Genomic DNA, 69,599 nt, shown 5'->3' on the forward strand with positions numbered 1-69,599 from the left:
GCTCATTTCTTTGTTTTTCTCTTTACTCTTTTCTCTTGCAGCCTAGTTGTAGAGGACATCAGTGTTAAATCAAGTAAACTCAGAAGTCTGTAAGAAGTTTATCAGCCTTCCTTAGTAGTAACCATTGATCATGCAGGGTATCAGATGCCCATGAGTTAACAAACATGGCTCTGGTGAAAGTGAGAGTGGTTCCTATTATGATCAGAGTTGTTGCTCCCCATTACACTAACACTGAGTATGCCCCACTTCTGACTTCACAAGGACTTGGTTGTTGTTGGATATTGTTAAAAAAAAAAACACTGGAAAATTTGCATTCTATCAAGTGTTGTGAAACTGTGGGTTGAAGAAGTCTCAGCTTTTAATAGAGGAAACCCATTTCAAGGACTTCTGTTGGATGAAAAGGAGGAGGTAAGTGGAAGCTGAGGCTTTTCTCCTGCTAGTTGTCCCTTCACTATCAAAGTGTAACATTTTTTAACCAAAAAAGAGAAGAGAAGGGTGAGTGGAGAACAGTAGGATATTCTTTTTGTTTCATTCTTCAAGACCATGTGTGTGTAATCATGGAGGTCAGAGGAGGTTTCCTTACATTTTTCAGGATCAGATCCTGGCACAACATACATAATGATGCTGGATGCTCAACTGGCTCCACGGGGATCTCAGCTGTGTCCTATTTGTGGGAAAAGGTCCATCTACCTGAGCATTACATTTCAAAAGGTTCCTATGGACTGTTAAAGAAAAAACAAAAAGAAAAAAGCAGGGTGTTGGGAGGGAATAAACCAACCCCCCAAAATTGCATGCTCTCTTAGTTTCCAGGTATATATATCATCTTCAGTCCTACTACATTTTCCAAGGCCTTTTCCCTAGTGATAGTATAGGTCCCTGGAGTGGTAGGTACAGTCAAGCTTCATAAACTCCCTCTGTTCTGCTTGCTCCTTATTGTTTTCTTCTGCTTGCACATCACAGCTGAATTTGTCATAATTTCATGTTGACATACTTCGTGTCTGTAGTAAGACTGAGCAGTAGATTGCTCACTCTAAAGAACGGAAATGCGGATCTGTCATCTCTCTCCCTTCCCCTCCACTCCTCCTCACCACAGAGCTGGGTTTCATGTGGAGCGAGTAGACCTAGCTGCAGCAAAGTCACTGCCATTAGCCTGCTCTGGGAGCTAGCAGACAGTTCCTGGTCAGTCAGGTCACTGTTTGGAAATAGCAGTTTTTAGTCAGGCTAAATGCTCTCCCATTCAGCGTATATATCTGTATGCAGTCTGCTCTTTGATGCAAAGAGCATTCCTCTTATCACATGGAGAGAGGATATGAGCTCATTCATGAGGAATTCGAGCTCTGGGGTGCCCTGCTCACTTAATGCAAGCATCCCCTCTGTGCCGCTTTCTCTGGGAGGGTTGAAGAAAAGTTAAGCACTGTTCTATTGGCTTTTAATAAGCAGGATAATATATTTCAGAGCAGAGCTCAGACAGGAGAGGAAATGAACTTGGCTAGACAGTCACTTATAATAAAAAAAGGAGGAAAGAAATTTGCAAAACTCATTCCATTATTTTATGTAAATATACTTGGCTTGTTTAAGACAGGCTGATATAATCATAAGATGTGGAATAATACTAAAAGCCACCTCTCCCCTTTAGACAGATTTAGCATCACAGCCCCTTTTATTAGTCTTCTTGATAAAGACAGAAACAGATTACTGGCTTGGCAATTGCTGACTGTCAAAATAAGCAGAGCTCTGAATGTTGCTCTGAACCTTTGACCCTGGTAACTAGAAAAAAAAAAGCCACCAGACTAGTACAGTATCCAAGCTGGCTCATTAAGATTTGCCTGGGGTAAGCAATGAGCTCAGGGCAGATTTTGCAGTTCTGAGCTTAAAATGCAATGATGAATGCCTCATGCTATAGGCACATGATTCAGTATATATATAAAAATCAATGCAATCAGGTAGAGCAAACTATCACAAAGATTTTGTCGTCATGATTTTGGTTGGCTGCAAGACCAGGTAGTGCATGGGCAGCTACATTGCCCACACTTGGCTGAGCTGTTGAAGCATGGTATCTGGCATTCACAGGTTTCTACCCCACATCAGCCTTTTCTTCTGGTTCTGCCTTGCCCTGAGCAGAGAAACTCCCCTTTTACTGGTAAGGTAGCAAAACTCAATTCTACCTGGTATACCAAGGTGCATTGAGCAAGTCTTTACAAAATGCTCAGTGACTTCATTCTGTTTAATTTATCTAAGAATCCATGGGGGAAAAAAGTACAGAATCCATTTTAAAGACATACAGAGATTGATCTGATTTATTCAAGGACACACAAGAAGTATGTGCAAAGTTTGGGAAGAAAACTCAAGTCCTAGTCATGTGTTTTTGCTACAAAATCATCCTTAATTTTTGAAAGATTTTTGCAGAAAACAATGAACAAAGAAAATAAATTATCCCAGGCTTTTCCTTGACATTGGACCAAAATAAATAAAAATAAATAAATAAATAGATTTTTTCATAGATATGTTACTTGTAAGCACATTTAAAATAAATATGTGTATGTGTTTAGATGAGCTTGAATAAACCTCCATCAGTAGAAGAACTCTTTACAAAGAACAGAACAGTTTCTCTCTGCTCGCACCCATCACAAATTCTACATTCTTTCATAGCTGTTTGAAACAAGTCTTTCATTACAAATCCAGCTTTGAATCCTCCCTCCACATGGAAAACAATCAGCCTGAACTTTCAGAGGAATTATATTACCCCAGTGAAGAACATTATTTTGGATTTAAGTAATTTTGAGGAAAGTTTTCAAGAGATACTGGACAAGGGAAATGGAAGGAATGACAAGGAAGAATAAATAAAAAAAAAAAAAAAAAGAGCTTTTTATTTACTTTGCTTTCTTCACTTAAGATTTCACACTCTTTAGGGCAGGATTAAACTGGGGAAAAAGCTCTTTTTCCCACAATATTTTGAGATACACACGGGTAATGCAATACCTTTAGGTCACACCTTGCAAGCAATAGTTTGTGCAATCCCCAAGTAGTCCATGTCATTAGACAAGATGGAAAGCCATTCCAGTGCTTCCAACTAGAAAAATGTTCATGAACTTTAAATCACAGCATAATTCATGGGGAAAGGACTTCTGTAGGTCTCCAGTCCGACACTTTGCTCATAGCAGGACTAACTCCAAAGCCATGGGAGATCTCTCAGGACCTTGTCCAGTCAAACTTGGACTGTATCCAAGGATGGCAGAGCACAGAGAGTGGTAATAAGTGGCAGTGGGAGGCCTGTAGTTAGTTAGCAGTGTCCTCCAGGAGTTAGTCCTTGGCCCAATCCTGTTCAGTTTATTCATCAACCACCTGGATGAAGGGACAGAGTGTCCCCTCAGCAAGTTTGCTGATGATACAAAACTGGGAGGAATAGCTGATACCCCAGAGGGCTGTGCTGCCATCCAGAAGGACCTGGACTGACTGGAAAACTGGGCGATGAGAAACCATATGAAATTCAACAAGGGCAAAGTGACAGAGTGACAGAGCCCTGGAACAGGCTGCTCAGGGAGGTTGTGGAGTCTCCTTCCCTAGAGGCCTTCAAAACTTGCCTGGATGTCACCCTGTGCCACATGGTCTAGGTGTCCTTGCTCAAGCAGGGGGGTTGAACTAGATGATCTCTAGAGGTCCCTTCCAACCTTAACCATTCTTTGATTCTGTGAAAGTGCAAGGTCCTGCACCTGGGGAGGAATAACCCCAGACATCAGTACAGGCTGGAGACTGACCTTCTGGAGAGCAGCCCTGCAGAGAAGAACCTGGGTGCCATGGTGGATGACAAGTTGACCATGAGGCAACAGGCCAATGGGATCCTGGGGTGCATTAAGAAGAGTGTCTCCAGCAGGTTGAGAGAGTTGATTGTCCCCCTCTACTCAGCCCTGGTGAGGCCACATCTGGAGTACTGTGTCTAGTTCTGGGCTCCACAGTACAAGAAGGATGTGGAGCTGCTGGAGAGAGTCCAGCGCAGGGCTACGAGGATGATCAGGGGCCTGGAATATCTGTCCTATGAGGAAAGGTTGAGAGAGTGGGGCCTGTCCAGCCTGAAGAAGAGAAGGCTGAGGGGGGACCTGATCAGTGTCTATAAATCTCTCAAGGAAGGGAGTGAGGAGGATGGGGCTGGCCTCTTCAGTGGTGCTCACCGATAAGATTAGAGGAAACTGCCACAAACTGTAGCACCAAAAGTTCCACAGGAACTTAAGGGAAAATTCTTTGGCAGTGAGGGTGACAGAGCTCTTGAACAGGCTGCCCAAAGAGGTTGTGGAGTCTCCTTCTTTGGAGATCTTTAAAACCCGCTTGGACACAATCCTGTGCCACATGCTCTAGGTGACCCTACCTGTGCAGGAAATTTGGACTAGATGATCTCTAGAGGTCCCTTCCAACCTTAAAGATTCTACGATTCTATGATTCTGTGATCTCTTGAGCTCTGAGCTTCTACTTAGACTGGCTGTGTTCCTCCAGAGTATTTCCCAACAGGCTTTCTGAGTTGTTCAACTCCACCATTCTTTGCAGAATTCAGTGTCACTACAGATAGATCTCTTTCCACATCTGCAGAGAAAGTGCATGTGAGGGGCAATGGGTACTCCACAACTCAACTAAGTAACTGCATAGTTCTGGGAACTCATTCTGCATCAGAGAAATGAGCTGTGTTCTTTGAAGATTAAGTAGTATATGAAAAAGAACTCGGTGTAGTCACTATTACTCTTCTTTACTAGGACTGCACGATGACTATACAGCGTATTATATAAATGATGTCCTTCATACAGATTTAGGAGAGTCTTGTGAGTTAGATGGAGCACAGTTGTTTAATTCCTCCTCTCAGAAGCAGGATTTAAAAAAAAAAAAAAAGGTATGGCCAAAGCATTCATGTACAACAGTCCTTGCTTTTAGAATTGCTTGAATTATCACTGGGACAGGAGACAAATGTAATAATAACCTATTAAAGGGGAGCAGTCTGGTTCTATATAGTAAAAACACAAAGAATCTAAAGTCTCTTTGTGGCTCTTTTTCTCCTGCATTGTACAGGCTCTCTTGACTGCAGGTGAAGACTTGGGCTTTGATCTCTTATAGAATTTTCTCATTTTCTTAAATAATTCAAGTAAATGGTATTAACACAAATTTTTCAATACAAATAGATATCAAAGTATGCCTGGCATGTTCTGGAGATAATCAGAGCAGTATGTGACAAATTTCTTCTTTCATGTATCTTTGCCTAACTTCCCAGTCCTTTTACTGTTTAATCTGTTCTCCTCAAGAGCTCTGCTTAATCTCTGTGTTGCTTCACTGTGCCATGTTTAAGAATAAAATTTACCAGAGAATTTTTCCATTCTCTTTAAAAATAAGATGCCAACATGTCTTAATCTATCTACAACAGCCAGAACTTCAGAATGAATAATAATAACACTAAGCCCGGTGACACATTGAAGACCTGATAAACTGAGGCAAATGAAGACAGAAATTAGAGCTTCCTACTATGGAATATAGGGCATTTATGGCTGTCCAGCAAAGAGTGTATCATTTTCTTCTATTCCCAGAAAATCCATTGACAAAAGGTTTTTAAAAACATCTTTCTATTTTGTGTGGAAAATATAACTTAGCATTTTGTTATATCTTTCTTACATATGCCAGCTGTAATGATTTGTTATTTCTGAAGCCTGTATTTTTGATGTCCTAGTAATTAAGAAAATTCAGCTTTCCAAGCAATAGGTCCTTTATAGCCTTTGTAAGCTTTTTCAAAGCTTTCTCTAATCTTTCTCTTTAATAAACAGAAATCTCACTGACATGATCAAAAAGACTTGCTAGCATGACTTAATACCAGAACAAACCCACATAGTCACCACATATCTTCAACATCCATGAGTAACAAGGCATGAGTAACAAGGGATCTCAAGACCTAAAATAAGACTATGGTGCCAGACACCACTGTTATATATTTTCTCTTTCTCATATAAATGCATGCGTGTGAGAAAACCATATCTTCATATATGCTATGTCTTTCTAGTGGCATTTTTACAAGAGAGAGAGGTAATCTCATTATCACCAAAACATTGCAAAACAGTAGAGCACTGGAGAACTTTAATCCTCTTCTAAATTATAGGCTAAGAACATCACAATCATACTGAGCACAAAGATGGGGCTGGAACTTGACAGACTTGTGTAATTTATCGTCTCCATAGTCAAAAAGATATTTTTATTAAATAACTGCCTGAATTTCTATAGCCATTACAAATGTTGATGATACTGTTGAGGCTTACACTCTCCAGCTATCTTTCAAATTCTTCATCTTCATTGTATGAACATGGTTGAGATTCCAGTTTAAGATTCATACATACTTATCTATCTATTGCTGCTTGTCTATTCAGAATAGAAGATACAGGCATCTCACTTAATATAGCTTACATAGTTTTTGTTTCTCATTTTATGCAGCTGCTTTTTTTTTAATCAAATAATAACCATAAAATATAACCAAACTGTAAACAATACTCATTTATTGCTAGGACAAAACTCCTTCCAAAAAAGGCCAGTGTTTTAAATAGAAATTTGAATATATTTCTCTAAACTAGAATAACATATAAAAAAAGAAGAACTAAAGTTTTTTTTTTTTATTGACTATATACTTTTTTCCATAACTAACATAATTTTTTACCTCTGTACTCTATATCTCTACAGTAAAAGAGATGACATGCTTTTATTAGCATGCAGTAAAGAATATTTTTGTACTGATAAAATGAGACCTGGCAAATAGGGTGGTTGACTTCAATCTCAACATTGCAGTACATACTCTAGAAGGATGTTTACACTGATGGAATGAAAACAATTTATAACCAAGCTTTTAACTTAAAATAAGTAATATAAATATTTATCAGACTGGTGTTTTAAGGCCTATATTACTAAACCATTTCTGTATTATATTGGAAGCAACAGCTATTGTTAAAAGTGAAATGCTTTTATAGAAGAAAATCCACTGAAATCCATCTAGTCAGCTTGGAATTTTGCATTTGTGAGTGCACATTTATTAGGCTTTAAAAACTTGGATCAGAAATTTTAGACAGGTTGGCTTCAGCCTGGGAATGTGTTTTATCTTAGCTTGGTTTCTTCTGTGGGTCCTGTTGAAATTTAATAGAGAAGCTGCATCACTCCTGCTTTTAAGGCTGGTCCTAGAAAAATGAATTCTGTACATCACAAAACAGTATTTACTAAGTTTGAAGCATGTGAACACTGTCGTTGTATACATAGCAGATACACTCAGCATTTTTAAGTGCTCTTTGCTGGATGTGACTCATAGCACTGAAACCCTTGCAGTCTCAAATCTTTATAAGTCAACAATCCTCAGATCATGATACCTCATACTTAAAAAGAAGCTGCCGTGCTTTTTTTACCATCTTTGCCACTCGTCTGAAGACTACAGAATTGTTTTTTAATCTATTGCCTAACGGTTTGTGGAGTCAAGCAGTGGTAGAAGAAAAACATCCCCAGCACAAATCTACAAAGATCAAGGAAATTACTCTTCATATTATCACCTTCATACAACACTCTGTGTTACCTGACACAATTGCTAGCTCTGGAGTATCTTTCCTTTATTCTTACCTACCTTCCCAGTTCAACCAAGACTGCCCAACACGTCCTGCCCAGGACTGCTGTTGTTTTCTCCATATTTACACTAGCTACAGCCACAATCACATTCAGGCTGAGAAAATAAGCTTGATTAAAACCACTTGGCTTCCCTCCAAAACTCCAGTATTTCTATGCCAGGAGAGTTATGCAGAGGCCTGGAATACAGCAGTCAGTGGGAATCACTCATTTTGGCCCTAATTAATTCCTCACCTGAAATACATTTATGGCTGTTCAGGTAACAGAGATACTGTATTGCATCCTTGTCTCTGCCTCATTCCACATGCAAGCCTTTAGCAGGTCATTGTTCTTCCTCCAGCAAAACTGCCTCAGGTGTAGGAAGGTGTTATACTTAGAAATGGTAGTTTGGAAATAGGTACCTCAGGAAGAGATATTAAAGGGAAAAAAGAGACATCCTGTCAGATTTGCTAAAGATACAACACCACAGATACAAATGAAGAATGTGGTTGATGAGATAAAACAGAAAAAAAATGAAGCATGTTCCTAATTCCTGATAGAAGAGAGAAGAACGCAAACTGTTCGGGGGTTGTTTTCACTTTGACTTTACCAGTTTAAGAGTGACAGACTGAGTACTGTCATAAGCCTCATTAATTCCTGAGATACTTTGCATAATAATTCCCAAGATTTTTGTATTACCTAGAATAAGAGGTATATGCAGACAAACGTAATGTCTGAGACTCCAGCCTTTTTTATAGATAGAATCCTTTTACCAGATATGTATATGTGCATACAGACATATAGTACCTATAATATATATACATATATATAAACAGGGAATTCACAAACAAGAAAGAGTTGAATTTCACACAGAATCTAGTTTCAAAGTCTCTCTGTAATAGCACTATTATTGAGAGAAGAAAAAAAATCTCAAAATGTTCAAAACAAATACTGGGAGCTGTCATGTTTGCCACTTATTTTTTATAGGATTACAGAACCATTTTTCTCACTATTAGTAATTCCAGCTAGTTTACTATCTCTGCTAAACAAAGAGACAATTCTCCTCCTAAGTAACCAGGTTATGTGGACTACAAAGAACACATATGGGAGAGTTAGATTATAGGACTACAAGTCACAAGGAAACAACATTTGTTGACCCTTCCCTTTCTCAGGATCATATAGATAGTGACTGATCAGTTCATTGTTTGCTTTGGATGTCAAACCAAATCATTTTTGGAGAAATCAAATTCTAGTCCAGTACATCATGACCGAAATGTAGCCCTTTAGCAAAAATATATTCTTGAAAAAGCAGAACTATGTAAAGCCAGATGAAAAATCTCCAAAGGAAATATTTGCCAAACCTGTGATGGAAGAAAAGTCTGTGATAGTCAGTGCAAGTCAGGAAAGGAGAAGGATATCCTCAAAAGCATGAAATAAGTAAAAAGCACAGTGAAGTAGATCCCCAGAAACATACATAATGCTGTCCACTGGACACTGCATTCCACAAAAAGAGAAAGTCTAATCTTGAAAGAAAATCAACACAAATTGAGTACTAAATCAACTACAACAAAACTCATTTTACACCTTAATTCTTTCTAGATTAAGCTTTTGGTTGCATATGTTACTGTTGGAAGTGGGCTCAGCCACAGCATTTGGAGGCCATGATCAGAATTTCCTGCGGTCAGAGTCAGTTCAGGTCTTCTATACAAAGATAATGCGTAGTGCATTGTTGACTTCTCAAATCAAGAACTTACTAAGATTTTCTGATTCAGACCTATAGCTGCTATAACTGTGTCTTTCAGTATCTTGAACTAGTGCATAAGCTCCTCTGATGGACTGATAGGCAACCCGAAAAATATAAAAATAACTTACATTTTAAATGAATTAACAGACCATAAGATCTTTGCACATTTACCATCCTTACACTTCCCCTCATTCTAACTATTAAAAAGGGTAGCACTTGCGATAAGAGATTCATATAATATGTTTTCTATCAGACACCTCAGACCCTCACTGATAGGTTGGTGTAATATCTTTCATGGTCAACACATCTGACTTGTTCCTCTGTGTCTTTCCTCATACACCATAATTGATGATGCTCCCGCACAGATTTGGAGACCTTGATATTTCTAGTCTCTGTAATACCTGAATCTCTGTAATACCTGAACATCACGCATTTTCTTCAGAGACTTTAGTATCATAAGGCTCTCTATAGAGACAATTGAGGCTTTCTTCAAAGTTACAAAGTCTGTACCTAACCAAGAATAGAATAATCATTGTCCATGACTCAGTTAAGGGCCTTACTTACCAAATAATATGTCTAAGTGTTGCTGAGAGTAATTACCATGACAGAAAACTATATTTGTTCTTCTTCTTGTTCTACAGGTCCAGGTGAACTGTAGAAATTGCAGAAAGAGCCGCCTCAGGTTTTTGAAGCTACTGCCCGCCCCCACAAAATTACTTTTCTTTTCATACAAAAGAAAAAAAAAAGTGCTCTGCCTGATCTTGCTAAGGCTAGGAGCCCTAATCTTAAAAGTATTACAGTCCACACAGCATAGGAAATGCTGAGTTTTCAATGACACCTATTGCACACAAAGAGCCATGGAAACTCTCTTAGATTATCTACACAGAAATAGTGACAGGTAGTGTATATTATCCTGCAGTGTTTGGAAAATGTAGTGGGCTATTTGTATTCTCAGCCTGGGTGAGGTTCTAGTGGCACAGAACCTGTCCCTGCAAGTATTTTCCTGGATGTAAAACATGGGCATGTTTTGATTTATTTTATTTTTAATGCTGTTGTGGTAACAATTTGTTGCTTCAGGAACCATAATGTGATAAAAATTAAACTAGTCTTACACGTTGAAAGGGAAATGTAGTTAATGCAAATATAATTATAAACACACAGACCAGAAAGCCAGGCTCCCTGCTTATGAGGTTTTCATTTACCTGCATAACCCACATACCCTGAGACATACAAATGGCCATTTTTCTTTCATATTACTTCAGCTAAAAACTCAAAGCAAACATAAATCAGCCAAATTTTTCAGGATTTTCTATAGATGAAGCAGCTACTTTACATACACCAATAAATTATGACCTGTCATTATGTACGAACTGAGTTAAGAGGCTGTAAAGAAAGCTCTTGCAAGTATGCAGCCTGGCAGGGGCCCAGGTGGAGGGCCTCCTGTGTGCTGCAAGAAGTCATACACAATGCTGTCTCTCCTACTGGCTGTACTGCATAACTATTTTTCAGCCTACAAGTCACTACTAATTGTGTGAAGGATGTCTATATCACCTCCATTCCCCTCAGGGTGCAGAGGAGTTTCACAGTGGGTATTGCCACCTTCCTTTTTTAAGTTCATGCCTATGCAATCCCATCTCTCCACCACAAATGATATGTGGACGATTTATTTGCCATTTGTTTGGACCAGGTTGGTGTTATTTAAGGTTGTCAATTCATGGCCCATATATAGAAGCCTTTAAAAAAAAATCTGCATCACCGTGCCTCAGGAAAACTGGCAGAGATGTCTCACTTAAGAGGCAGAGAAAACCCTTAATCACATTAGAAGATGCCTGCCAAAAGGGTATGGCTTTTCAGAGATTTGGGGCCCTCCCTGTGCTTTTTTCCCATGTCACCGCTCCCGTGCTGTTATTACTTGCATTATAGTAGTGCTGAGAGACCTCATCGGAGGCATAAGTCTCATAGCAGTAGATGCAATACATTTGCACTCTTTTCCAAAACATCATCTTCAAACTGGACTCAGCAGAGAGGAGTAGGGAGAAGAAAACATCCTAACACTCCTTTTACTTGTAGGATAATTTCCTTCTCTTCCAAGGCCACTTCACATCACTGATAGCATCATGGTAAATAAGAGCTGTCTCAGCTTCAGGACAGTTTACTAAAGTGAGACGAGCATAAATAAGAATAATACTCAGAGAAATTAAAGAATATGACTAACACCACACCAAAACTGTGTTGCAGAGCCAGGAGTTTAAGCAGAGGACTGTTTATTGAGAGATATATTGTCCAGTACAGATGCATTATGCAAGAGGACACAGAAGAATGAACTTTTTTCCTTTAATTATTATCGTACATAATATGGGTGCCCCCAAATGAGGCTAGAACCACATTGTCCTGAACACTTTACAAAAACTAGAAAATAGTATTCTTCCTGCAAAGAATGAATTGGTTTCTACATCAACTCCAAATGTCATAGAATCTTCTATTTTTATTAAAAAATTATATTGGATTTGGAACACAATTTATGAATGCACTGAACTGAACTCTCCACTTACCTATATTACTACAATTCATATATCACTTCATTAGCAAAAGCAGTTTATGCTTGTGAATGACATCAGAATCTACTCCAAATCTCCATATGTGCATCAAGGGTCAAATTCTACCTCGTTTTACATGTCACACTGATTTTTACGAAGTTACAGGATTAGTACACCAATGAGTGTCAGATCTCAGTGGATTTATGTCAGTGTGAAAGCTAATATGAGTTCAGGATCCTCCTGAGGGCAAAGGTTTCAGATTCCTCCAGAGAAGGAGAGGAGAATGGGAAAAGGAGGGAGAAAGGGAGCTAATAGATGGATTGAGGGAAGAAGACAAGGAGGGAGGGAGGGAAGAATCCTTTTATTTATTTATATCTTTCATTTGGAGATAGCTCAACATTCAGCTGCATTTTTGAGTGATGCATCCAAGGAAGGAAGAGTAAAAAAGGTAGAAAAAAATTATGTTCATTACTGCAGATGACCTCTTCCATGTCCTAATGCCGCATGGGATTGTTTGATTGTAGGACAGACTGTGTCACATGATGGGAGAGCCAGGTTGACGTGGGACCCCAGCCATGGGAGCAGAGATCCAAATCCCCTTTGACAGGAACCAACGCAAGGGAAGCGCAAGTTAATGTGGACTTCATCAGGCCAAAGCATCTGGGATTATTTCAAAACATCAAACAATCTGAATTCAGACTGACCTGAAATACAATTCTTATGCTTGTCAAGAACTGCATCATTCTGAAAATATCAGCAAGATTTATTTTTTCCTTCAGAAGAAAATAGATATTTTGTGTTCACTGAATATTTTGTGTTCATTAAATGCAGCAGTTTTGTTGAAGCACCAACACACATGGAGAAAAGTCACTAAAAAAAATGCCTGAAGTATAACGATCTAGTTTTGTTTTCCATTCCTATCTCTACTATATGATTGTAATACCACCCCTCTAACCATAATGTACAAAGTACGTTTAAGATATTAGGGGTTTTTTTTCCCGCTTGTAATTTTAACACCCCCACTATTGTACTGTCCTGAAATGCATTTTGATGATGTATATATTTGTTAATGTCTCTTCTTTCTTTCCATACAATTTTCTTTTTCTGATTCACTTGCAGGAAGGTACATTTTTCAAAATCAAATGATTTCAACCATTTACGTTTCTGTCATTGACAAAAATGTCCTTCCCCACTTCAGAGTGGCTGATTTCCTAGGAAGGGTCAGTAAGTACCTGGTCAAATTCTCACACCGAAATACCTATTTGCAGTCCTAGATGAAGCAAACAGGGCATTTACAAGATATTTTTAGGTGCAATAATTTAATTTAAATGGCATAGTTAGCCTATCCACAACTAATGGCTTTGTCATTCCAGTGAATTCCAAAGTGATTAGCAATTTTCTTCACTTTAATTTTGACTGATCTGTTGAAAACCAATGTTTTTGGAAGCACCTTATGAAACACAGACCAAGGAGAACACAGTAGGAAAATACTCCAAATCACAGGTTACTTGACAAGGAAGTTTTTCATCTGATGGCACATACAGTAAGACATCCTTCGAGGTGACATTCCTTCCTGGAGAGGTTTACAATTTAGCAAGATGTAGAGTGGTCCTGCAACTCTCAGTATGGGAACAACTTCAGGAGGCAGTGAGGAGAGAGATTCATGATTAAACATCTTCAGGGCATGGAATCATGAAAAACAGGCAGGAAGAAGATTCCCCTCTGCCCCCCATTATCAATTGAATTTTTGGATGGACTACACAGTAGGTGAAGGGAGCACAAGAGATTCAGTGTGTTTGGATTTTAGTAGACTATTTGAGACCATGCCCCACAAAATCACAAAATGAAAAAAATCAGTCCAAATTGCCTCAGAAAAGTAGTACTAGCATGTAGTCTGAAAACTGGCTGGAAGACTGGAAATGGAGAGTAATGAAACAAGGAGTGGGGTTTTTGTTTGTTTTTCTTTCTTGAGTTGCTAAAATGATTGCTACTACTATCGATGCTACTACTATTGGTGTTGTTAAAATGCCTTCAGGATATGACTGAGCATGAGCGAATGATCAAGGTATAAGTGAAAACTGTAATAAATTAGGATTGCGTAAGCACAAGCAAGGAATTTTAACAAAATTGGAGGCATTAAACAGTTTCTGCTGGAAAATGAGAGACTGAGAGAGGAATCTCTTGGAGATCTGAGTTACACCAGTGATACATGGAGAAGAACAGTACAAAATTGAAAAGTTAAAAGTGGACCCAATCTCAGGGGTGGCAAGCATTCAGGATCCAAAAGAGAAAAATCTCTGAGCATAAGCTTCATTTTAGGTATGCAGCTAGTTATTGAGAATGAAAGTAGATTGCTAAAAGCTTTGCTGAATTAAGACCAAACTGCTCAGCACCCTGCCAAATTGGAGTTCTTCATTTTTTCCCCATGATGGATCATCAGCCTGCCTGATATCCATTTAATCTATGGACTCATGGGCATATCCAGCAGGTGCGGTCTTTATTCACCCAAAAGATCTTAAGACTCCAAACATCAGCACAGCCTCAAGCAGAAAGGTTAAAAGTTCCTTTTGTCTCCACAAACATTTCACTAGCAATGATAAATTGCTTCCGATCAATCAGGATTTTGTTTTTAGCTCAGCTTTTATTTGACAGTAAAATTACACAAGCTTATAATAAAGTCTCATTGGAAGAGTTATTTCAATGTGAAAAATCAGAATACTGTACTCACAAAAAGAGCGTTGTCTCAGTTTTCATTTACATGGATTTTTCAGAAAAACTGAAACCAGGTCTGTGATAGTAAATATTCAAATTATTTTACTGGCCACGTGCATGCCTTGTATGAGAAATGCTAACCATTGATTCTTACCAGTAGTTTACTTACTATCCAGTGTATATTATTCCTATCATTCGCCAGACCCTAGAACTGGTCCAAACTTTTGCCTTCCCATCTCAGAAGAAAATTCATTTCCAACTCTGCTAGGCCCTGAAAACTCCACATTTGTCATTTTGTTCAAACAGTTGTGCTGCGTCAACCTTTCATGAAATAAAGTATAGCATATAGAATATAGCATATAGAATAGAATATAGCATATAGAATAGAATATAGCATATAGAATAGAATATAGAGAATATTTCCTCCACACAGTTTTAAAGCTTTTTTCGTCAAGTCTTTTTCTTATGGCCCCAGGTACCTTCACAGAAAAAAGCTTGAACGAAAGTGTTTGAACCCCAAAAGGCATAAAATACACTATTATTAAATTCATAAACTTTATGACATTCCTGATATTTGGGAGGAGCCTTCTTCACAGTGATGTAAGATTTGATGCTAGCAGTGTAGCAACTAGTTAGAATATCTCTTGGGCTTCTTGATGCAAGACATTGAAGTAAATTTTGTCCTCTGCATATCATCTGTCCATATCTATCCATCTCATTTTCGTTTTGCTATAATTCTGCTAGGGTATTTCTAAAGATTGCAAAAGGTTAAGATATTGGTTGCATATGGAATAAAGTGTCCTTAGGAACACATAAATTGCTTCTTTATTTCCCACCCAAACAACAACCAGAACCTACATTGCTTGACTCCCCAGCTCAGCACAATGATACAGATGAAGATCATATGAGGTTAACTGTTTAGTTATATTTCAGAAAAATTGCAATCAGTCAAGCTGTTTAAAGCTTCCTGGGAGATTAAAGAACATGACACGTCAAAGTACCCAAGACAGCACTGAAAATTCTCACTCATGGCCATTATCCATCTTGTAAGCACAGTGTGAGAAAATACACTTTATGTTGCAGCATGAAGTATTCCAGACCTTTTTGCGCAGAAGAAATAAAGTTTGGGAATCCCCAAGCTAAAAAAATACATACGGCATCTGTTCAGTACCCCCAACAGCACACACAAATGTCAGAGAGTTTGAAATGCTCCATGCAGGTATCCCTGCAATGAGGTTCTGCAAGACAGTTCTGCAAGGAAAACATGCAAAAAGGGACAAGCTGCTAGCTCAGGAAGACACAACAGCAATTTGCCAAGCTGAACCATAAGTAAAAATACAACTCCCTGGTGGTATTCCCATCTGCCAGAGTAAGTCAGCAGGGAACAATCATTCCTTTATCTCATTTTTCCTTGTTTTCCTTCCCACTCTGCTGCACTACATCCTTGCCTGTGCATTTTTGGTGACAGTGCATAGCAGATGCCCATAGTGCTTGTTCCCATGGATCATGCCCATACTAATATAGGCCACACAGATGAGCCCTATCCTGCATTAGTCCAACCTAAAACTGCAATGCATAAAATACTTCTATCTTCATTTTCACTGGAGAGAAATAAAGAGAAGAAGACTGGAAGAGCAGACTGAATTTAGCCTAGACTAGTGCAAGGTATTGGATAAAAAAAGGTATTCTCATATGTCCTTAATAGTCTCTGAGAGTCCAAGCTCAGTTCTAAGTTCTAAGTTCTAAGTTCTAAGTTCTAAGTTCTAAGTTCTAAGTTCTAAGTTCTAAGTTCTAAGTTCTAAGTTCTAAGTTCTAAGTTCTAAGTTCTAAGTTCTAAGTTCTAAGTTCTAAGTTCTAAGTTCTAAGGTGTTGAGGAGCAGTCAGCATGGATTCACCAAGGGGAAGTCATGTCTGACGAACCTCATAGCCTTCTATGATGGGATGACAGGCTGGCTGGACGAGGGGAGAGCCGTGGATGTTGTCTACCTTGACTTCAGCAAGGCTTTTGACACCTCCCATAATATCCTCATACGGAAGTTCCGAGAGAGTGGACTAGATAAGTGCACGGTGCGGTGGATCAAGGACTGGATGGATGGCAGAGCTCAGAGGGTGGTGATAAATGGGGCCGAGTCCAGTTGGAGGCCTGTGGCCAGTGGTGTCCCCCAGGGGTCAGTACTGGGCCCGGTTCTGTTCAATTTGTTCATCAATGACCTGGACGAGAGCACGGAGTGCACCCTGAGCAAGTTTGCAGATGACACGAAGCTGGGTGGAGTGGCCAACACTCCAGAGGGCTGGGCTGCCATCCAGAGGCACCTGGACAGGCTGGTGAGTTGGGCAGAGAGGAACCTCATGAGGTTCAATAAGGACAAGTGCAGGGTCCTGCACCTGGGGAGCAATAACCCCAGGCACCAGTATAGATAAGGGGTTGACCTGCTGGAGAGCAGCTCCACGGAGAGGGACCTGGGAGTCCTGGTTGACACTAAGTTAACCATGAGTCAGCAGCGTGCCCTTGTGGCCAAGAAGGCCCATGGGATCCTGGCCTGCATCAGGAGGAGTGTTGCCATCCGGTCAAGGGAGGGGATCCTGCCCCTTTCCTCAGCTCTGGTGAGGCCTCACCTGGAGTACTGTGTGCAGTTCTGGGCTCCCCAGTATAAGAGGAACGTAGAGCTTCTCGAGAGGGTCCAGAGAAGAGCAACAAAGGTGATTAAGGGAATGGAACATCTCTCATACGAGGAGAGGCTGAGTGAATTGGGCCTGTTTTCTCTGGGGAAGAGAAGGCTGAGAGCGGATATGATTAACATGTATAAGCTCAGGAAGGGAGAATGCAGGGAAGAAAGGCACAAGCTGTTTTCAGTGGTGGCCAGCGATAGGACGAGGGGTAATGGCCATAAGCTGGAGCACAGGAAGTTCCGTCTCTAGGTGAGGAGGAACTTCTTTACTGTTAGGGTGACAGAGCAGTGGAACAGGCTGCCCAGGGAGGTTGTGGAGTCTCCTTCTCTGGAGGTCTTCAAAACCCGCCTGGATGCCACCCTGTGCCACATGGTCTAGGTGTGCCTGCTTGAGCAGGAAGGTTGGACTAGATGATCTCTAGAGGTCCCTTCCAACCTTGAATATTCTGTGATTCTGTATACCACTTCTAAGGTGTTCTGTCTGTCTTTTTTTTTTTCTTTTTTTTTTTTTTTCTTTTAATAAGGTTTTGCCCTCAACCGCTTCAGTAAGTTCATGACAGTCATTTTTAGGTTAAAGACCACAACCAGCTATGGATGAGGCTGCAACTGAGATAGCAATAGAATTTTATTGGTAAGATCTAGGGATATATAAAGATACTCTGAAAGAACAGTCTCAGAGACATTTCTATGATGTTCATAATGTCTCTGAGACTGTTCTTTCACTTCAGCTCCTTGATTTGCTCAGGTTACTGTCTCATTTCTTAATTCTCCCTCATGTCACCTGATGAAGTATCTCTGAGCCAATAACATACTGCAGCTTGTCAAAATGTGAGAGAAAATGGCCCTGAATTCTCCCTTCACTTAAACCGCAGCTGTCATTTTCCATCAGTGTCCACTGTTGTAGATTAGCTCTTGTCGGCACAGCACATCTGTGCAGCGCTTAAGCTGTACTTTTCGCTGTAAGCTTCCACTTTTCACAGTATTTACACAGATACTTTGCTTTTAACCCCTCACTCCTACCCTCACCATTCAGCTTCCTCTTGCTCCTTTGACTTTGCATCTCTGTTTCCACTCTCTCTTTATCTAAAATCCCTTACATTGTTATGCCCATGGTTTCAGCACAGTAGGCTCCTACATGAGGCCTCTAATTAGTGGAAATAGAAAAGGATTCAAAGAAATCTCTTTCTGTGCTCTCAATATCATCGTGACAAGTATTTGCAGTATAAATAGGGCTAGCAGCAACATTTCCCGAGTCTGACATTCCAACATTAGAATCATTTTGTCCACAATGGGTGGGCACTACTATCCCAAGCAAGGCTGGCAACCACAGCCCAGGCTCCTATTATGTCAGGTGCACGACACACACACAGCATTGCAATGAGAGACAGCAGGTGGGTCTGAACTGAAGGGCAGAGTTGAAGGAAGAAATTAGATGCTACTATTCAGCATGCTGAGTAGCAGTCACAGGTCTTGGCATTACGCCCTGCCAAGTCTGTCTGCAGAGGCTGGTGCAAAGAGGAGCTATATGGAAAACTCTGAGGTACAGTGAAGAGGCTCTCTCTCTGTTTAACAAGGAACACTTTCCCCGTGTGAGCACCAGCAGAGGGGAAAGTGCATGTTTGTTGGGCAGTGTTGACAAATGACCAGCTGTGTGTTCCACTTACCCCTTCAACCCCTTCACATTCCTCCCTCTCAGTTATGTCTCACCTTGTCATAAATCGCATGAAAATGAGGAAGCAGTAATTCAGTGTGGGCTAATTCAGTTAGACTTTTGCACATCTCCACTCAACTGCGAGGTACATGTTTCTCAAGCCTGATTCCTCTCCACAAGCCCATCACGTACGTATGACCTGCACCAACAGAGCGATGTGCCTTGTAAGGCTGACATCTGCCCAAGGTTGGTTTTACTGTCTTAAGATATTAAAATTTTCCTCTACTTCTTATCATCTATTCATCTGAAGTATTTTATATAGCAGATGAATGTCACAGAAGACAGTATCTTTTTCCTCACAACTCTCCTGTTGCTGGGGAAATGGAGAACAGGTCTAAAATGACCAGGCTACCTTATTGCTCAGGTGGGCCTGATCTTAGAACTCCTTGCTGGTAACCCAACACAAGTCTCTGGGTGTGATCTGCGCTGTCTGAACTGCAATAACACAAATGTTAGTCTTTTCCTCAAAACCCTTGTGCTTCCACAATGTAAAGTAGGAAAACAGTGGGACACAAGAACACCTGCAACAATTCAGAACAATGATTTACCAAGTTCAGTATCTAGCCTCCAACAATGCCCATCTCTCTCTCTCTCTTTTTTTTTTTTTTTTTTTTTTTTTTTTTTTTTTCCCCCCCTTCCTTTCCTCTCTCAGCCTTGGTACCTCCCACTATGCCACCATGCCCACTGCTGAGTCTGGAATGGCAGTGATCCAAGCAGCTGTGACACAAGGTTCTCTCAAGGGAGGCTGAGCAGTGCTGGGCATAACCCTACTACTCTTCCTTATCCATCTGTCTGCATATTCCTCTATACTCTGAGCTCACAGTGCTGCCCACAATACGCACAAACATCAATGCTGGCAAAGCTCCTTGGCAAATGGGGCAAAGGGTCAGATCTGTGCCAACCCCATCCCACCCTGGCCTTCCCCTTCCTTCTGCAGAGAACCCTCCAGGCACTTTGGTGGAGATGAGCTTACCAGGAGACTGTGCCAGTGCCCTCCAGGAGTCCCCTCTGGGCTCTGCCTCTCTTCTTGTGCTCACTGGTGTAAAAGAAGACACTGCTGTGCGAGCTCACTAGTCACTGCAGGGCGTTTTTATTATGTGTGGAAGAAATTCAGAATACCCATTCTTGGAAAAAAAAATAAAAGGAAGGAAAATAAAGAAAATCAAACAAATCAACAGAGAAAAGAAAAAAAGCTGATGTCCCTAGGGTCCACAGGCAAAACCCAAAGCCCAGTGACTGCAAAGAAATATGAGAAATGCAAGAACAGGACAGGTTTACATCATATTGTCCCATATATGCACCCAGTGCTGCTCTGTTCAGGAGACAGTAGCAGTCAGTGTGTCTGGTCAGGACTATCTTCCTCTGTCTGTCAAACAGCTAGCAAAATTTGCTGAATCAAACTTTCAGAAAGAGCAGAGCTTACAAATAGAGTGAAGCTGAGGCAGGAAACAAACAAGGAGCTCTGGAGGCTTCAGTGAAGCAGTGCTGATGGTTGCCATTTAGTTCCATTTACTGATACAATCCACACCTATGAACCTTTTGCACTACATCCCAAGCTATGCATATGGAGCTATGTCAGTGGACATAACTATCACTTCATTCTTGCTGTTCTTCAAACATTCAGGAATCTTTAAGGCAATGAATAGAGGCAGCAGACATGCAAATTCTTACAGGACACAAGGAGAAGTTTCCTCTTCCCTGAGAGCAGTGGAGAGCTGAAATGGATGCCCAGGATGGCTAGGGCAACCTCAGAGATTTTCAAAGCTCAGCTGACCTAACTTTTAAGCTATGCCTACCATGGATTGGACTAGACAACTTCCAGAGGCCCCTTCCAACCAAATTTTGTTACCTGCTTCTTGTTGCAATGTTAAGTGGCAGAGCTGTAGAGATGAGAGAAAGAGGATCCTTCTGCTGTATCTGTGCACAGAAGGCTCTTGAGAAGGCCAGAGAAGATCACTTACCTTTGTCTGCTTCTGAGGTGTTTTGCCCTTGCAGGGTGACAGAGGAACTTTTGGCACTCTTCAGAAGTCTAAAGCAGTGGATTTGTCAACATCTTACTTGCAAGAACATTTTATCACTTCAGCAGGCAGGAAGCTATGAATTCAGCTGCCTTCCTGTCTCAAACCCTTGCCGGAAGACCACACCTGTGGAAGTTTTGCCCAATCAGCTGAACAGGAATCTCCTCAGATTTTTGCCATCATTCAGATGAAGCAGACATGACTCTCACCATGTGTATCAAGATGCTCCAGTTAACCAAAAGCTACTTTCATGAAAGTGCTAGGAGCTTAGATCTGAGGCAAGTGGATTGCACGCTGTGGATATAGCTCACTGTTGCTGACAAGATTACAAGAATAAAAGGCACCATTCCCAAAAGAGAGGAAAATGAAGAATGTCATTGCATTCAGAAAGTCACTGGTATTACACGCACTGTTACTATTTTAGGCTGTTGATATTTTTCAAAGTAAATAATTTTCCTAGACATGGGTGTAACTAGTATCTGAAACACTTTTTTGTGGTAAAAACTTCTAATTCTGCACTTTTGCAAAATGAAAAGATGAAATTGACTAACTAAACTGTTCAATTCAGTAAGGAACAATTAGGGTGTTTTATTTGGCTGATTTATTTATTTATTATTTATGTACTTGTTTGCTTGTCAGACAATTAAACTTTCTTCATTCCATTTGGTGTTAGTAATGTGATTACGCTAGAAAGACCTAAATCAACATATTCTAGGAGTATTTCATAGTGCCATGAATGCAAAGGGACGATTCATGATGCTCTATCAAGATTATCTAAGATATTTATATAACTAATATTTGAATATTTTATGCTTTTACGGGGGGAATAAGCAAAGTGCTGAGGGAAAACCTTGCTTTTCTTCCTCTTAAAGATTCATTATTTTGAAAATTCAGACATGCTTTGCATATCTAAATAAAATGAATAGTCTAACATATCCTATAATGAGCTATCCTATAATAAGCTGACTCATAACAGTAATTTTTGTGGCTTCCAAAACAAAACAAAGCCCACAAACATACTGCTATAATGCTGCAGCTCCCTATCTTGCTGTTTGCCAGACAACATCACATTTTATTCAGGTGCCTATTATTTCAATAGAATAGTAGACTATACAATGTGGAAATCTGTGTCAGGATAATTTTCCTAGTGCACATTAGCAGAACTTGCCTTTAAACACTTGCCTTTAAAATCCTGAGGCAAATGCTGGTTGTGGGAATAAATACCATGATTATTAGCAGCTCCCAGCAATAAAGACAAACAAGATTTGTAATAGCCCCTCTCAGCAATCTATAAAAAGAAGTGTTCTGAAGGTCATCTTTGCTTTTTTTTGTATATACTATGGCATACTCCACACATATATTAAATCCAGAATCTTTGCTGTTTGTACAGCCATAAAATAAAATCAAACTAAAACGCACTTGTTTCGATAAGTGAAAAAAATGTCAGATAACAACTGAGAGTCCCTAGCAAAATTCAGATCATTATTTTTGAAGGAAGGTATGTAAAAGCAGAATGCTTCAAAAACTGTGTATCAGTTTTAAGGATTACAAATAGAGAATCTTTTTTTTTTTTTTTTTTTTTTTAGTCTCTGTTGCAAGAAAGAAATATGCACATTTATTGTTGATGTCATTTTGGAATTAAAATCTCCTACAGACACCACAGAGGTTATGGAAATCATACAAGGAGATGGAAGAGGTTGCTAATAGCAAAGTAAACTTCGAGCAAAAAAATACCTGCTGATTCATAAGCAGAGCAAAAGGGGAAAAAATGATATTATTTCACTGTGAGATTCTGCCATATTATATTATATTATATTATATTATATTATATTATATTATATTATATTATTATTTTTACATAGCTGTAATTTCTCAGAATTTGTTCTCAACCTTTCAAATATCAGCTCCAAGATGCAACTTCTCCTCATACAGTTTCTCAAAAAAAAGAATGACAATATTTATGTAAGATGCTGCATACCAAGGGTGCAATCCCATGCAAATGTTAAGTGCTGTTTCAGATGATTTCCTAGTGTGTAGGAGGCAGCTGCTCCATGTAAATACATGACAGCCTTACCACTGAGTTCACCAAGGAGATGATCAAGCCTGCAGCACTCACTGAAGCACATGGCACCCAGGCAAGATAAGGCTGTGGCCCCAAGAGAGTTAGGAAAGACAAAAATCTCCACGTCCCCTGCGTAGTGAGAGCAACCGTAACTCTGGTCTTAAGGCCAGAAGATGTTACAGGGACTGCCTCTATTTTTTGTGTATGTGTGTGTGTAATACACAGAACCCCAGGTAGTAACTTTTGCTTCGACTTTACAGCTAAGTTTGCAGTGGAATACTGTTTTTAGATGTTACCACCATCTACCAAAAGATGATGCCTAAATTCAATATAAAGGGGTTATTAAAACTTGTACCTGGAAAGTTCAGTTTGTCATACGCACCACTGCCACCTCTGTCATTCTGAATCTCTCTGTATTTCTCTATGATTATGTTCATGTCAACCTCTGAAGTGTCCAAGGGTTGTTATGAACTTGCGAAGTCTTCCAGTACAAGATATGACTTCCATTTGGTCATTTTCATAGCTCTTTGAGTGCCTTCCAATATCACCTAACATAGACTTTTTTGACTGAAATTATACACATCTTACATTGGGCATTATGCAAACAATAGCTGCAAGTTACTTCTTTAAAGAAGTTAAAAGGAACAAAACTAAGAAAAACGATAATAATAAATCTTTGCATGTAACAGAAGAGAGTATTTCATTAAAAAATTGATTACCCAGAATTCTTTAGTTAATGTTGTAACTGTTGTGCCTACATCCTCCTACCAAGGCAAGTATGGTTTTATTAGAAGATATATTTCAGCTGCTCAGCCATCATGTTGCTTAAGGTAGATACCAAAGATACAGCTCCCACAACACTTAGAGTTGAAAATTGACAGTACAATTAAAAATAACTAATTGAAAATACACGGGCAGGATGAAATTCCTAGAAAATACATGCAGCATTTCCTATTTATCTAAATCCTTTCTCAAAATTTAATTAGGAAAAACAGAGAAAAGAAGGATATTTTTGCATCATGCTGTTCCTGTTTAATTCACAGCATGGAACTTAACTTCAAGTAAGTAAATAAGAGGAGTCGAGTAAATAAGAGATTTTAAAAATAAAACAAAATGACACTGCTTCCATTGATTGAAGCTGGAATCATTTTCCTTTAAATGTAATATACAACATAGTATCCATGGTGTTTGCTTGCTTTCAAGGCTTTCCTTTCGCTTGGAAAATGGAAACATCTATTCCTTTTTTGGCTTTCCATCAGTTTCACTTTCAGATTCTCAGGTTTCACACTCCTGTCCTCAGGTTTCAAGCACTGAAAGAAAACACTTATTTCGTTAAAAAACAAACGAACAAAAACCTGTGTTTCAGAGATTTTATTCATGTACGAATATGTATGTGTCTGAGACCATGTGCCTACTGGTCTGAGGTTCAAATGCAAAGTATGATCCAAGACTGTCCCCTAAAGCATCTTCAGTTCTCTGTCATCTTCTGAAAGAGGGAAAGTTAAAAAAAAAAAAAAAAAAAAAAAAAAAAGGCATGCTTTGCAGAGTTGTCTAACACCTGCAAAATCTCACTGCATCTGACAGATTTTTCAATAACTGCCGGTCATTTTACTGAGTAAGAGCAGAGGCGAGAGGCATCGCGGCAAACCGACCAAGGTTGGAATCTCAACTCCAGCGAACGAGTGATCACCCCTTGGGCAACCGCGGCGGGGCTGGGAGCTGGGCAGCACCCGCGGTCGGGCCGCGCAGCGTGTCGAAGCGCGGAGAAACCGCAGTGCTGTTTTCCCGGGAAAACAGGCGCTCCGCGGCGCGCGCTGCGCAGCTCCGCCGGGAATGTCCCCCCCGGCTCGACCTGAACCACCTCTCCAGGAGCTGGCGTCGTGGTACCAACGGGATTAAAGGGAAAAACAACAAGAAATCATTTACTGACGGTGTTTGATTTAATCATTTGTGCTTTTCAATGGCTGAAGCAACTGATGGAAAATGAGAAAATGTTTTTGTTTTCCCTGAAGGAAGGATGGATATTTAACATATGGCACTCGGTAATCTCTACACGAAGGCTGCTAAAACATCTGCTGTCTCCACACACACACACACGCGTCGCAGGCCATGGGGACGAGGCGCGCGGCTTCCTCGGCACGGGGTGCAGGGCACACGCCGCCCCACCCTCTCCCTCCACCCGTGGGGCAGTGGTGCCGCCGCCCGGAGCCGGCGGAGAGAGTGGGCACCGAGCGTAAAAACCGCCGAAACCGGCAAGGGTTTTCTCACGACGTCTCTGCAGGGGCACAGCACATCTGCGTATAGAATTGGCGTTTTATTTCCACCGAGGATGTTATTTCTTTTTAATGGGATCCCTCCCTTCCGTACCCCAGGATGCCCCCCTGTCCACTGGCGTGCATCCCATCGCTTCCGCCCCTGCACGACTGCCCCACGGCAGTTTCCCGTCGGCGGCGGCCGTGCCGTGCCCCGGACATCACCCTCTTTGGAAGGTCAGTGCTGGGCAGTTAGAGCAGACGGTGGACGCCCCCTGCGAGAACCCCGTAAATCACAATCGCGGCATTGTCGAGCTAGAAAGTCTGAAGGGAGCGCTTCTGAATTTAACTTTGGAGAAGGAAAATGTGCACCGACACAACACACTCCTTGATCTCAGGAATAGCAAGGAAAGAGAAGTGAATGCTGGAAGCCAAAGAGTCTCTCCTCGCGGAGCACGCCACACAGCCGGCGCTCGCCGCCCTCGACGGGCAGCGGGGGATGCCCCTTCCTTCGCCGTCGTAAAGAGCGACCCTTACCATATAGGTTTCCTAGTGCCTCCTGCTGCGGGCTCGTTCTCGACAAGCTCCTGGCCTGGGGGTACGAGGGCCCACACATGGTGTGCGGCAGTTCACGGAAGGCGCTCGGCGCCTGGCAGCAGCTCCCTTCCAGGAGGGGATGGTATGCGGGGAGGAGGGACGGGAGGAGAAGGAAATATGTATGCGGTCAGGAAATGCTGTTAGCGGCACCCTGAGGCTGTCCCGGCCCAGGGCAATTCTTGGTGACTTTCTGAAGACGAAGTAGCTATTGGCTCCGACAGGCTTAAACGACTTGGCTGGGTGAGGGGCCGTCCCAGACGCTTTTTGCCAGGAGTCCTCCTGCCTGCACTCCGCGAGGATGCGAAACATGGCGAAGCCAGTCCCATCTCTCGCTTCCGTTGGCTAAAGTGCTGGGGAGACAGAGCCATTATCTCCAGGTGAAAAACTGAGCGTAGCCGTCACTGTCCGCCTCTGATGCCATGCACTAGGTGTCCTTAAAATATAATCTGCCCGGTAACCGCCAGCGCGCAGCAGCAGGAGCGCCGGAGCTATTGGCTATGCAAATCGCAGGAAGGAGGTGGCGCCCTAAAATCCGCGCTCCCGCCTTTAAGGTGGTATTGCGAGGCCAGCGACCCCCACGGCGGCGCCGGGACAAGAGGAAGGAAAAAAGGGGCCGGGGGGGGCTGGTGTGAGTGATTTGAGTCTGGAGAGAAGCTCTCGCAGGTATCGCGGAGCAGTGTCCTGGCTGTGCCCCGGCAACTCCCGTGCCCGACAGTGGGCAGCTCCATCCTCCGCGGGAGCCTCTCTGCCTCTTAGCAGGCTTGCGGCAGAGACCGCGCAAAGTTGACACGCTTTCTAGGAGGCTTTGCGCGGGCCAACAGGTAGGCAGCGGAGGTGCTCCTCGGGGTGCAGCCGAGCGCCCAGGCCCTGTGCGAAAGGCAGCGGGGGTATGGCCGGCCGCCGGAGCGACGCGAGCACGCACAAACGGCTGCTTGCTGTGCTAGGGCCGCCTTCCTCCCCAGAGCGACCGCGTAGCGGGGCAGAGCGCAGGCGGTGGCAGTCACCGAGTGCGTGGTAGGCTCCCTTCCCTCCCTCGTTCAGTCTCTCACCTTCCCCCGCTGCATTTTCTAGAAGGCTTTATGAGTGTGACCCTGCAGTGGTAAAACAGCTTGGCTGCTAGCAATATGCATATATACTGGCAGAAGCAACGTTGTGATTATTACTAGCTTTCGCCCTGAAAGCACTGCAGAACGCAGCTCCCAAGAAGCTGTCGGATCTTCAGGTTTGCTTTTAGTCCATAATGAGCTCTTTCCCCTGGGCTGCAGATTAAGGGGATGAGGGAGGGAGGGAGGGAGGGAGGGAGGGAGAGAGGGGAGAGGGGAAGGAAGGAGTGCCTCTGGCACCTCGCCGAGGCAGACATTGCATCCCCAGCCCACATAATGTCGACGAGTACGGGGGGAACTCTTTCTTGTAATAAGAGTAGGGGAGAAATAGCTATAGATTCAGGCTTCTTGTCGCTGAAGTCTGATCCATGTAAGAAAGAAAAAGAGAAGCTGTCATTTGTGTACGTGTGTGTCCAACACAAGGGCCTCATGGTTTCTTGTTAGCTTACAGAGAGGGGAGGGGAAAAAAAAAAGTTTGATATTACGTCTGACCAGCTGCTGTGCTCCATAATAACGAGAGAGAACTGCCTATCCTGGCGAGTTGCGTCACTTTGCTTCAACTTTGGGCTAGAAATCAAGAGACAGAGGAGTTTCAAGTGAGGCAGGAGCAAACTGGGAAGCCCTGCCGTCTTCCTCCTTCCCACCCCTCCTCCTTTACCCCTCTCCCCACCCCCTCCTCCCCCCCCCAAAAAAAAAAGAAAAAAAAACTTTTCTATCAGAGAAAGAGGGAGATCTCTTTGGAAACATGGAGCTGCTGTGCTGCGAGGTGGACCCCATGAAAAGAGCGCTGCCCGACTCCAACTTGCTCTACGATGATCGCGTTTTGCACAACTTATTAACCATAGAGGAGAGGTATCTGCCCCAATGCTCCTACTTCAAATGCGTGCAAAAGGACATTCAGCCGTTCATGAGGAGGATGGTGGCCACTTGGATGCTAGAGGTTTGTCTTTGGGGGCGTCCATTTCCCTTAATTTCTCCCCGCGCTGCTTTGGGACGGGGCTGCCCGGAGCCCCACAGGCTGCCCTTCTCGGGCGGCGCAGCCGCTCCCTGCTGCCCCTTCCTACTCGCCAGTCGCTCGCGAGGGTGGGTGAGTTTTCTTTTTTCTCTCTCAACCTTCCTCCCCCGCTTCTTTTCTCTCTTTCCTCTCCCTGCTGGGGTTGCCGGCGCCCGCCTGGGCGCTGTGGGGGAAGGGGCACATCTCGCAGTTTGTGGTGGGAATGGCGTCTGTGGGGGGTGCCTCCTGTAAAGCGGGGTGCAGGCAAGGAGGAAGCAGGGGTGGAGGAAGGGAGAGGTGGAAGAGGCATTGGTAATTAAAAAAGCAAAGAAATGCCGCCTCCGGTTTTCGGCGGCTGCAGCACCAGAGGCTGTGACTTTTTTGCGGGAAGAGAAGGGCCCCCAGGGCAGAGCGAGAGAAAGAAGGTGGTCAGTGTCACCTACATTTTGCCTCATAAGTATTTCGGTGTTTCAGTGCCCACGTATACAGCTGTTAGCACGTGCCTTTTTTTTTTTTTTTTTTTTTTYTTTCTCCCCCTCGCCATGTTGTGCTGCATGCAACTCTGCCTAGAGGCGCTGGGCCGTCTCCTCCTGGCCTCTCCAAGAAGGGGCACGTAAATAGTCCCTCAGCCCTGCATTCCCTAGCTTGGCCAGTGGCTGCCAGTCGGACAGCCCCATAGGGAGCCAACACCCTCCCAAAACTTAACTCAGGATGTCTGTGGGGCCATTTCCCTGCAGACTTAGCTGCTTTGCCCTGGCACCACCATCATCATTTACCCCATCGGCTCTCCTCGCGGAGGACGGGGGTGCTTTTTCCAGACCTACCCCCTTGGGTCTGAGAAGATCAGATCCTTCACTTTTTTTTTTTCCCCCCTCATTTGTGTTTTGTACTTCTTGCTAGCCTGTTTTTTTTTTTTTTTTTTTTTTTTTTTTTTTTTTTTAATTTTTCTCCCTGAAGAGATCCAGGCCCCTCGAGCTCTCTCCACCCCACCTCGCCCTCACTGTCTTCTGTCTGCCTCCTCCCCCTCTCGGCAGATCGCGGGCGTGGGGCTGAGGGACACTCCCCGGGGGAATTTTTGCAATTGTCGGAAACGATGGGAGATTACCCTGGGATGTTGCTGGGACTAAAACTGAGATTGTCGGGGCAATGGAGATATTTTTATAGAATTTTTGAAAATATGACGAAATAAAAGAAAAATGGAGTGGGGAAAAAAAGCAGCTCACTGACGAATTTGAGGCTTTTTGGCTCTCCCACACAGTGTCTTGAATTCATTTCTTACTGAATGAACTAAAGGAATGTGCAGGCTGATTGACAGCCATCCCAGCCTCTGCAGAGATTTCCCCCTCCCCCTAAAATTAGCTCTCTGGGAAACAAAACATAGCACAACCCGTGTTTTAGATCCCATTATTCTGGGGGCATCATTCATTTATTTTTTTTTCTCTCATCTCTCATTCTCTTCCCTCCCCCCACTGCCATGCTCCTCACCTGCAGGTCTGCGAAGAGCAGAAGTGTGAAGAAGAAGTTTTCCCTTTGGCCATGAATTACTTGGACAGATTCTTAGCTGTGGTGCCCACCCGAAAGTGCCATCTGCAGCTGCTGGGGGCAGTGTGCATGTTCCTGGCGTCCAAGCTGAAAGAGACAATCCCCCTTACAGCAGAGAAACTGTGCATATATACGGACAATTCCATCAAACCCCAAGAGCTGCTGGTAAGCAGCCCCCTTCCACCTTTGACGCACCCCAACCTCTGACTGACAATTTTTCCTTCTCTCTCCCTTCCTCCCACAACAAACCATCCTATTGTGTGCCATCCTCCCCCCTTTAAAATTAAGCTTTTCATGTTCTTTTTTTTTTTTTTTTTTTAAAAACCAATTGTGGTTACAAATTGTGAAAAGCATTAAATCACCCATGTGCCTGATTAAGAGTCAATCCAAAACTGCAGGCGCATGATTCCTTGGTTCGTTGGTGGGAAGGACTGGTTCTAACTTTCCCAAATTGCCCTCCTGCACAATATGCAGCCTCTTCTGCCATGCAGTTCCTTGGCACAGCAGTTTCGGAAGTGCTTCTGGAAGGGATCTGGCAAGTTTTTTTTCTTAGGTCCTTCTCCTCTCCCCTGGCCCTCCCCCCACTACTCCCACGCCAGGAGAGGCAAAGGGGTGTGTGTATGTGTGTGTATGTATGCTCTGTGTGTATGTATGCATACACACACACATATACACACACGCGCATAGTTGTGTGTGCATGCTGTGTGTGTGCTCATGGTTTGAGGGGGCGCTGCGCGCGTGGGGCGGCGCCGCGGCGCCACCTGGCGGCAGCCACGCGCGGCCGGGCGTGACCTCACGCCTTGAAGCGCTGCCAGCGCCGCCCCCGCGCGGTTGCCGCACTCCTGCCCGCAGCGCGGGAGCAAGCCGAGCCCTGTGCAGCCTGTCGCCGCGGGCTCCCCGAGATTCTTCCTCAGAGCACGTAGTCTGAGCAGGGTCAGGGCCCGCACACTGCACAACGAGTGAGTGTGGTCTGAGAGCCGCCTTAGCCACAGTGAAGTTGTGGCCTTGATCTGGCAGCTTTTGTGAGTATGACTACCAGTAGGTTATCAGCTAGGCAGGAGGCAGGATGAAAATCCAGCACGGTGAACTTGGCTACAAATGAAACACTTTGCCTCACTGAGCAGTTCAAGATCAGATCAGACATAGTAAAAGCAGAAGTAATTGAAATCACTTGAGGCAATAATTAATATTTGCAAAGCATGCGAGTATGTAGCACATCTTGCAAATATTAAGCTTTTTGATGAACTGTACATTCAGTCTGTTCTCACAGATTCTAGTGAATATGCGTAGTGAGTTGAATCCCATGAGAATTTCTCCTATGAATCACTCAGCAAAGTCAGTGGGAATTCCCCACTGGGAGGGGCTGGAAACTTGGGCTGCTGCAGAATAAAGAATTTTGTATTGCAAACTCTGCCATGGCTGTCACAAACATTAGGTGTTCTGCTGATGGGACCAACTGTTACAGGAAACACTGGCCCTGGTGCAAGAAGACTTGTAAAGATGTGCCTATGTTTCTGTGTCACATGAAATTAAACATGCTTAAGTGCATCACTGTATCCATCATTCTGGATTAGGCATTTTTTCTGTACTCTTGCCTGCCTTGTTAATAATGTTGAGAAGATGAGTCCTTAGGTCATGTAGTTTTCCTTATGTTAAAACTTCGCTCTCTTTTCTCTCTTCCTTCCCATTCTCTTCTGCTTCTCCTCTCTCTCTTTTCTCTCAATGAACATCCGTTTTCTGGGGCTGGTTACACACACAGTTGTGAGATTTTGAAGCTCTGGCTCTGTTGAAGCTTTTGTGGGCTCTGTTATAATCCAGAAGATTATATGTAGGAAGCAAACTTGATGTTAAATTGGGCATCTATTCAGAGAAACGGCTGCAGAAATGGCATTGTGAGGTTCATGTTTATGGTGTCTCAACAGCACCGGTTGATGTCTTCTCAGCTGCAAAATTAAAGGATGCTTCTTTTTGACTTGCCAGCTCTACAGACTTAGCTGTCATGCTGGGCTCCATCAGGCTAACGCATCATCAGGATTCAAGAATCAGGACATGGAATTTAGTTAATAGCTAATAGTTGATGCATGAGACAGAAACGAGTCCAAGGCTGGAGCTTTGCTCCTTCTCCGGGGCACTGTAAGGTATTCAAAACTTGTTCTGAGGTATGCAGATCCAGGCCTGTCTGGATGCTTTGGTCAGATCTGTTTTTTAGGTACCATTTTTACATGTAGTTGCATTTCAGGGAATGGTCAGCCTTTAAATATGCACCTAAGTTTTTTTTTTTATTTCACTGAGAGCTTTGAGTATGAGATCAGATTCTACATACTTTATTGACAGGTAATTTATACAGGATACTACTTGGCAGTGTTCGGTTCCTTTCTGTACAGCGTACCTTGGAGTGGATTAATCTGCAGTAGATTTATCTGCAGATGCTCTTTGAAAATAGCTTTTGAGAGAATGTCATCAAGCTAACTTCCCCTGTTTTGAAGAAAGAATGTATATCTTGTTATTTTTATTGTGCACAGTCATCCCTAGGGCTTTAAATGGCTATAAAGTAAGGACTCTAGCCATTTAAAAGAGGTTATTAGGAAAGACCACAATGACCTTGGCAATATGCAGTTGCAGGCTAAACTTTCTGGGTGGGCAGTAAGCACTGGATACTGAAAAAGCAAAATCTTGGCTGGAGCTGCCAGGTCTCATTATTTTCAGCATGGCTTGACATATTTATTTATTTATTTATTTATTTTAAATGAATAAGAGTAAAGTCAACAACTTCAAAGGGGTAGAGGCAAACTGAAAAAATGAGCAAAATCATTTTAGTGGAGGCATAATTATAATCATGAAAATGAATTAAAAAACTACTTTTTCAGGCTTGCTTATGTGGTTTTTTTTTTTTTTTTTTCTCTTTCTCTCTTCTTCCACCCATGCCCAGGAATGGGAGCTTGTGGTGTTGGGAAAGTTGAAGTGGAATCTTGCTGCCATCACTCCACACGATTTCATTGAACACATTCTGAGGAAGTTGCCTCTACCTAAAGACAAGTTACTTCTGATCCGGAAGCATGCACAAACTTTTATCGCCCTTTGTGCCACAGGTATGCCAAGGTGCTTTGTGGGTGGCTGCTGATTACACTGTGATTAAAAGGGTGAATTCGTCACTGGCCATTCAAAGGCTCTTCATCTCTTCCATCCTTATCTCCTGTGGGAAGAGCCTGTTGACACCAGTGAGACTATTTGCATGGGATGTTCTGGATCAGGCCCTAAAACAGTGTGCAAACACAATCCTAATAAATACCCATAATGCACTTAGTTATATTCCCATTAACAAAGGCTCTTTTTTTACAGTAAAGTCAATAAGATTGGATTACTTCATTATTTTCTGTTTTGCTCATTTATATTTAAAAAGGCTGCAAATCATTTATTAGGACAGATGTGGTACAGCTAAAATAACGTTACCGCATGTTAGCCCAATTTCATTGTTAAACAGACACTGTCAGAGGAAAACACAAGATTGCCTTTGAACATGTATGTGATACAACCATGTAATTGAAGTAGGAGAAGTGACAATTTTTCAAGTTTTTTTTTTTAATGTTTGCATTCTTTCACAGAACCACAGAAGGATTGAGGTTGGATGGGACCTCTAGAGATCATCTAGTCCAACCTTCCTGCTCAAGCAGGGGCACCTAGAGTATGTAGCACAGGGTCGCATCCAGGCAAGTTTTGAAGACCCCCAGAGAAGGAGACTCCACAGCCTCTCTGGGCGGCCTGTTCCACTGCTCTGTCACCCTAACAGTAAAGAAGTTCTTCCTCATATGGAGATGGAACTTTCTGTGTTCTAATTTATAGCCATTACCCCTTGGCCATCACCAAGAAGAATTTGGCCCCATGTTCTTTACATTCTCCCCCCGGCATTTGTACATGTTGATATGATCTCCTCTCAATCTTCTCTTCAAGGTAATCAGATCTGGCTTGCTTAGTTTTTCATCCTACAGTAGATGCTCCAGTCCCTTAATCATCTTCGTTGCTCTTATGCTGAGCACCTCTCTAGAAGCTGCATATCCCTTTTGTACGAGGGAGCTCAGAACTGCATACAATACTCCAGGTGCAGCCTCACCAGAGCTGAGTAGAGGGGTTCACCTCCCTCAACCTGCTGGCAACATTCCTCCTAATGCAGGCTGCAATCCCATTGGCCTTCTTGGCCACAAGGCCACCTTACTGACTTACGGTTAACTTCTTGTCAACCAGGACTCCCAAATCCCTGTCTATGGAGCTGCTTTCTAGTAGGTCAGTCCTTAATCTCTACTGGTGTCTGGGTTAGTCCCTCCCCAGGTGCAGGGCCCTGCACTTGCCCTTGTTGAATCTCATGAGGTTCCTCTCTTCCCAACTCTCCAGCCCATCCAGGTCCCTCTGCACAGCCCTCTGGAGTGTCAGCCGCTCCACCTGGTTTGGTATCATCTGCAAACTTGCTGAGGGTACACTGTGTCCACTCCTCCAAGTTGCTGATGAACAAGTTGAACAGCACTGGGTCCGGTACTGACATCAGGGGGACACCACAGGTCACAGGCTTCCAACTAGACTCATCCCCATTTATCATGACCTTCTGAGCTCTGCCATGCAGCCAGTTCTCAATCCACAAACTTTTCTTTCTCGAACTTCTCTCCAAGAAAGCAATGAAACTAATCTGTTTGATAAGGACCATTGCAGTGCCCATCTATCATGTGTTTGAATGAGTACAGTGAATACAGTCCTTGAAGACTCAGGTGAGAATAACTGCTTCTAAGTGAGGCTTCTAATTTATACTTTTTTTTTACAGTGACTTTTTGAAAATACATATATGCCAATTTTCATTCAAAGGACTAAATCTCAGACTATTTCTTCAGTGCTAGACCTGGAGCAGATAAACAGCATGCAGTCTTTTACAGGGTTGTTGTGAAGTAGTATATGCCCAAGTAATGCCCAAGTTCATTGCTGTTTGATACATGTAGTCTTGTAACAGATTACATTCTACCTCTGTGTTTGCATAGAGGAAGGAAATTGGTGTGCAAATCTGAGCTATTACCATGGTGTGAATATTTACTGGTGTAACTGTTGCATGTTATTTTTCATGTAGTAACTATTTTTATAAAGTAGGCTCTTGATCAGTTTTAGCAAATGCTTTTATAGACTCTGTAGGGTAATGATAAGTTTTTGATTACCACGATGCTAAACCTTTCATTTCGTTTTCCATTGATTCTTTTCAGATAGTATGCTGTTGAACTCAATAGAAATACTGCTCAAAGTCTACAGAATAATTTTTGGTAATATTTCACAGAATCTCAGAATGATTGAGGTTAGAAGGGACCTCTAGGGATCATTTAGTCCAACAACCCTGCTTAAGCAGGGACACCTAGAGCACATGCCACAGGGTTGTGGCACAGGGTTATTTCCATCATAATCATCATTTTCTTTTAGGATTCATCTGCTACATGAGCTCTGTAGTGGTTTTGTTTTCTCCCACTACCCAGTGTTCATTCACACCACACTTTTTCTTAAGGAGAAGTGGTCTTTCTCCTGCCTGTTCCTCTGGATCTTCAGGATGTCACCATAAGTCTTTCAAAAAGTATCTGAATGTGTTCTTCCAGACAAGCTTAATCCTCCCTTTCGATTGCTGGTTTCATCTCTGAAAGTGCTTTTTAAAAATTTTGTTGTATCCCAGGGATATTTTCTGGAATGATGTAGACTTCATTATGGATTTATCTTTTCAGACTCTAGTCTGCAGTCTCACAGACTTGAAATTTCCATATTAATCAAACTTTTGTAGAACTGTCACTGTTAAAGTGTATTGAGATTCACAGCTTTGCTCTTTCTCCATTAATTTCATGCTGATTAAAACGCTATGATTTACTAGTCTATTTACGGATACCTAAAACAGCATCCTCTTTTCAACCCTCCACCGAACTCTTATGTGTGCCCCGTACCCTTTTCATGTTACATGTTTCAAATACATGAACCAGAGTCCTTTATGTACGGTTTGATGAGGCAAATCAGAGTTTCCTTTCTTGCAGGAGATATGGAAAGACTTAATTGATTGCACATGGACTTTTCTGAAAGAAAGGACATCATGGTTCTGATTGTGGATTTTGTTTCCCTGCCATTTTCCAAAACCTGCTGTGATGACGTTTCATTTTCATTATGACTAGCCACCCACTGCAGCTTCGAAAGCAGAAATCTTACCCAAGCCTAAATTCTGAGTTTTCAACTCATTCCCAGTTGACTAGTAAGCTACTACCCCCATATACAATTTTATTCTTATTATAAATGTACATTACTACTACAGTATTTAGATTTCACTGCAGGACTTTTCAAAGACATTCATATGCTGTGAAGAGAACCCCCTTCTCACCAGAATTCCTTCCAGCTTGAGAATTCTAGCTCCAATTGTTTCCTTTTCTGATTTGGTGTGGAGTACCCATTGCATTTCTTCTTTTTCACTCAAAGCTTCTCCTGTCATCGAGCTTGGTGTGAGCCTGACGTTTCATTTCCCCTTTTGCTTTTTCTCAGCAAGATGACCTCCTTTGATATATTGCTGCCTTTTTTTTTTTAAGCTATCCATACATGGTTTTAGCCTGTTTTCAACTCTTCTCTGTTACCAGACCTGTTCTTTCTTGGTTACTTTATGACCTTAGTCTCGACAGCAGTGTGTCTCTTTTCATGGTCTGATTCATCTCAGTTTTCTCTGCCCCCATGTAATTCTTTTCTTTACTGTGTAACATAAAGAAGTGGATGTATCATCTGGAGCATTCTTCCTCTTGCTTAAGTCCATCTGCTCTAATGGTTCAGTTTTACTTCTCCAGTAAAAGCTTTATAAAAGAAATTACGACGTTCTCTGCTTTAACAGAACAGTTTGTAATTCTCGCTTATACTTTGTGTCAGCAGAGTGAACTGTTAATGGTTCTGGGAAGGGGTACCTATGTGTTGTTTGGTTCTGTATGATGCTCTGGGCCATTGTATTACTCGTCTCAATTCTCATTTTCATTTGCATGCAGAGCAAAAGGAGATGATGTTCCTCCTATACTGGGGATTGATGAGCTACACTGATGGCTCATGGTCAACGCCTTGCCCACCAGGACTCCCAGGTTGTTCTCTGCAGATATGCTCTCTAACAGGTCACCTCCCAGGCTGTGCTGGTGCTTATTCCCCACTCTGTGTAGGAACCTGCACTTGTCTTTGTTGAACTTCATGAAGTTACACTCCACCCATCTCTAGCCTATCCAGGTCCCTCTGAATTGCAACACAGTCTTCTGGTGTATTAACCACTCCTCCCAGTTTTGTATCATCAGCAAACTTGCTGAGAAGGCACTCTGTCCCTTCTTCCAGGTCACTGATGAATAAATTGAACAGGATGGGGCCCAATACTGACCCCTGGAGGACAGTGCCAGCTACCAGGCCTCCAATTAGACTCCAGGCCACTGATCACCACCCTCTGAGCTCTGCCATTCAGCCGGTTCTCAATCCACCTCACTGTCCACTCATCTAACTCACACTTCCTGAGCTTCCTCATGAGGATGCTGTGGGAGAGATATCCAAAGCCTCTCAGAAGTCAAGGTAGACAACATCCACTGCTCATCCCTCATCTACCCAGCCAATTATTCTATAATAAAAGGTTCTCAGATTGGTAAGCATGATTCATCCTTTATTCCTCCTGCCTGGAACCTGACTCTGTGCCTTTCCATAGCATTCCACAATTTGGGATTGTTTTCACTGGGGTTGCCTGTTTGGCATACATTTCCCATGTTGTAAGTTATGGAATTGCTCCTGGAGGAGTGACCAGAAACCCAATTACAAAGCAGTGTGCAGAACGTCCCACACGGCAGATAAGATGAGGATAGTTAATTACTTCCCAGAGTTCGGCTTGCCATGTACTTCTGTCTCCCAGGTTGTTTAAAGTCACCAATACCTGGCTTCTACCTTGTGCTCTTGTTGGGAGCTTTTTGTGCCATTGTTTTGGCACTTCATGACTTTTTTCATCTTGGGACCTACAAGCGAACATTTTTTTTGAGAGAAAAGTCTGTGCAGGTCAGGTTTTCAATAAGAGGAGCTCTGCATTTCTGGATGCAAGCTCTAATGGAGAGACTAGTCATGACGTGGAGTTTCTCAGTGTTGAATTTAACTGGCTTGCAAAGCCAGGAAACACAGTGCTTTGCCTGCTTACAGAGGTAGAAGATAGCTGTAGATTCCAAGCCTCAGCCTTTTGCATGATCTCTTTTGTGAGAGTTCAGCTGAGTTCCATGGTAGATGAGATGTCCCATGGTATATATATTGGAGTATGTCACAGACCAGAGGCTTCAAAAATCTTTGTCTGCAAAAAGACAAAGAGGAGTAAGAATTCAACTTTAAGTAAATGTTGCACTGCATGCCAAACCCCACTATTATTGGGAAATTCATCATCCACATTTGAAATCTGAGAAAGCTTCCCTTTTTCCTTTTTTTCTTTTTTCTTTTTTTTTTCTTTTTTCTTTTTTCTTTTTTCTTTTTTCTTTTTTCTTTTTCCGTTTTCCTTTCTCCTTTTTCCTTTTTCCTTTTCCTTTTCCTTTTCCTTTTTCCTTTTTCCTTTTTCCTTTTTCCGTTTTCCTTTTTCCTTTTTCCTTTTTCCTTTTTTCTTTTTTTCTTTTTTTCTTTTTTTCTTTTTTTCTTTTTTTTCTTTTTTTCTTTTTTTCTTTTTTTTTTTCCTTTTTTTCTTTTCTCTTTTCTTTTTATTTTTTCACTTCCTTTCTTTCTTTTTTTATTTCTGGCCAAATCCTGAAATCCTTGCACAGGCAGAAGTCCTCTAGAAGTAAATGGGGGTGTTGTCTAAGTGAAGGCTAAGCGGTGAGGCTTGTAACCGTAGTGATCTGGAGGCTAACCACGCGGAATGCTTTATTACGCCAAGAGGCATGCTCAGCCCACAGGACTCCTGCCGGCCACTTCTGTATGAATTCTTCCCTTTTTGGCCTGTGTCAAAACCATTGGGATTTGTCCATGCAAAGCATAGAAGTGTGTTCCATGTTTTAGCTGGGACTGTCTCTTTGTAGAGGGAAGCAGGGAAGTCCACAGATGCTTTGCTCTGTCAACTAATCTCAAAAAATAAAGTACATGTTGAAAAGTGGCAGTGGTTACATGAATACTTCTTGCATGAAATTTGTCAGAAAAAGGAATAACTCACACCATTTTATTGGCAGACAGAAGAAGGCTCACCCTTTTTTCTTGGGGGAGGCTACTTACATGAGTATATTCAGCTCTCCAGCAAAGCAGATGAGGGTCCTGTCATCCTGCAGTTAATGTTTTGCCCTCAACTTCTGTAGGATTTGACTCCTACAATGTGATAACTTCACTTAGTAATTGCGTAAGATACAGTAGCTACGACACTGTCCCACCTGGAATACCCCCTTGCTTTCCTGTTCTTTCTACATAGTGTTAGATGTGAGGGTGTCACAGAAGCTGTTAGAACACATTAGATAGGAACGCTATGAATTATTTCATACAAGTGAACATGGCCTTCCAAGTTGTACGACTCACCAAACCTAAGAAGATGAGGCGGAAGAAAGTGAAGGAGGGAGGAGAGCCTTTGCTAATACCTAATTCCTATGCTGTCAGACAGCTGTCTTCCTTCCCATCAGCTTCAGAACTGATCACTTGGAGTTTCAAATACTTAATCCCTGTCCTTCAGGAGACTTCCTAACTAAAGGTGTAGAAAAGTAAAACTAATAATGAAGTAACATTTGCAGATAATAAATACAAGCATATGAAAAATACCAAAATATAAATGAAAATACAAAATATAAAAATAATAATTTTAAAAAAGCAAAAAATACAAATAAAAGTAATAAATGTTTTCTTATCTAAACTGTTTAATATGTTTTCCTTCGTCTACCTCTGTTGGAAGTTTGTGCCATAACACTAGCAATGAGGATGCTTTTAGAAACATTTGTATAAAGGTCAAATTCTTTTTTCCTCATTCTATCCTTAAAACTGAATTAGTTGCTCTTACCTCCTGCCTGCTCACAGATTAGAAGTACTTATGCCTGCATCCTGTTCTGCTTGATAATTTTTTCTGCTTATGCTTGGGACTGTCATATCTGTTTCTTGAAGTGCTAAAGTGGAATAGTTAACACAGGGAAAAATTGCTGTGTCTTACAGAAATATGACTGCAAGAGATAAAGTGACCAATGCAGTTAAAGCCAGCTGTATTTGAAAAAAATAAAAGGTCCAACACTAACTCCAGAATTTCTTTTGGATCAAAACAGGCAGGAAATAAACTCACTACTTAGGTTTATACTTTAAAACCTTTCTTTCAGCCTTACTTGCTAAAATGTAGATCATAGAATCATTATGGTGGGGAAAAGACTTTCAAGATCATTGAACCCAACTGTAAGCCCTTCATGTCCGAGTGGTAGTTAATCTACACTTGAACAATACGAGGGGAATCGCCAGGTGAAGCTGACTCCACCTTCCTTGGGTAGCCTGTTCCAATACTTGGCTACTCTTTCCTTGTAGATTTTTTTTCCTAATTTCTAACCTGACCTCACCTGCTGCAACTTGACACTATTTTCTCTTGTCCTATCAGTAGTTATTCTGCCTTCCTACAACATCCTTTCAGGTGGTTGTAGAGGGTGATAAAGTCACCCCTGAGCCTCTTCCAGACAGTAATCCCAGCATCCTAAGCTGCTCCTCGTAAGGTCTGTGCTCCAGCCCCTTCACCAGCTTCGTTGCCCTTTGGCAGCACTTCAATGTCTTCCATGTAGTGAGGGGCCCAAAACTGAACACAGTATTTAAGGTGTGGCCTCACCAGCGCTAGATACAGGGGGATGTTTACTTCCCTAGTCCTGCTGGCTACACAGTTCCTGAAACAATCCAGGATGTCATTGGCCTTCTTGGTCCCCTGGGCACACTGCAGCCTCATGTTCAGCTGGCTGTCAACCAACACCCCCAGATCCTTTTCTACCTCGCAGCTCTCTAGAAACTCTGCCCCATGGCAGCCTGTAGCACTGTATGGGGTTGTTGTGACTGCAGGGCAGGACCCAGCACTTCATCTTGTTGAACCTCATAGAGTTGGTCTCAGCCCATCAATCCAGCCTGTCCAGATCCCTCTGTAGAGCCTTCCTACCCTCAAGCAGACCAGCTCTTCCTCCCAACTTGGTGTCGTCTGCAAATTTGCTGAGGATGCACTCAATCTCCTCATATAGATTATTGATCAAGATGATACTAAAGAGCACTGGCTCCAACACTGACTGCTGGGGAACATGGCTCGTGACAGGTCACCAACTGGATGTAACTCCATTCACCACCACTCTCTGGGCCTTGCTGTCCAGCAAATTTCTCACTCAACAAAGAGTATACCTGTGTAAGCCATGAGCTGCCAGGAAAAATCCCATGAAAGACTGGGCAAAGTAGAGCACACCCACAGCCTTTCGTCATCCTCCAGGCAAGTCACCTGGTCATAGAAGGAGATCAGATTGGTTAAGCAGGACCTGCCTTTCACAAACTCAAGCTGGTTGGGTCTGATCCCCTGTTTGTCACACCCATGTTGTGTGATTGCCCTCAAGATGATCTGCTCCATAACTTTCCCTTATACTGAGGTCAGGCTGACAGGCCTGTAGTTCTATAGATCTTCCATCCCACACTTCTTGTAGATGGGCATCACATTGGCAAGTCTGTTGTCATTGGGACTTCCCCTATTGACCAGGACAGCTGATAGATGATGGAGAGTGGTTTGGCAAGCACTTGCATCAGCTCCCTCAGGACCCTTGGGTGGATCCCATTTGGCCCCAGGGACTTGTGAATGTCCACGTGGAGTAATAGATCACTGATTGTTTTCTCCTGAATTGTGAGGTGTTTCTTTTGCACATCATAGGTGTCTTCCAGGTCAGTGGGCCAAGTATCCTGTGGATAAATGCTAAATCCTGAAGCAAAGAAAGCCTTAAATGCCTAAGCCTTATCCTCATCCTTGATGACAATGTTCCCTGATGCATGCAGTAAATCATGGAGATTCTCTTTGGCCCTCCTCTCCTTGTTAGTATATTTGTAGAAGCATTTTTTGTTGTCTTTTACCACAGTGGCCAGATTGAGTTCCATCTGAGGTTTTGCCTTTAAAATTTCCTTGCTAGATACCCTAATGACATCCGTGTAGTCTTCCCAACTTGCCTGCCCCTTTTTCCAAATGTGGTAAACCCTCTGTTTTTTTCTTTTTTTTTTTTTTTTCGTCAGACTCAGTAATTGTTCCTTATTCATCTAGGCTGGTCTTACTGCACTCTGGCTTGTCTTTTGGTACACAGGGAGAGCCTTCTCCTACACCTTTTAAGTTTTCCTTGAGCAAATTCCAACCTTCCTGGACTCCTTTGCTCTTCAGGACTGTCTCCCAAGGACTCTCCCAACTGATGTCCTAAAAAGTCCAAAGTCTGCCCTCCAGAAGTCCAGCGTAACAGTCTTGCTGACACCTCTCCCGACTCCTGACCAAGAATTGAAAATGCTGTCATTTTATGGTCACTATGCTCAGGATAGCTTCTAACCACCGCATCTCCCACCAGTCCTTCTCTGTTGGCAAAGAACAACAGGGCAAAGAGAAGGGGCTCCCCCCCTGCTAGGATCACTTGCCAGCTGTGGCAGGAAGTTATCTTCCTTGCACTCCACAAACCTCCTAGACTGTTTCCTCTCTGCCTTATTTTATTTCTGGCAAACATCTGGTAGGTTGAAGTCTCCCCCAATAACGAGGGATGCCAATTGTGAGATGTCTGACAGCTCCTTGTAGAATGTTTTGTTGGTCTTCTCATCCTGATTGGGTGGTCTATCGCAGACTCCCACCAGGATATCAGCCTTGTTGGCTTTTTCCCTGATCCTGACCCATTAGCACTCAACTTTTCCATCACCCACTTGGATCTCCATGCATTCAAAGGACTCCCTAACATACAGTGCTTCCCTGCCTCATTTCCTTCTGTGCCTGAAGATCCAGTAGCAATCCATTGCAGCACTCCAGTCATGACAGTGGTCCCACAACACCACAACAAGTGGTGGTGACTATGTTATAGTTCATCTGATAAGCCATGTCCCCAAGCTCCTCCTAAAGATGCTCATAGTAAAATCACTCTCTGATTAAAATTTAAGGCTTGCTGAGTTTGAGCCATTTTCTCTCTTTGGGCATTTAAATATTTTATAAACAGAACTGATTACTGTCATGATTCTGTTCTGATGGAGGTTGCTTTTTTTTTTTTTTAATGAGATATTTTGCCTTCCTCAAGACAGCAGCTCCCAATTCTGCAACTTCAATTCTGAAAATAAACCTCTTCCAAGTTTTAAAGATTAAAATTAGCTGTTAACAAAACAAAACAAAACAAAAACAAACAAACAAAAAACGAAAACCCAAAGCCAGAACAATAACAAGGGTCACTGAAAGAGGGCATGCATTCCCACCTGGCTTTGGCATACTGAGCACGTTCAGCCCCGCTATTTGTCAGTGTTCTTTTTCCCTTTCAGCATTTTTCTTTTATTGGCTGCAAGTTAGGGCTTTCCCTTACAGGACCTCTCCAGATGGCTGCCTCTGCTTGCCTCCAGCCACAGACAGCCTGTTAAGCTTTCCTTTTCTCAGCTCTGAGGCAGTGCAGTCCACTGGATCCGCCTGCAAGAACAAGCCAGCTCAACAACTCTGCACCAGCATGTCAGTCCTGGGACCTGACATGCAGCTGGCTGCACATTTGGAGCAACGTCTTCAGCACATGCATGCCCCAACTGCCAGTGCGAGCTCTGGTGCAGTGCACCTTTGCTGCAAAAAAGACATGAATTGTCCCAGCCACCATGGATTTAATAATACCTAAGAACAGGAGCTAAAACAAGACCTGACTCTGACAATCCATTCTGGTTATTGGTGTGTTAATGTGTTTAGGTGCTTTCAGAACATGCGTTGTCAGGCTGCTCGCTTCTCTTTCCCTGACACCTGTTTGTACTTTGCTTTCAAGTTTCAGAAATCACAGCAGTAGTTTTGAGTCAGAGCCCCAGTGCAGGCATTGGTTCCCAATTAACCAGTCACATACACATCTGAAAGAAGGACTGAATTTATAGTCTTGTCTTGCTTTAGATGTATAGTAACAAATGCTTTTTATAAGGTGCCTTCTGTAAGTCAGTGTTCATCATCTTCAACAAGAACTTCAAGTAAAAGCATGTGTATTTTAGTCAGCTGTTCAAGCTCTTCTTTTGATTTTTACTTAGGGCATGCGCTTGAATTAACTCTAGGGGCAATTTTTCATGGGTAAATAATGAGCAAGTTTGGTGGGATTTGACTTGGTGTCATGAAGGGAAGAGAGAAAGATGTTTGTAGTCAAATATAATGTATAAAAGTTTGTTTTGAATTTCTCAATGGAATGTAAGAGACTCAGGAGGGCTCTGTGTTGCCTCAGATCTGGTGCTTAGTGTTTATGTGGTCATTGTACCTTGACAAACATTTCACATAGTTATTGCTTTGCTTGAATATGGAAATATGTTAATCACAGCCTTTCTTCCAGTGCCTGCTCTTTTCCTTAGCCTTTTCTATTCAACCCTCTAGGTGGCCCAGCACAATGTGGCATCTTTTCTTTGAATGAGCTCTTTTTCCACTAATAGGGTCCAGGGTGATGTTGAGAACCATGTGCACAAAATTGGTGCACCACCCCCCACCCCTTTGTGGACATGTCAGGTTAAATTCATATCAGCAGGAGGGTCACTGCCATGATTTTCAATAGTGCATGATGAGGTGATGACTTCAGACAATGGTGCCACACTCTCCAGTTGGAGACACTGGCCTCACCAGTTGCAGTAGTTAATTAATATACTAAAAATAGAAGCCAGTGATACAAATCACTGCCTGTTGTACAACGAAGACTGGGCATGTGTTGCTTTGATAGCCAAGTTTATGGTGCTTGTCATGGAGGGAAGTCAGTTCAGAGCTAGTAGCAATGTAAGACTTTCTGGATTTAGCTTTAGTCATTCTGGGCCCCTGACCATTCGCTAGCTGTCTTATTTGCATTATGAATGACATTAAGGGAACTAACAAGGTTATTGGGCATAGAAATGGTCTCATGTGACCCCACATGGAAGCAGACCTACAGCAGTGTTAGTTGGCAGAAGCACTGTAGCTCTTTATTTGGCTTCTTAGGAAAACATGGTTTCTAAGAGTACATAAGATGGAGCACAAGACGATCAGCATTCAAATAACTTGTCAGTCCCTCAAGGACAAGGATGTTGAGAGTAGAGTCTGGAAAGCATCCCTTCACTCAGCCCGTTGTGCCTAGGTGGTGCTAAGCATTGGGCATGAGGTGTACTAGCTCTTTGTTTTGCTTAGAGTCTTCCACATCAGCCTCCCTGAGCAGCTCTGCATGTGGATCTGTGTCACGTTGCTCCCTGTTGCTGACAAAGGAGAATGGGTGAAATGGGTTACAGCTTCACTCTTACCTACTGCATCTTAGCTTTTGTATGGGCTCTGCAAACTCTGAAAGAATTTGAGAAGGCTTGCAGTATTTTTCTGCTGCATCTTCCCTAAAAGTTATGACAAAGAGGGGTAAATGATGGCAAATCCCTGTCTGCCCATATTTTACCTGCATAATTAAGGACACAGGTTGGTATCTTCACAAACTGAAGGCTGGGGCTGCACCCCCAATTTAGGCCACATTGGTCAGGTGAGATGTGGTTCATGCTATCACATAAGGTTTGTGTGTGCCACATGGAGGTCTGAGTATATGCCTTCTCCTTGGTATCGTATGCCCATATGCACTTCATATGCAAGTACTACTGTTGCACCTGCCTTAACTACTCCCATCCATGTCTGCCTGGAGCATTGTGACAGGATGGCATATGACCCCAAGAAGCTCTGTTGGGAGTTCACATGCAGTGAGGTGATACATGCCCTGGTGAGTGAGTCTGCAGGAACTGGTTCCAGCTTGAGAGGAATTCTAACTCTTGAGTTAGGCCTGAATAAGTGCAGTTTGTCTGCAAAGAGAAATACCTCTGTTGAGCTGTAATGTTCTTTAATTTTTCACTTCTGTAATCTAAGTAAATGAGTGGAATTACTCAAAATTTACTTGGTGTGGATAACAGCAGATTTTTGAGACATTAAATCTTTTATATAAATGATTTTGAACCCTTTTTGTTCATTCCACAGACTGGGAGAAGACTGGAGAGTCATAAAAGCATATAAACATTTTCTTAAAAAAAGAATTTGGTAGCCTTTTTTTTTTTTTTTTCTTTTTGTATTGGAATTCGTAAACAAATGGTCCAGCTTCCAGCTGTCGCATTTCTTCCACTGCATGATACCAGACCAATCCACAGGAGCAAGTCACTGCAACAGCCACCCAGAATTGACTCCTGAGGCTCCCATTCAGCAGCAAGGAGCATCAACAGGGGCAAAACAACATAAAATCAGGGCAATTTTGTACTTCCATTTTCAAACAAAATGTCTTGTCAAAAGCAACGATTATATCTCTTTTTCTTTGAAAGATGGTCAAAGTCAGATAGTCAGTATATCTGCCTGCTAGTCTATGCCAGCCCATGCCTCACTTTCTAGTCAGTCCAGATGAAAAGGAGGACAAGGCTCCCAGTTTTACATGAGTTCTCTATTCCCAGTCAAGCCCAGGGATATACTTCAGCATGGAGAGGAATGCTCTGCATGGGGGAGGAGCTCTGTACAGCTATTCTGGTATCAGCAAGCCCAGCACATGGGAGACTGAGCTAAACTCTCCATGTATGTACAACTTTGGGTACACAAAAACTGTCAGGAGTGAAGGACGTGTTAGCTGGAAGGAGAAAGCTTGAGATCTGTAGCAAAAGGGCAGTTCATAATAATTCCTTTTCTGAATGTATTTATAGCATTTTTTTCATATTAAATATTCCTTTGGCTTCCTTTTCTCTCTCCTACAATCCCTACAAGTGAGAAGTGGAAAAGAAGAGTTTAGTAATGAGTTACTGTTAAACTGTTGAACTTGAATTTTATTTTAAGATATTTATAACCCAGAAAATCTCCTGGGGAAGGAAAAAAAATAGATAAACCGGTGCCCATTGCCTTTGCAGCAACGTTCAGTTTTATCACTTTTTGTCAGTTTCCTCAGATGTCTGAGAAGTGTGGACATTAATTTAGCTTTAACTTGTTTATTTAGCTATGGGTTCTGAGTGTTCTGACTTCCTAATTGCAAAGATATTTAACATAGAATGGTAAAGATGAATTCCTAAATAAGATCTCTTTCCTAGACTTTTTTAAGAGCTTGAATTAATTAAATCTGTAAAAACTGTCTTGATTAAAAATCTCATTTAGTTTTTTGATTGTACATAGAGTTCTAAAATGAGTGAGATCCACATTTCTGACATAACCTGTAGAAATCTCCTCTATTCTTCTCTGTCCTTTTCTCTAAGAAAAACTATTAAAAAATGTCCAAGTTTTCTTTATGCATCAGTGAGAATAAAAGAAAAAAAAACTGCATTTGCATTTTAATTCACAAGACTCTTGCATCTCCTTTGACTACTGGTGATGCGTAATGAGACTAATGAAGTGTCCCAGCAAATGAAATGACTGTTTGGTCTTTCTTCTACTTTCCTGTTTTTTTTTTTTTTTTTGTTTTGTTTTTTTTTATTCTTGGGTGTGGTTTTTATGTTCATCACCTCTGCTGTTTTGCAGCTTTTCTGGCTTGTGCTTGGACTAATTCCCAGATCTGTTCTTGCAGATTTTAACTTTGCCATGTATCCACCATCAATGATAGCTACTGGAAGTGTGGGAGCAGCCATCTGTGGTCTTCAGTGTGATGATGGGGAAAGTTCACTCTGTGGCGACAGCCTAACAGAGCTCCTGGCCAAGATCACAAGCACAGATGTGGTGAGTGTCCTGCCCTGCTGTTTCATTTTACTTCGGAGAGTGCTGTCGAGAACTGGGTCATCAAACTTGTCTTGATCCCAAAAGCCCAATTAAGCCAAGGAAGTAGGAAGCTACATGACAAGAGTGCCTTTGCAGGGTTCAGCCCACTGGCTTTTTCATGTACAGAACTTCATGGCCTCTCATTAATGAGTTCTGTTTCACAGTTTGCTGAATGCTCACGGAGACCAGATGGAGGAAGGTCATCCACCTGCTCTTGTCTCTCTCTAGGTGCCTGATAGGCCCTGCTTTACCTGGTCAGACCAGTTGGAGTGGAGAGCTGCTGTTGGCATCCTGCTGTGTAGTGACATGAATGGGCAGTCAGCACTCCTGTTTGGCTTAAGGTCAACTAGTTTGTAAATCCAAACAGCAGGCGTGTGTTTGCAACCTGCAGAGAGTCTGCTGTTCTGAACCTTATAGAGGTATCTTCTGAAAATCTTGGATTTAAAAGGAGTAATGAGCTCATACTTAAGCACTGACAGACTGTGAGGCAGGTGTAAGCCACACTGTCATTTTTGTGTAGGGTGTGATACACAGAAAGATTGTAACTCCTCTAAGTTCATTTCATGCAGAGAACTTAATGGGTTGTCAGAAAACTCTGTTGAAAATATACAAGGTGATTCTGATACATTACAGGTGACTGAGAAGTGAGTGTGGTGGTCTGGGGACAGCTTCAGCAGGAACATCAGCAAAACCAGCTCCTGGCGATCCTGGCTGGTAGTCAAAACAGAAGGTTAGGATGACTGAATGGAGCATTCAGAGTGAGCCTTGTTTCTCCTGGATGTGGTTCTCGATATCTGGACTGCTGTTCTGGTGGGGCATTGAGAAGAAAAGCTTATACTATTGCAAAAAAAAATTTCTTGTTCTCGGAATGAACAGGATTTTCATCTCCCATAAAGTTGACATGTTTTGTCATGCTGAAATTCATTTTACTCTGATGATTTTGTGTCTGAAGCTGAGAGGTAATACATACCAACCTATCAATAAGTGGTAGGATCACCCAAGAAGAAGAATCTCAGGTGTAAATTCAACATGCATATTCTGAAGCAAGTAGTGCACAATACTCATTTAGACAGTTGTTCCATTTAGACTGAATAAAAGGGATCTGTTGTGTTTACTTGCTTGATATGGATAGCAAAAACACTTGGGAGTCATTGGCCTGGGGAAGGTTTGTCTCTGGATGTTTGTCCGCTTGAACACAACCCAATATTTTTGCACACTGCATCCAGACAGTTATAAAACAGCAGGGAATGTCCTAGACATCAAGTAGGCAGATGTAAGAGGGTCCTCAGAAGATTGGGCAGAGGAAGTCAAGGTTTTGGGGAGAGTCTAAAGTTATGTTAGCACACGTGTCCTTCACCAAGTCTGTGAATGTGCACAGAGTAAAGAGTTAGTTCCAGCCATTAAGAACTTCATGTATAGCGATCTTAATTTCAAGGACTGTCTAAAAGATAGATGTCTCACAGCCATGCTTTCATTTATTGTGCAGCATCTCTTGGTTAAACTGCTTCTGCTTGGTTGCTTATTCTCATGCATGTTTTCGCTGACATGTGTCCGCAAAACTTCTCATATCCCAATGTTTCAAACCCGCTCCTTGAAGGGATCCAGCTAAAGATGGCAAGGAGTAGGGGAAATTATTTTTTCAAATTTTGGAGTCAAGGAGTTGTAGCCACAGGCAATTTTGTGTGTTGGTATGATTTTGGAGTTTGGAAGCGTGCAGAATGAAGGAAAACTAAAAGATTAGGGACAACTTTTGCAAAGTTGTCCCTAAAATCCCTTTTGCACCTGCTTCTCTTACTGTGAAGCTGAAAAAATGCTTTCAAAAATCTCTAAGCAGTGCTTTGCATGTATCTTTTTCTGAACACAGGTATTAACACTTTGTCTCTGCAGTCTGAACACAGGTATTAACACCTTGTACCTGCAGTGCCTGAGTTGGAATGCTTGTTTTTTTAAATCGTTAGACCATGGTCATTAGACCATGTCTTCCAGAATGGTGAACTCCAGATAAATGTCTCGTACTATTTCCACAGTATTTAGTACTTGTCAGAAGGGAGTACCACCCTTGCTGATGGATTTGAGGTATTTGGTAAGTTTTGACCCAGGATTGTGTAACTTGGTTCTGTCTTTTTGGAGATGTAACGTTTTTGGTTACATTCAGAGACTCCCAATAGCCTAAAATGCAGGTGCTTGCTTGAAAAACAGCTTCTCCTTGAAGGGAAGTGAAATCCAGATTTTTTTCCTCCTGCACCTCTTCAAGTATTTCTGGCTGATTTCTGTGTGACACTTTGCTATTCCACCTGCAAACCTCTGCTTGAGTCTGGATCCTAGCTGGTATGGAAGCTGACTCTTCCTACACCCAATTTGTATACTGAGAAACTCAATGAAGGCTTCTGGGGCCACAAACAGGGTGTCTTTCTGGTGGCAGTTTATTTCTCCTTGATCTTGTAAGAGCCCACATTAATTTACTTTCAGAGCATGTTACAAGCATATTATACAAGATCATGTTTGAAGGGGAATATATGGCTTTCTTTGGCTGTCTTGGAAGTTTTCCTGGGTTCTCTTCTTTCAGCATTCATAGCTTTACATTTTATGTTCATGTTCTTTGTTAGAGAAAGTACTCAAAGCTTTCTTGGGAATCCTGACACTTTCTCATGTAAGGTCTTGTTGCAGCAACTTCCAGTTTTGACAGACCACCTGTTGCATAGATTTTTTTTATTCTATTTGTTTTATCTGGAAAAAGAAACTGCCAGAGCATTTTAGCAGTTCCTAAGTTACTTAGAATAAAATGAAAGTTGTTCTTCTCACTGAAAAACTCTTGTGCTGTTTTACTTTTGTGATTTGTTTTAATGTCAGAAATGTGCTTTTTGCCACTCAGGTGAAAATCTTCCCAAATTTGGGTGAGATAATATGCCTTTAGAAAAAAAATGACTGTTCTGAAATAATAAAGAATTCTTAACATTTAGTAGTCACATCCTGTCCAACAGTCAGTCTGCACTGAGTAGAGACATTCTCTTTTCACTTTGCTCCTAATGTCAACCCACAGATCAGTCCCTCAACCCGAAATCCAGTACAAACGGAACTTTTGGATAACTTAGTTGCTAAAATTTTAAGTTTACGGAGAACCTACATGTGTAAAAAAACCCAGTACATTTCTATGTTGTCAAATGTAGAGGATTTTCATCGTTGTGGCAGAGATAGCCTTAAAAGAAAGTTTGTATTCTTCAGAATTTGAAGTCCTGGCTTCCCTCTCCAAAGTTAACTAGAATTTTTCTTTTGGCAAATTAGTGTATTTTTCATTAGCCAGGTATTTGGAAATGGCAGAAACTTTTTGACAAATATTTTCCCTCTTTCTTTTGTGTGGTATCAGTATCGAGGACTTGAAGAGTTCATTCCACATGTTAAAACTTCAAAGAGATAAGCAACTGAAACCAAAGTCTTACAGAAAGATCTGGCAATCTTGATACTAGGTAGTAGTCTCAACCTCATCGGTAAAATGTACTGGTGGAAAAAAAGTATTGGCTAGATTTTATAAGAGTTAGCTGTGGACTGTGTTAATCAGGAGTAAAGACTAATATATTTTACTCTGAGAGTTTCAAAGTTGAGTGAATATCTCTCTCACTTCCCTATTTCTGATGTTTGCAAACTGTTCCTTAGTGAAACAATTCACTTATCTTCACTGTACAAAGGATTTGGCTTTCAAAGTGGAAGTTAGGGAAGAGTAAGGTTCTAGAGCTCTTGGGCTTCTGTAGCATCTCATGGTGGGAAAGACAATTACATTCTGCAAGGAAAAGGTTTTTGTCTTTTAAACCTTTGTCTTTTGCCTCCTCATCAGCTACAGAAGCATTCAGGTAGCAGAGGGGAGAGCCCTCCCCACCAGCTGCACCCTTCTAGAGGCAGGGTAGCAGAGAGTCCCCTTAGGTTGCAGCCAGCCTCCCAGCTCCGTTTGTGGCTATAATCAGCTTTTCTGCTTCTCAGTTCAGGAATGCATAGATTAGCCAGCCTAGATGTTCTCAGTCTTTGAAAATACTTTTGAGTCAGGAGCAAGGAGGAATCTTAAAATCCAATAATTGAGTAGATTTTTTTTTAAGTTATTGCCTAACAGAGCAACAGCTGATAAAGAAATCCTGATGCAACTAAACTGCAATGAGGTTTTCTAAAATTTTGCTGTTTGGTAATAATGTTTTCAGCGTGTTTGCTAGGAAATAGCCATATCTGGGCAGCATAAACTGGAGACAGAAATGAAATGTAGTTATTTTAGATTTACATTTGTCTGAGAGAGGCATTTGGCAGACAACACTGTTAGGCTTTTAATGGATGTTTCATTAAGAATCAGACCAAAAATATGTTATTAGTAAACAGCATTTAGTTTAGAACCCCACTGTTTTGTAAATAATGCACAAGTGTTTCTTTCAAAAACACAAAGGTTAAACATTGGTATCTGTTTTCCTTGTATGAATTATGAATTGAAAGCAGTGCTCTAGACTTCAAAGATGGTATTAGAAGGTACCATGCCAGTAGCATTTTAGCAATAAAAGTTACCTCTGATTAATAACTGCCTTAGACCATTTGGTTGAAGTTGAATTGCAGTCTGAAGAGAGGGTGACAGCTGGGCCACACAAAGCTCAGTTTCATTACTCCTTCAAGCTACCAAAATAAACACCAGGGAGCAAGTTTCAGTCTTGGAGAAACTGAGAATGCCCAAAAGCATTATAGGTAGTGAAAGTAGCTCTTTATGGTATATCTGAATTGCCTTTTCTCATAATTACTGCTCCAAAGTGCCAGCAAGAGCTGGTTCAACCCAGTGTCATATAGTGCTGTAGGAGAGTGGTTGCATGTTCTGCTCTGTTTTGCTGCAGGAGGGTAGAAACATGTCATTTATTATTTGTGGAAGAGGAAAGCAGATACTGGCAGGCAAGGAGTATTTCTTTAAAAAAAAAAAAAAAACACCCTACTCACAGGAAGTGAACTGAGTTCCCTGTTCATCTCCTGGTGGATTGTTTCAATGGAAAAATAAACAACTTGGGAAGTCAGGAATTTTCATAGCATCCCAGAACAGCTTTCCAGCAAGTAAAATATCCTGTCTCCATTCTGAGCAGATGCTTTGGAGAAGGCCTGTAGCATCCCTGCTTCTGCTGCCTACACTACACAATATGAGGAGTAGCCCAGTGGCTAATGCTGGCTTGCTCATGACTTCTGACCAGCGTTCTCCTTTGCCATAAGTCTGTGTTGGGCAAATCTCTCTCTTGACCTCCAGTCATTAGAAGGGCAACTGCTTCCTCAGGGTGCCTACTTGCTGTTGATATGACTGCCAGCTGCCTCTCTGGCTGTTCCTGGAAGCATCATCATGTATGTTCTGTGGGTCATACATTCTCTGACATGTCACTATTTGCATGTCCCTGAGTCTATTTCTGAGACTTCCCTTAAGTCCTCTGTGGCCCAGATCTTCCTGGGAGGCAAAGTATATTAAAGAATCTGAAGAGCTCAAGAGACTACTGCAGTGGTATGTAGATGAGGTCTTACCGATTCCCAAGTATCTTGGACCAGATGCAGGAATTTTGTAGCTTATAGTCAGTGAGAATTAGACACAGAATTATATCCTAAAGACAGTCTGCTTTGAACAGAGGATGGAACTAAATGACGTCTGGAGGACTTTTCCAACCTCAGTCTTTCAACAAGTCAAGAATTACTACCTCATAATAAAATGATAAAATACATTCAGTATTCTTCAGCTTCGATAGAAGCTTACAAGGTTAGATCCCAAATTAAACTGGTTGAAGTTGTTCATAACCAAAAAAGGGTGATGGCTGCCAGAAGGGCTGGCCGCATACACTCTGGCTGTTAAGGAGGGTTATATGCTCACATAATGGGTATCTTCATAGAGGCAGCTGTCTAGGACTAAACAAGTGATCCCCCAGCATGATCATTAAGGAAAGAACAGAGCCAGCATATACATGGGTACAAAAACTTTGTATCCATTTAAAAGTTTGTTCATAGTTGGGATCTGGTGTGTTCTAAATAATTTTGAAAATTCAGAGTAAATAAGAGCTTAAGGTAGAAGCTTTTCTTACAGTTGTGTCAAAACAGCAGGCTGTGAGTCCTTGAAAATATGGAGTCTGAGTGTTTTGAGGACTAGATACATAATAATAAATAACGTTTAAAATGCCTTCACTTAAATGTGCTACATATCTTAGAGTTGGGATTTTTTTCCAGGTTCTGAAAAGTACATGCATAAAGATACCTAAAAAAAATTCTGCACAGAAATAAAAATCAGACCCACCACATTCTAATTTTTCTCTTCCCTCTCCTCTCCTCTCCTCTCCTCTCCTCTCCTCTCCTCTTCCAGTGTAAAATCATGGAAATTTATCTGGAATGGATAGCATTTGAATATTGTGTCTAAAGCACATACAGCATCTATTTTTTGCTTTGTAGTGTTTAGGACTTGTGGTTTTGGAGGCAAGTAACAGGGCTTGCTCTATCTTACCCAGCCTTATTTGCTGCAGACCACATTTTGTATGCAAGGAAACAACAGACAAAATAGCCTCCAAAGAAAGGAAGAATGAGATAGTTTCCTAAGTTGTCTTTGCCTGAGTTGGCAGCTGCACAGGTTCATTCAGCGTTTTGTTCCCCAGTGAGTGCTGTGCGTGTGTAGTAACAATGGGGTGATGCAGTTACACTGGAGGCTAATTGTCGAGTTCCGTCAAGTCCATTCATAAATGCAGTGGAGGGTGCTGTGCCGCTGAGACCAGCTACTGCGCAGAGGAAGTGAAGTGAGGCCCCTGAATAATGAGTTCCACATCATAAACAGCACTATCAGGTTGCTGGAGCTGCTGATGGACTGCCATCATCTGGCTAGAGCTTGCCCCAACATACACTAATGTAGATGTGAGACCTGCACAAACTGACAGGAGACACTGCTAATGGCCAGCTGAGATTTCTCTGTATGCATGGTCTGCTTTCACAATGCTTCATGGAATGCGGGCAAATTAATACAGCTTTTCTAAACTCTCATTAGAAAAACTGACCAACAGTTAGTGATGTATTACAGCAGAGTAATAACAGTAAATTCTCTAATCTATCTCACAATTGCGAAGTATTCCCATAGCTATTAGAAAGAGACCATCAGCTTGAAATTGCAAGTCATATTAAGCAGGGAGTATAATTGCAAGCAGGGTGTCTGCCTCTGGATTGCCCCATCAGTGTTTTGGCTTTACTCTCACTTTTTCCAGTTCTGAAAACATTGTTCTCTCCTGTTGCCTTGAAAAATACCCATGCAAACAACAGGAAACAAACACACTGTCTGTTGAATCATACAGTGAAACTTAATCTAAAAAACATACTGTTCAAAGGACTGAAAGACTGAAAAAAATCACAGAGAAAGATTCTTTAATATTAGTCATATCTTAAGTTACTACAGTAATTTAATAATAGTAAGTTAAGAAATTCTGGCATAGATGTGATTTTTTTTTAAAATAAGACATCCCCATTAGTCTAAATGAAATGGCTTTAGGAAAAGCAAATCACTATTTTCTATACTTGTAGACAGAAAAAGTAGAGACACAGAAGTTTATTTGTAATTAGTGTTTGTTACAGTAGCAAAAATGGACACATTTAGGAGGCAAAATGCTTCTGCTTTTAAACTGCATCCATTAGATGTGACCTCACTGAGATGATAAATGTAGTAAATGGGCATGATATTCCCATAGCTGCTTTTCAGGTTCTTGTTTTGGAGAATGCTGAAGTACTTAAGGACAGTATTCTGCGAATAAAGGCTCCAGTTTGGGAAAGAGTCCTTGTTTATGTCAACTGTAAAGCAAGTGCTTTGGAGGGGTTTGACCCAACAGAGGTATCCAGCCACCTTTTGAATGTGCAGGCCATATATCCCAGACGGGATTTGGTGAAAATCCTAAACCTTCAAAGCATGACTACTTTCTTCTTTCTTAGATCCAAGCAATGTGTACATAGTACAGATGAAGTGTACTGTCACTTCAGATATCTCTGTCATCCTTTCCAGTTATTATAAGGTCTTGTTCCTAAAATAAGTCCTTTCTGATTTCCCTTCTGCAGTTGTTTTGTATTTAGTTTGAAGAAATAAGAAAAGATGTTTAGGGTGGCATCAATGGCATTAATTTGTGGAGTAGTGAAAATATAGTGAAAACCCTAGTCTGGACCTAGGGTTTTAAATTTTGTCAGGAAATGCACCGGTACCAGTGCAGCTCAGGGTTTTGGATCATTTGTGTACATATGTTATATATAACAAAAGCACTGCTGTTTTTCAGTTGTAGAAGAGAGCAGTGTTGTAGTTTGATTTTTTGAAAGTCCTTGAGAAATAAATGACTCACTGGTTTATTTAAAGTGGTTGTTCTCAGGCTCTTCATTGTGTCATATATAATGGCTTTCCCTTGCTGTTGGGTTGACCCCAGTGCTGCTTGGGCTGCATTAGCAAGTGCAGGCTTGCTGATTTCACACTGATTGGAGTCCTTTCCTATCAGGAGTTACCTGCCTGTGTTTGGAGAACTAGGTTCTTTCATGGTAGAATTCAGAATTACAATGCCACTTCTCTGAAATAACTTCTCATTGATCTGATGAAAGGTGTCCGATGGATCAGTCTTGTGATGCTGCTGTTATTCTGTGGTTGCTGGCACAAAACTCCATGATAAAGTTAACATCTTGCCGAAGGCTATACTACATTTATATTTAACAGGAATAAAATGGAATCTCTTTAAAGAGTCATTTTGCAGCCTTTGGATTCTTTATTAAATGTTGTCCTTAGGAAATATTCTCTACGTGCTGTACTTTCAAATGAGCCCAGTTTCAGATGAGCAAAATCCAGGTGACTGCAAGGTTTAGATCAGTTCTTGTGCATGCCGGTGTTTCTCTAAAGGTCATCCTTAATAAAGCAAACAAAAAACATCATGACAATTGATAGGGTAAGCTTGCTTATTTCTACTCCAAAGCATGAATTGTGTACAATTGTGTATCACACTATGCATGATCTTTCCTTGTGATCAGGTTTTCTTTCAAGACAGTCATCATGCATGAAAATTGATTCCTCAATTATTGTTTACTTGAATAACTTGGTCCTGTCATATTGCTGCTTATTTCTCTTTCCAGTCATTTTCACTATCTAAATTTCCATCACAGATGTGAGATTACTCCTCATCAGACAAATATTTCTTTTACTTTCTGATTATGCTAGTAAAATTAACAAGGGGTGAAAAGATTTCAGGGGAAAAAAAAAGTTAATTGCATTCTTATTTCTGCACACACTGAAGTAAAAAATAAAACTATGGAATGGAAAGTACCTGAGATGTTTTCATCATTAAAACTACTAGACCACAAAGAAGAATGAGGAAGTTAATCCATGTGACATACACATAAAAAAAATTTTATAAAACAATACCAACACTGCACCATTCTGAAGGAATGGCCCAGTTCCTGTGTCCCTGCATTACAGTGTTCTTTTAAGGAAAAGTTTCTGCACAATTTAATTGCACACAGGTAGCACAGATACTCTTAGATGGCATCTCTAGTTGAGCAGTGTTGGCTTTGGCTAGTGTCACCTATACTGCCATGAATATGTTTGTCTCCACTGAATACTTTTGTCTCCACTGCAGCCAGCATCCTGTCCAATCCATTTTCCCTGGGTCAGTGTGAAAAGTCATTCCCAAGTCCTCTTTGGCAGATATATCTGAAGAGGAAGAGTGTGAAGTTTATTATGTTTAGATGAACAGTTTCTCTACGAAGAGAGGGTATGGATTGACAGCTAGTAGCTGCTGACCAGTTGCCAAGAAAAATGGGTGTTCATGATACACCCAAAAAAATGTATGCATTAAGGCTGCAAATGTCATCAGGGGAACAGATAGTCCAAATTTGACATCTTTTCCCAGCCTAGCCATGATGGCCGATTAAACCTACATGCGTACATATTTCACACACTGAAGTAAATTGCACTGTGCAGAAAAACTGTGTATTGCCAGTCAGAGTCCAGCTTCCCTGAGTTGTACTCACAGACCATCTGCTCTTTAACTGCTGGTGGACATCCTGAAGTTAGTATTTACACAACTTTTTCTGCAGCTTCTGTGCCTAAATGTGGGAACCAGATACCAGCTCAAATTTTTTTGCCAGGTGCTGCAAGATCTATTGTTAAAACACTATATTTTAAAATGGACTACCAAAAACTGCATTTCTCTGCTGCTTGAAGTCTTTGGGAGAGCATCCACTTGTTAATGAGCTCTTACATAAACCAAAGCTTCGCTGAGTTCACAGTAGTCATTCCTTTTTCAGTATTTTAGATGAACTTCTCAGGACTGTTTTTAGAAAAATAAGCATTTTTAACCACTTGCCTACATATACAGTATTCTTTTGATTCACTCTCACAGCATACAGAGAATTAGTGTTGTGTTTACAATGTCATGGCCCGCATTTTATTTTTAAATTTCTGCTATAGACATTTATTAGTCTTTTCTCACCTTTCTCTTTTTATTAACCATATTATTTAGTCTTCCAGTGTAGAACCAATAATATCAAACATCCTGTAATATTTTAAGGTCTTGTTCTTCGTAACCACTGTTATTTAATAGTAACAGTGTTTTTAGTAATTACTGTACTATGTCCTGCATTGTACACAAGGTGGTGAGGATTCCACTGAGCTTCTGCACAGAAAGACAACACAAAGGAGCAAGGAGAGGTAAAAAATATTAAAATGTGGAGGTTATAATAAATGTGGAATTTGCATTTTTCAGCCCCAGAGAATTTGTAAACAGTGATTACTTTTGAGAATTCTAGGTCATTTTCTGTCACAGCAGATGTTTCTTATGAGTGAATCACTCCAGAAGAGTGATTTCCATTATTCCAACTTTTACTAGCTCAGTAAGAAAAAAAATCACTAACACTAATTTATTTTCTTTTCTGTAGGACTGCCTTAAAGCTTGTCAAGAACAGATTGAGGCGGTCCTAGTAAGCAACCTTAGACAAGTCCGGCAGCAACAACAGCAAAGCAATCGTTCTAAGATGGTGGATGAACTGGACCAGGCCAGCACTCCCACAGATGTGAGAGATATCAACCTGTGAGAACATCAGCATGGAAGAGTCACGCTTGCTCCCCCAGCCCTTTTATTTTTCTTATTAGAGTGATTTTTTTAAATCTGCTCCCACATAGAACATATTTAAAGCTCTTTTAGATAAAGAAAAACTGATTAATGAAAAAATGTACTTGGTGCCTGTGATGTTCTACAGAAGGGAATCCCACAATATATTTGGTAATTGCTATTTGATTATATTACAGCGATATTAAATGCTTACAAAAGCATACAAAGTAGCTAGACAAATGTAAGCCTGCATTTGTGGGAACAAACTAGAGTATACTCGTGTGTGTATTATGACCTAGTGCATACACCCCTTTTTTAAAATTAAGAAAGGAACAGTGTGTGCGATTTTATGGCTTGACTAGATTGCAAAGCAATAGAATAAGGGTTTAGAGTGAAGTAGGAAAAGATCCCAGAAGAAATTGAACTATTTTGAATGCAGAAGAGATTTGCTGATCTGTCACCTCTGTTGTTAGAAGTGTTTATTTGATCTCTGTATGTTAGTTTTGTTTACTCTTGCTGTCTGTGGTAGCTGCTACCTAAGAAAGAAGATGCTTTATTTTGCCAGCCAGAAGAGCAGGTGTTTTTTTTTTCTTTTTTTATTCCTCTCTCCCCTCTGACTTTTTCTACTTTTCTTTCAGAAGTGGCTCATTCTAAACACAGCAGCACCTTTGGCACAAGGGCAGTCCCACTTTACCAGACTGTGGGCCAAGCCAAAGCAATAAATTTTTGTATTGGATATTGGATGGGGAAATGCATGGATTAATTCTGACCAGTCAGCCAGTCAGACCACCTCTAGCCTTTGGATTGCAAGATGTAGTGGATCATCTGTGAATAAGCATTATATTCATTTTACAGCACTGATTTTCCACGTCAGTGTTAACTTTTGGCAGCTCCTTAGCTTGTCGTAAGACAATTAAGTGATGCTCTATCCATCTTTCTCTTTAACATATCGTTTCTGTGTTAAAGAAGATGACATTTATTTTGACCCTCCTCTTGCTATCTACCACACACACACACACACACACACACATTTTTTAGCATTTCATTAACTTTATTGGGCCACAGGGAGCATTATTATAAACCATTTCATTCGAAAAGCACTTTGAAAATTGTTCCTAAGGGATTAAATGAGATGGTTTATGACAATTTTGCCAAGCAAAAAAAAAAAAAAAGAGAGAGAGAGAAAGAAAAGAGGGAAAAAAAAAGGAAAATCACACAAGCAGAGCATATAGGTTTTTATAAGTCATTATTTTCCAGTATCTGGTGTACTTTGTTAGTTGTGGTGTTGCTGGAAATACAAATACCTGCTTCAGATGACATTCCTGTCATGACATTCCGGATTTGTTCAGTGTCACAGAAGGTGCTTAATACCCGCATGCTATGGACAGTGAAAGAAAATTGTTGGTGCAAAAGACAGAAATGGTAATCATCCAGATGTGTCACTTGGAATTTTATTTCAAAGGTGTATTCAGTGTACTTGAATTTATTTTTCTGCTCCGTCTGTAAGGAAGAAGAATTTAGATGGCAAAGGAGTCGGAACTTTTTTTGCACAATTGTATTAACAGTTTGCAAATATACAGTGGGAAGCTGTTGGTTGAAATGTTAATGTTTGCATTTTTAAAGACAAAAATACAGAAAGAACGTGCTACTTTTTTAAGAATATTTTATGAACGAACTCAGACATATTTGGCTAGATGAGGGTAGAAAGTGGATTAAGAGTCTAAGGGTGTTTTTTTTTTTCGCTGCTAAGAAGCTATGATTTGTTTCATTCTTATTCACATTAACAGTACTTAGCTGTATTGTTTCACTGAGTGTGCTGCTATTTTATAAACATTTTTATAATATATTATTTTACTGCGTAAATTTCAAATCCTGAAGTAGATGGTTAAGTGGAGATATGATGAGTACTTTGATTTACTGGAAATGCCCTGTACAGTTTTTTTTTTTAATAGCGTGTTCATAATTTTTTTATTTTATTCTTTTTTTTTTTCCCTTCCTGATCACATCCTGCAAAGACAGTATATTTACCTCAGGTTTACTGGACAAAACAAAATGGTTCCCATTTTCACAATACCTCACAACCTAACAGTTTTTTCTGTTGGGAGCCTCAATGGAACGGTCAATGCAAAAGGCAATATGGAGCCCATGGTTTAGTGAACAGAGCATGGTCACTCCGGTTGTTGAGGAAAAAATGTAGAAAGCAGGGGCATTGGCTCCCTTTTGGTCTTAGGTATCCTTTTCATAGTGGAAAAAATACATTAATCTATGGACCCATCCAAGTGAAATTTTTGTGTACTTTGACCTAAATCTTGGAAGCACTTGCAATATGATTTTTCACTGCCTCTCCTGTACAAGGATATGTGTTCCTACTCTGAATGCAAAATGCTGCCTCCAACTCACAAATGACTACTCAGCTTGCTAGGCAGTGGGAATGGCTGCTTTACCACCTAGGATCATGCTTGTAATGCTTGCTAAATAATCCCAAAGGGCTAGCTGTAGCCTGCTAGCATTATCTAGCTGCCCCTGAAGCGGGCGCGGAGACAAGATACCCTTCCAAGGAGGAGCTAGATACTTATGGTATTTCCATTTGCTCCAAAAGCAAGCAGTCGTATATGTGCCATAACATAGGCTGCTCAGTTCATCAGCACAGATGTCGGCACTGAGCAATTCATGGTAGTGGAGATAAGACTGCCCCTTCTTCCCAACCAGTGCTGCAAGGGATGTGGCAACCATTGTTCCTCCCCATCTGTTCTGCAATTGCTACAAAGACCTGAAAGCAGCCAGAGAAATCTTCAGGATTACAGGCACTGAGCATAAAGAGTCTTTGAAAAATCAGACCTTTAGAAATAATTGGCATAGTCCTACAATCCCCACATCCCCAGAGAAGATCTTAGAGGCCTAAATAATACTGCTGAGCTGTTTGAACCACAGCTTTTACATGCTTTAATGCTCTATGTGGAACAAAATATCATACTGGGTTAATATTAAATGTTCCTAAAGAAATTTGAAAACTGAAGTGCTTTTTCCACAAACTGCTTCCAGTGACTGTGGGAAGTTCTGCCAAGGCATGAGTTTGAGGCACTGCAGATCTCCAAAATACTGATAGAAAGGAGTGAATTGCAGTGTTTTTTTCTCAAAGTGATGATTTTTCACCTTGACCATCTGCATTGAGAACAGGGAAAATGTAGAAATTGCATCTCTCTTGGATGGAAAACAGTTAGCTGGTAAAAAAGTGTCTACCATAGACAATAAATGTAGGGAGTAATATTTTCTGACAGATCAGGTAAGTCCTTGACAATTTCTGTACACAAGAAATTTTATATTGACACATCATTTTATAAGGAAGTATAACTGAGAAGTCCACAGACTATAGACTAAATTCTGCACTTTTACTCCCTTAAAATATTGTTGATTTTAGTGTTGCTCTACACAGAAAGTGTAAGTCAGTACAGTACAGTATGCCTTTAAATGGTGTGCATCCCTCTATCCAGGCTTAGAGTACTGCAGACAGTGTCTCAACAGCACTAACCTGCAGCACTGGAATTACAAGGAGTGTCTAAGTCAGTGTGTTTGGATATAGGTGGAGGTATTCATATTGATATCTGCTTAAGACCTGTCATTAATGTGTAATTCTGGACCATCTGTGTTTAGGAGCAGAAGTTAGACAGGCTAAGCACTCCACACAGTCAGCTCTGCTGAACTATGACAAAAAGACAACTTGCTTTTAATAATACAAAGAAAAGGGCTGTGGAAACTTTAATACAGAGTGATCTACACTTTCAGTTTTTATCTTGTTCAAAAGACATCAGGGAGCTGACACAAGTACCATTTTGCCACCTCTGTGTTAATTTGGACTAGGGGGAAAGAGTAACATGTGATGAACCATTATAGAGCTTCCTTCATTATTTTAGTTCTCCACAGAGGTTTCCTCAGGAAGGCTTCTTCTCTAGTTTCATCCTTAAAAATGGATCTCTGTCCATTCAAGTTTCACAGATTTCACTGGAAGCACTCATAACTAGAGAAGTCTGCTCTTCTACTTGTGATTACAGGAGTGAAGAGTGAGGAATGACTGTGAAAAATGTTTTGGAAGTCTCAATGCCATTTGCAATCCATTGCATGGTAGACATAGTGTTAACAGTATTTCAGTTGCAATGACATTTAAAAATGCTGATGATTAAAACCAGAAGCATACTGTATTTAAAATACTGTAAAACCTAGAACTTCAACAGATCACAGTAGCATTCAGACCAAAAACACGGTATGCCAATATAACACCCTTTCTGGGCATTCTTTAAAATAACAGTATTAATGCAAATGGAATGTGATTTTTCCCCTAAATTATAGAAATTATAAAACTTCTTATTGATGAATGAAAAAGAAAATTATACTTTTGCATGTGCCAAGTGAATGGCACAATTTACGCTACAAACATCTCTCTCTGTTACCTGTTGATGGTACTTGGATGATCTTCCTCTCCCTCTTTCGCACTGCTGTAGAGTAGGAGAACCTCATTTATTTTTATGTCCAAGATGATTTTAAAAAAGTATTTTTAATCCTATTTTCATGTTTCAGTGCTGATTTATGCTTGAATAATTGGACTTAAGTACTTAGCAAACCATGTGGTCACTGGATTTTTTCCACTATGTTTCTTACCATGTTCTCATGTACCTCAGAAATCACTCTTGGTTGCACAGTTTCTGTTCTCAACCTTTTTTTTTTTTTTTTTTTTTTTTTTTTTTGCTTTAACAAGTGTCTTGTCATTTCAAGTCATTCTTATTCTCTTACAATGTGCTCTTTATGAGGTGTGGATGTTTATATGGTCAGGGGATGCTAGAAAGTAGTAGTAATGATCAGTGTAAACAGAAGTATTTAGAATGTATGTGAGATTACTTTTGATGGATAAGATTCTGAAACAGTCTGAAAACAGTCTTGGTTACCTTATGAAAGGTCTTCTCTGTTCAGTGTTGTCATTTTTATTAATAACCCAATGTTTTGGCTAGTTTAAAGATGGTTTTAAGAAAAGTGTTTTGGCGGGATTAGGTATGCCTTATGGACAATAAACTCACCTTGACCTAAATTTGCCTGTCTTGTTTTCATTCATGCAATGTCAAGATCATACAAAAGGAAATGTTTTTCTAAATCCTATTACATAGATAGATGATGTTAGCAGGCATATAAAATGTGAACTATTGGATGGTACAGTTGTAGAACAAGTTTTCTTTTAAAAGACAGCTTATCATTACCTACTGAATAGGCAAATTCTGATGTTTAAATGAAATTTAAATTAAATTTGGAAATATGTCATTTAAATGATAAAGTATATTTTAAAAGGCCAAAGTCTCAAAAAAGGAAGGTCGTTGAATTAAAATATTTTGTGGAAATTAAATAGAAATAATGGGAAAGGTCTTATACAGAGTAGGTACTTTCATAATCATATTTAAATTTAATTCTCCCCAGAGTTATATAAAATTATATAAAAGAAGAACCAGCATATTGCAATTTTTTTTTTATATAAACTTTGGATTAAATATAAGTAAAAGAAGAGGGTTTGTGAAGTCACTTGGATGAAATGGACCTTCATGCACTGTACTTACCTTAGCACATGACTTTTTCCCTCTGCTACCTGATCAACCTGATCAGTTTTCATGCTTGTGGATACTTACTGTAAGTTGACCAACTTGAACTTTGACTTGCTTTGCCTAACCTCATTTTTGAAAGCAAAGAATTTTCCTTTGTGTTTCAAAGAGGACATCCTTAATACTTGTTTCAGGAGTCAAGAGGACATCCTTAGTACTTGTTTCAGAAGTCTTTTTCAGATGTTTCTATTGCGATAGGATTTTTTTCTTTACTGTAAACTATGTCTACATTCTCTGCTGCTCTAAACCAAAACCCTGCAAATCTAAGGCAATCTGTACAGGCAGAATGAGATGCTGTCTCCGAAGACAACGGGAATTTCAAGATTTTCCCAACAACCCCAGCTCAATCTTGCTTTATACTGTAAATTACCATTTATGGTAATTTACCAGTAAATGCAAAGTTGATGTAAAAGCAGAATTTCTTGTAAAGATGAAAGTGAAGAAACTATTTTCCCTTTTTTCAGTAAGAAAAAGTAGTATCTAGCTGCTAAGTTTTGTGACAGATTAGAGGTGTGGAGTCTCTCTTTTTCAATATGGTATTAACCCTTTAAGCATTACAGTGATGGTTTATCCTCTTATAATCACACAGTGCAGTCTAGGTTCCAGAACCCAGCTATATGCAGTCATAGACCATCTGTCATTCATATTCTGTCTAGAAAGATATGCAGAATATCTCTACACTGCATAAATTACAAGCATTTCCAAACATACTGTAACAATGATGCCCCATGGGTAAAGAGTGGGAGACAGGAAAGGCACCTGGACTGTTTAATGGCAATCCATGACAATAAGACTAAAAAAGATACATTTAATACTCTCACAGAGAAGAAAGTAAAGCCGAGAAAGAATAGGGTTTTGCTCATTCTGTTAACTACACTGTTGATACACTTTTGCACCATTCTACAGTTGCTTGCAAGCATTACAGTACGTATCACATTCAGATTTCACATAATATTACAGCAATCTCTGCACTGCATTGCAAACTGAAGCCAGCCAGCTAGCACTTAAGGAAACAGACTATGCTCCAGCTCTTTGCACCCCCACGGCATGTTGAATCATTTTTCCCAGTTCAGAGTAAGTTTATTTTAGAAGACTTTGGGGATTCTTTCAGACCTTTGCAGAAAGCTGGCAGTACTGGTGCTTTGTACCTCCCCAAAATATTAACAAAAACACCTTTTTTTCTTATATCATAATTGATATATTAAAAGGGATCTCAAAAGTGACTTAAATTTCATCTGTGTGCAACTGCAGGAGCACAGATACCATAATATTTTTACACTATAAAAAATATGACTGCATGGCAGCTGACATTACTGCTGTTCCCAAGAAATGAAGGAAATCTCGGTACCTTGAAATCTGAAAATCTGGAGAATCTTATTATTGATTATCTTTTAGCTAACAGGGACAAATTCATTCCAAAAGTCAGTGTGGGCTTCAGAGGCACTGTTTTTCTCCTGTGAGAAAAGGAGTTGGACAGGGAAGGCAAGTATGTTCAATCAGGATTTGTTAATTTTAAACATTCAAGTGAATAAAGTTGAGATATTTATGCTTGGGCAAGAACTCTACATGTGATGTGACAGATACTAGGAGCTGTTCTGAGTTCTGCTGCAATCTGTTCTAATATGTTAAGAGTTTATGCAAAGTAAAGAGGGAAAAGACGTGAAAGAAGAGGGGAAAACTTTTTTCTTAGAACTTCCTTCTCTTGTGGAAGTGATTTTGAGATGCCTTTATATTGCTAATATTTTTTCCCTGAGGAATCTGGGATGCTGTTTGTACTACTGAAAAACGTAACATGCAGAAAGTACAAGAAGAATTAGGGCAGAGTGGTGAAGGAGAGAGATAAAGGTCAGCAGACTGGCCATGCTGGGAGGTGCAGTTACTCAGGTTACTCAGTACTGCTTCTAAGTGCAAAAACGCTGCTCATGTAATAGGAAACTTACCAGCATTCCCTGAGACCAATAGATTGGCTTATCTAATGGGTAAACTTTTCAAAACATGAACATGTGAGTGAGATATAAGGTGCTGGAGGATCATGAGTGAGTTAGGATTGTTACCAAACATCCTCAAAGGGATAAATTTTCACTTAATTAATTCAACTTCCCCAGGTTACCCTTTTTCAATCACTTTGCCTTCCCAGGAACATATTTTACAATTTGTTTGGATTTGCTTCTTAGAGAATTGCTCTTTCCACAGTGCACAGACAATATTACTTATTTTCCCAAATTAAGGGATTAAAACTTGACCTAACATCACATAAAATTGCAGCAGAAATGCATAAAATCTGTATGGGATCATCTTTGATAGACAGCAACACCAGAGCAAGAAATTGCATATCTAATTAAGTGAAATACAAAACTTGGGAAATTACTGAATGAGACTGTGGAATCCAAGACTGCCTATTTCGGGTAGACTGCTAGATGGCAGTAATGTAACTTTAAAACTGCAGCTATTCTGGGAGCTCTTTAAGGAGCCACAGGCGTTTTAATGTCCTTTGGAGAGATAAAATGCTTAACCTAGTGTTTTTTCATTTATCTTGAAGCTTATCTGACTGTCTTCATTGATCAGAATGAATACATACTTGAAGTTTTACAATTTACAATCTGCTGCTGCAAAAAGTTTTTTATGGACAGACAGATGAGGCTGATCTGCTTCCTGTTTGCAACTGGTATGTCACTCTGAAGAATGACTTAAAAATAATTAAACTCTTTCCCAGCATTATTTTTCCCTGACAGCAATGAATGTAAGTTGACATAAAGGTTTTCTCAAGAAGCATATTATGTAGGGAGAAGTTCTGAGTGGGAGGAAGGGAAGAAAACATTCAGAAAAAAAAAGATCCTAAATTTCTGTTGGGTTGGTATGTTTCTAAGACTTGGAAGCAATGAAATCCTGAAATGGCAAGTCATCTATAGAGAACAATGCCCATCTTATGACTTCAGCGTTGTATTTCTAAATGTAAACTGTTAACTGTTGTTCCATGTGGACTTCCCTGGATTTCTAATATTGTCTGATATTAATGATAAGCAATCATATACAGTGATGACTTGTTGGTCAACATTCAAGTTTCAAAACTTCTTTTGAGTAAAATTTTGCCACTTGATTTTTTTTTTTATTTTCAGCTCCACAAAAGTCTTTTTTTTTTTCCGAGGATGACTTCTTCAAAATATTTATCCTTAAATGAGCTTGTCTTGTGTTAGCAGCAATACTCTATAAACATTTTAGTGTTTTAATTAAAAAATAGGTTCATCAATACGGACTGGCAGTTAAGTAGAAATACTGAAGAAGAACAAATGAAAAGTAAGAAGGCTGAAACATTCAGGAAAAAAGATACCAATACTACCACGATAAACGAGAAGATAGGAGCAAACATAGGAAAAAAAAATCTGGTAGTCAAAGAAAATGAGAAACTGCAGGCCTTTCAAGCTCTCTCATTTACAAAATTGTATGATATCAAAGTCTCTTAAAGCTTCTTTGCCTGAAGATCTGTCACTATGGCAGAGTGACTTGTAACAATATAGACACATAAGGCATTTTAAATGCTAACATTCTTAACTCACATTTGTTTCTTGTTCTTTTAAATGTTCTTTTAAAACATGCTTGAAACACACCTAGGAACTTATCATCATAGCAAAAGGCAGTTGTTTTTAATGGTGATTAATCTAAAAATAGGTTAGAAAATAGGTTAGAAAATAAGAAAACCTAAAAATAGGTTAGAGCTAAGACATTTCACACTAGATCATTTAAAAGCTAGTCTCGTTATTAATTTCTCCATTTGAAAATGTTCAGAAAAAAGCTGTAGAGGAAAAGAATTACAAAAATATAAAGTTGTGCCACACTGTCAAAGGATGATAAAAAAAGGAATTAAAAAGACCTACTATTGTATTTAAAATTTCTTATGTGTTTTAAACTGCTAATTATGTTTTAATTTTGATTCATCATCATCAGCCGTTAAAACATAAAACAAGTTAGGCCAGGTCTCTGGGGAACCCAGAAGAATTTCACAGATGACTGATTTTTGGATGGTATTTATTCCATCCTGTTGCAAAATCTGAAAGAAAATATGCTCAGCTATCTGAACAAATAATATTTTGATTAATTTATCAGATTGTCTGAAATCTATAAAGTCTTATATAGACCAGCTCTCTGAGGAAAAAAAAAAATACTGTTTAATAAACTGCTAATAGTCATTTCTAATACTCAATGATGATAATGAGCACACTGTTTTTAAACACTACCAGCAAAATGGACAAAGTAAAAGAATTTTCTCAGTTATCTTTTTTCTCCACTCCTATTCTTATTATTTCCCCAAAATACCCCCTAAAATTGCTGAGAAAAATCTTCATTTAAAAAAAAAATCTAAATACATATTCTGGGGAATTTTTGGGAGGGAGAGGGGGCTAATTGGTGCAATGCACACACACATGCACTAAATGCTGTCACTTAAAGCTGCACAGCACACACACTTCTACCCAGCACATTTTCAAGCTGCATCTGTCCCGTGCCTTCTGCCAAATACAAAGGTGGTAAATCCACACACTCAAAACATATTTAATGGAGGAAAAATATCATTTAAGAAAGCTGACAAGTAATCGTACATTTTAGTGTTGGCTTCTCATTGTGATAAGCTTTTGGAATAGATCAAGGGAGGCTTTGATACGAAGGAAGGTCTTACACAAAGTATTTTCATAGCTGAAGCAAGCATTTGGCATTAAATGGAGCTTTCTTTGTGAATCAATGACTTTTAACCTGGAAATGAGTTTTCCATAAATATTACTACTCATTTTTACATGTATACCAATTTTACATGTATACCTTTTGCATATATGTTATGTGTAAATCTTATGAAACAGGGAATACTTAACAGATGTCTCGAGCTTTCTTTCCACTGGAGTGCCTTTTTCCAGTATACCTTGTGACTTGCTGCTGTACCTGATACCTTTTCATGCTGCGGGCCGGCCACAGGATGGGGCAAGAAGGGCAGTGCTGAGGAGATGCCCTCTAGAAGGCTTCTTTTGCATTCCGGTAGGCCTCAAGCTGTCGCTCACCCTGACACTTTAAACTGGCACAAACCGATGGGCGAGCGAGCCTGCTCGCACCTATTTGCTCTCTCCACCGCCCTTCCCGCGGGGCGGGCTGGGCCGAGTGCGCAGCCGCAGAGCAATAGCGCACATCCCCCGCCCCGCGGGAAGCTGCGCGCGAGGCAGGCGGGCTCGCGCGCACCTACCAGGGGCTTTGGGGCGGGCGGAGGCGATGACGTCACCTGGCACAGAGAGGCCAATAGGCGAGCAGGAGCAGGGGGTGGGGCGTCGCCGTGGCACGAGGCGGCGGCGGGCGCGCGCGCGCGGCGCTGTTCGCGCGCGCTGTTCCGTGCGGGGGCGGTGCCGCGCCATGACGCGCTTCGGGCTGACCGTCGTGCGGCAGTGAGTACCGCGGGCTCCGCGCCGCAGGCCGCGCGGCCCAGCAGGCAGCCGCGGCC

General features: G+C 41.0%; 1 protein-coding gene and 1 long non-coding RNA gene across 2 annotated transcripts; one reads left to right on the top strand and one right to left on the bottom strand.

Moving 5' to 3' along the window:
• Window positions 1–27,717: 27,717 nt before the first annotated feature.
• Window positions 27,718–59,035, top strand: CCND2 (cyclin D2). Its single transcript, XM_026046201.1, has 5 exons — window positions 27,718–27,938; window positions 29,484–29,699; window positions 32,464–32,623; window positions 47,219–47,367; window positions 58,318–59,035. The coding sequence occupies exons 1-5, from the start codon at window positions 27,744–27,746 to the stop codon at window positions 58,471–58,473; spliced, it is 876 nt and encodes a 291-aa protein (XP_025901986.1). The 5' UTR covers window positions 27,718–27,743; the 3' UTR covers window positions 58,474–59,035.
• LOC112953187 lies at window positions 55,135–60,077 on the bottom strand. Its single transcript, XR_003250534.1, has 2 exons — window positions 59,795–60,077; window positions 55,135–56,290 (listed from the first exon to the last, which is right to left on the bottom strand). It is a non-coding gene; the product is annotated as an uncharacterized LOC112953187 (long non-coding RNA).
• Between the last annotated feature and the right edge of the window lie 9,522 nt (window positions 60,078–69,599).

Source organism: Nothoprocta perdicaria, unplaced genomic scaffold (assembly GCF_003342845.1).
Source record: "Nothoprocta perdicaria isolate Ctin4 unplaced genomic scaffold, notPer1 scaffold_427, whole genome shotgun sequence".
NCBI lineage: Eukaryota > Metazoa > Chordata > Aves > Tinamiformes > Tinamidae > Nothoprocta > Nothoprocta perdicaria.

Bases quoted from the DNA above. Each gene is read 5' to 3' on its own strand.
- CCND2 (XM_026046201.1), top strand. From the start codon at position 27,744: ATGGAGCTGCTGTGCTGCGAGGTGGACCCCATGAAAAGAGCGCTGCCC. The intron at 27,939-29,483 runs GTTTGTCTTTGG...CCTCACCTGCAG, and splicing joins TGGCCACTTGGATGCTAGAG to GTCTGCGAAGAGCAGAAGTG. The intron at 29,700-32,463 runs GTAAGCAGCCCC...ACCCATGCCCAG, and splicing joins TCAAACCCCAAGAGCTGCTG to GAATGGGAGCTTGTGGTGTT.